We start from the raw sequence: 72089 nt of genomic DNA on the forward strand, positions 1-72089 counted from the left end.
TTTTCTATTGTTACACTGAATACAGAATCGAGCTCGTTGTGGTTTCCAATTCAGTTTTTCTCTGCAAGTTTCTGTTTATATCTTATGGGATCTTTATTCTGTTTTTGAGAGTAGCAAACACAGAATAAAGCCTGGCTTGTTCTCTTTTCTCAAAAGGAGGTATATTGGTGTTTTAGGGTCTGGTGTTATATTTATAGTGTTGCGTTTTCATAGGTAGGGTTGTAACTGTTTGCGTGCCGGAAGTTAGTGCTCTTTTGGTATGGAGATTTAATATATTGTAATTGTAATTCTGATTACCCATGGCTTTCTGAGCGCCAGGCCCAACATCCAACATGTCATACAATAGGCCTAGAATGTGCTCCACTACTTAGTTATTTAAGAAAAATATCCAATCTTTGTTGGAGATTTTTTGGCTCAATTCTGCCAGGTTCCAGGTCACATGATGTATCTCTGAAGGGGCGAGCTTTTGGGAGCTGTTGAAGCATGTGCTGTAGGAAAAGCACACAAGAAAGTTAGATACCCCATGGGCTTGCTCTGAAAAAATTCCCCGGGCTGATATTTTCCTGCAACCCGCCCCTGGGAGGGGGCATAGAGTGCAGCAGATCTCCCAAACACCAGGCCTAACTATGCACAGGGACTCCCCAAAGTCCTCTGTCAAGGGGTACCGGGGGTTTCCAAAAGTGAGGCTCAAACAGAGTAATAGTCAAAAATAGGTCAGATGAAAAGGCTGACCCACAAGAGGACAACTAAGGACAATGAATCTAATAATCCACTGAACTCTAACTAAAAATGCAACTCAGAATCCACACCTTAAAATGGTGGCAAAGGGGAGTCAAAACCCCAGCCTCATCTCACTAATCTCTCTGAACCTCCCCAGCATGTTAAGTACAGTCTTTATGGTCAGGAAACCAAAGGTTCCTCACGCTTCATTTCTTTTTATTTAAAATGAAAGAAAACAAAACAAAAAAATTAAAAAAACAAAAACATTGGAAGGAAAAACTAAAAAGCTTGGCACCCATCAGAGAAGAAAAAAAAACCTTCCAAGGCCCTCATCCTTCCTACCCTCAAACCCTCCTGCCATATATTTCTGTTTTTCTTCATGGGACAGGAGTGAGCCCAGAGTCTCCTTCCCACTCATGATGTGCTTACAAACGACACCAGCAGTCCAGGGCCAGCACCACCTTTCATTTTTTTCCTGTACAAAATGGCACCACCATGGGCCTGCGTCCGGCCAGTGCCATTTTGGATGGTGAACAAAAGAGCTGTGCAGGCAAAAAAAAAAAAAGTACCGTATATATAAAATTGGTTTGGTTTGTTCTCATTCCGGCCAGTTTTTAGGACTTGGGTTCTGAAAGTCCCATTCGTTTTTAGAAGTTGTGTGCATAAATGATGTTTTACTCACGTGAACGTTATGTACAGAAAAAAATTATGTAGGCAAACCTCTGAAACTAAATTAATAGAATGCACATCCCTAATTAACAATGGTGTCAGATGATAAACTAGAGCCATACCATGGCCCATATCCTAGCGGAGATAAGGGAGTAATAGAGGCCTGAAGCACATTATGGGCTAGATTTTAAAAGCCCTGCGCGCGTAAATCCAGGAGGATATACGCGCGCAGGGCACTCACGTGCCAGCGCGCCTATTTTGCATAGGCCGATGATGCGCGCAAAGCCCCGGGACACGCGTAAGTCCCGGGGCTTCGTAAAAGGGGCGGGAGGGGGCGTGTCCGGGGTCAGGGGGTGGTCCGGGGCGGGTCCGGGGGTGTGGCGACGGTTCGGGGGCAGGCCGGGAGGGCGGTCCCGAGTTCCCCGGCACTGTGGCCTGTGCCGGGGGATGCAGGGCGGCACGCGCAAGTTACGCCTGCTTCAAGCAGGCGTAACTTGCCCAACAAAGGTAGGGGGGATTTAGGTAGGGCCGGGGGGTGGGTTAGGTAGGGGAAGGGAGGGGAAGGTGGGGGGACGTGGAAGGAAAGTTCCCTCCGAGGCCGCCCCGATTTCGGAGCGGCCTCGGAGGGAACAGAGGCAGGCTGCGCAGCTCGGCGCGCGCAGGCTGCCAATTTTGCGCGGCCTTGCACGCGCTGACCCCAGATTTTATAAGATACGTGCGGCTACGCGTGTACCTTATAAAATCCAGCGTACTTTTGTTCGCGCTGGTTACGCGAACAAAAGTACACGCGCGCGTATTTTTTTAAAGATCTACCTCTATTTGTTTAGTTAGTTATTTAATTTGTATTCTGCCTTTCAGGAACTACAACACAGATTACATCCAGGTACTCTTAGGTATTTTCCCACTCCCAGAAGGCTTATAATCTAAGGTCCTGATTTACTGAGGCTTTTCTCCTATTCTGTGTCAAAAGGAAAAATGCTTAGTAAATGAGGTTTGTGCCTGAGGCAGTGGAGGGTGAAGTGACTTGCCCGAGGTCACAAGCAGGGCCGATGCTGGCATTTTTGCTGCACTATGCAAAAAATGGCTATGCTGCCCCCCCCCCTCCCCTCTGTTATTTTTTACAAAATTTTTGTTGTTTTCCCCAATAACCAATTCACAATGCATCTGACGAAGTGGACTCAGTCCTCAAAAGCTCAAGCTTTAGTAAATTGGTTAGCCTATAAGGTGCCACTCAACTCCTGTCATTTCAGCACACAATAGAAACTGTCAGTCTCACTCTCTGTCCCAATCCCCCCTTCTGCCACCAGAAAAAAGCTCTGCTCCCTCCGGCAATCGAAACTATGAACATTAACACACACCCCCAAACTGTTCAGCCAGGGCATAACATTGATTTCCAGCTGGGCCCTGTAGCCAGCACATGTTTGTTGTACAGAAAAACGTGCACTGCTGTGGTGCCAGAAAACCCTGCAAAAAAAAAAAAGACACTTGTTTCATAGGTGTGGGTTTGGCCCTTGGCAGCCAACAATGTACTAAAAATCTCATACCAAAATGGTACTAACTGCAAGCACTTAAACAGAAACAATTCTAGCTATGAAAAGTCAAATATTACACCAGGCTCTAAAACACCTCCTGTTAGGAAAGCAGAACTAACCAGTCTGCTTTAAATTCCTATATAGAAACTATACATGCTGGCAGAATACCTCACCTTGCTTACACATGCAGAACACAGACAGACCTTCACCAAATACAGAATAAGGAGACCATAAAATATAAATAGAAATGCGTAGACAGAAACTGAACTGGAAACTCCAACAAGCTAGACTCTATATATTTTGAAGCAATGGAAAAAAAGAAACATCACCAATCCTCATAAATAAAACAATAAAATCAAGAAATGTAAATCACTCATAATAAACCATACTAATAAAAATAATATTGCCAAAAAGAGAACAAATAGAAAAGCATCCAAAAAAGCAAACAGAATGTTGGGAATTATTAGAAAGGGAAAGGTGAATAAAACGGAAAATGTCATAATGCCTCTGTATTGCTCCATGGTGAGACCGCACCTTGAATACTGTGTACAATTCTGGTCACCGCATCTCAAAATAGATATAATTGCGATGGAGAAGGTACAGAGAAGGGCGACCAAAACGATAAGGGGAATGGAACAGCTCCCCTATGAGGAGAGGCTAAAGAGATTAGGACTTTTCAGCTTGGACAAGAGACGGCTGAGGGGGGATATGATAGAGGCGTTTAAAATCATGAGAGGTCTAGAACGGGTAAATGTGAATCAGTTATTTAGTCTTTCGGATAATAGAAGGACTAGGGGGCATTCCATGAAGTTAGCAAGTAGCACATTTAAAACTAATCGGAAAAAGTTCTTTTTCCCTCAACGCACAATTAAACTCTGGAATTTGTTGCCAGGGGATGTGGTTAGTGCAGTTAGTATAGCTGGGTTTAAAAAAGGATTGGATAAGTTTTTGGAGGAGAAGTCCATTACCTGCTATTAATTAAGTTGACTTAGAAAATAGCCGCTGCCATTAGTAATGGTAACATGGAATAGACTTAGTTTTTGGGTACTTGCCAGGTTCTTATGGCCTGGATTGTCCACTGTTGGAAACAGGATGCTGGGCTTGATGGACCCTTGGTCTGACCCAGTATGGCATGTTCTTATGTTCTTAATTAAGAACTCATATATAAAGTTTTAAAAATTTCCAAACCGAAATAAAATATTTCAAAATAGCAGACCATCAAACACCTAATAATTAAAACAAGAAGGGAAAAATTCCTCACTTCCCATAGCTGAAAACCTTTGATTTCTAGTCACCTTGAGTTTGTCATGGATTAGCGGGGGTGGTAAAAATGTTTCACTCCCCCCCCCCCCCATGGCAAGCTCCCATTCATATACAAACACACATCCCCCCAGGAAGAATTCACATCCACCCATCCCAGACAGGCTCCCATTCACACCCATCCACCCTCCCACCTCAGGCAGGCTCCCATTCACTCATCCATCCCAGGCTGGTTCCCATTGTCACACACACACACCTATCACCACCCCCCCCCCACCCCCCCAGGGCACGTTCCTCATCACACACACACATACCCGCCCCCTCCCAGGCAGGCTTTATTCACACACATACAACCCCTTCCCCCTTTTCAGGCTTCATTCACACTCATACACAAACATTTCCCCCAGGCAGGCTTCATTCACACGCATCTTCTGTGCAGGCAGAGTCCATGGATATCTCTTGCTGCTATTGCCACCCGTTGCCTCGTTCCTTGGGAGAGTGCAGGATTCATCGCAAAGCTGTAAACATACTTCCTATAGCTCCTCCCTTGCACTGCTAGCACTTCCTGTATGCTCATCTTGTGCATTGCACTGCCAGTATTGAGTACTGCAGGGCTGGCAAAACACAAGAAGAAATCACAGAACGAGCTCTCATTTCTTCTGCTGCTGTTGCTGACCACATGGGCCTCTGCATTTTTCCACCGTTCGTGGGATGTGATCCACCACCAGCAGGACAAACCTCTGCATTCTTCTGCCACTGGTGGGATAGGGTCCACAGCAGCTACATAGGCCTCTCGTTGAACCCTGTCCTGGGCCCCCTTCCCGATTCACAGCCTTCACCATCCCGGGTGTGCCTCCCCGTACAATTGCATGGTTTGCAAATCCGATAGCGCCCAGCCAGGTAACAAGAAGCAGCAATGGGATTTGAACCCTGGCTTTTCTTGTTCATAGCCTGCTGCTCTAACCTCCACGCTATGATAATGTCTGATATTATGGTTGTAGATGGTGACAGGAACATGATCTGAACAGTGAGCAATAGGGGATACCAGGGGATCAAATGCTTTGTACATATGCATCTGACAGGAAGAGACTCACTGGGGCTGCGCGTCAAGTAAGGGGGCAGCTTTGCCCTGGTGGAACTGATAGGTATAGGAAAAAATCAGAGCATTCCAACATAGCAGGAGGGACAGGCAGCAGATCCATGAGAAACAAGAAGCAGTCAGGGCACCAATCTACCAGCTTATTTAGTATGAAGGCATCAGGTGGAATTCCACATTTCTGATGATGGAGAGGTTAGTGGAACAACAAACACCTCTTCACAATATGTCTGTGGATACCAAGATCAGTGTGGATCACACCCCCCCCCCCCTCCGGGAGATCCACAGGAGATATAAGAAGATACACAGGAGATACAAGTTCTGAAGCACTTCAAGGATGCCTTGCGGGATCTGGGTTCAACAGCAGCCACCCTGAGTGAGATTATCTCTTTAATTAATATCCTGGAGGAGAAGTTACAGGATTTCTAGCAGGAACAGGGACTACCCCAGAGGTGTCAGTGCTTGTGAACTCCTTGAAGCTGCAACTGGAAAATCGGCTGAAACCTCTCACATCTGGATTCTTACATACTGGCCACTCTGTGTGACCCACAGGTTAAATATCACTCTGCAGTCCAATAATCTGGCTTACTAGAAGGAGAAACTGGTGACTAGGGTACAAGAATGGGATCACCAGAGGCAGAGAGGAAATGGGGATGCAGCAGAAGAAAACACAGTAGTCAGTATCAGCAGCATTCTGAAAGCTACACTTCCTCCTCTACCACATCAACCATGGCCATCACCCAAGAGGCTTTCCTGCCACAGGCCATAGCTTCAATGACTGGCATCAAAGACCAGTATTCCTAGATCATCATCATTGTTGGCATATTGAGCCAGACCCTGCCAAGGTCGCTCAGCATTTCCTTTCCTACCCTCCACCCAGCATGCCTAGTGAACAGGTATTCTCAATAGCAAGGGGCATTAGGAGTCCACGTTGTTCACAGCTGACACCAGAGTAGGTGTAAAAAGTTGGTCCTCCTTAAGATACAGTAATTAATAATACACAATCCCAATTGGATTCATGAATATTGCATTAATATAAACATTGGATTTTCACTACCAAAACCGAAAATCTAAAAAAGTGTGGTGAAGGGAAAAAACTCAGAACAACCAAATGAGTAGCAGTCAATCAGTTCAATATATCACAAAGCCCAGGCCGATGCTGCTTGAATGATGAAAAATTCTAGTTGAACAAAATCTACAGTGGCCACAAACGTGATGGCCCACAACATTTGAATTCTCAGAAGCAATAAAAGGAATGAAAGGATGTTTAGATGGTGCAATATTTCTGAGGTTCTGATTTCTCATAAATGAGAAATGATGTTGTATCATAACATTTATGCAGAGAAAACATAGACTGATATCTTTTACTAAGCCCCAATATGTTCATCGCTAAATTTCAGTATTGAAGGGCGCAAAGAGACTCTTCATAACTTATTGACATACAGCTCACATTGAATAACCCTGCTGAATAAATCGAGAAGAAAAATCTGGAAAATGTTTCTTAAACTTCTTTTTATTAAGAAACCGGCAGGGTACAACAAAACACAAACATTGTAAAACACTTAACTCTATCACAAACAGCGCACAGTTCCTTGAATTTTGTTACATTTATCCTTCCCTCCCAATTCTCCCCCCCCCCCCTTCCCCATCCCCTTTGTGCCTTCAATATCGGGGTATCTAGCATTCATCTCATTAACAGTGATATAAAACTGTTCATCTTGGCAGTCACATAATGGTGCATCCGCCTGCAACTTCAATTGGGCTTAGACCGTGTCCAGGGGGGCAAGATCCCTCAGACAGGCCGGAAGAGTTTTATAGTAATCGTACCACATGTCCTTGAATACTCTCTTCTTTTTCAGAGAGAACCATCTATATAGGGACCCATATTCCAGCTGGTACATTTCCATTAACATGGTGTTCCACAGCTCACGAGTCGGAGGTACGTGGTCAGTCCAGCGGGTCATTAAGCATTTTTTTGCTATTAAACAGGCTTTAGAAAAAAAACTCACGTTGTCATGGTTCAAACTAGTGTCTCCCACATCATTGTTCAATAGACAAAAGGAGGCTGACCAGCATAATTTTATACCAAACATATCTGACAACCGTATATGGATATCTTCCCAATAGCCCTGAATGATTGTACAATCCCAAAGGCAATGTATAAAAGTGGCCCCATCCTCGCCACATTTTGGACAAACATCTGTACTGACATTGTGCATTTGATGTGCTCCAGCTGGGGAGATGATAGTTCTGTGAAAAATGCGCTGTTGGAGTTCCCTATAGTTAACATTATTCATTATTTTTGGTATATCGATATAGCAGTTTCTAAGCATGCTACCAGTAATCTCTTCTTTGCAATCTCTAGACCATTTACTCTCTAAATTTGTGAATACAGAGTGTGGGATCACAGACATATAGAATTTATATAAAAATGATAAAGTGCCCAAACGCACCTCTAGGTTGATAAGCCTTGGCTAAAGGAATTATCAATCTCACTACTAGCTGTTTTGAGCAATCTATTACAGGTATCATGTAGGTAACCATATAAAAGAAATTGTGGAGGTTGAAACCCAAACTGGCCTGGCACTGTGAAAAGGTGTATATCTTTTTTGTTTCTGGGTCAATTATGTCTTTCAATTTCCAATTTTGAGAGACATTAAAACTATGGTGCTTAGGTAGTACCACTAAGGATTCCTTAGTTGCTCCTCTCAGTGGGAATTGCATCGACAGATTAGAAAATAGCCACTGCTATTACTAGCAACAGTAGCATGAGATAGACTTAGTTTTTGGGTACTTGTCAGGTTCTTATGGCCTGGATTAGTCACTGTTGAAAACAGGATGCTGACCTGACTTCCGCGATTTGCTCAGAAATTTGATGCAGACGCATATCTAAAGCACTGACAATGGCTTGAGAAATCTTCTCTTCCAGGGAGTCTTCCTGTGTTGGTGGCGTGGTGTAAGTGTAGTGGCCATTTTGGATTCAGCTCCCGTTGGCTTCTCCCTCTCGTTTTTCAGTCCCAGGGCACGGTAGCAGTGTTCGTTAACAAAGGGGTTCAGATTCTCAGCAAGAAAAAACTCTGGTGCGATTTTCAGAGGGTGTGCGAGGTGGAGGGGGAGCGGAGCTTGATCTACACGCAGCTTATCAAGCCCACCGCATCACATGATCCCCTTCTTAAACTTCTTTATATCTGAGCAAATTCTTCCTCATCTCAGAAATTGTAAAAAAGGAAGGTTATTTTTTAAAAGAGTGGGGGTAACAACTCAAATAACGTAAACCGGGATTTCAATCTGTAGATCTGCAAAATAAGATAGAAAAATCTTCTTCAATCACCAGAATCAAAATATCCAAAAATGAAATTTGAGTACCAAACTGCATCGTGAATTGTAAGTTATGATCACGAGCATTCAACCATTCAAAAAATAAAGTAAGAACACTCTGATCATCCTTCCATGAGATAAAAATATCATCCATATAATGCTTCCAAAAACAGTTTGTTGAACATAGTACTGGGCTTTCCTACATAAATGAGATAAGCAATATAACTACCTCATTAATATTCTAGCAAGTGTGTTGGACTGTGTGTGCTGTTTCATTGATTATTTGTGACACTTTTTCCTGAAGAGTTTTTTTGATTATATTTTTGAAGAATTTCAGATCACCTGAAGGGTTGTTTTGACAACGATAGAAACCAGCATCGGCTTGAGATATATTGAACTGATTGGCCATTAGCCAGTTGGGTTGTTCTGAGGTTTTTTCCCTTCACCACACTTTTTTGTAGATCCTTGTAAAGCCAGTGTTTGTTTTAAAAAGAAGTTGCATTAATGTGTTATTATCAGTGTGTTATTGATTTGATTTTCACTGAAAATGATTTACCTCCTTAAGATAAACCTCCCTCTGCTGGGTTTTCCTTGAATTTCCCTGCGAGTGGCAGGAGCACTGAGTGCACAGCTGCGCCAGACCAATGCTCCCACACAACTTTTGGATCTCAGTGCCTTGCTGTACTGTTGCCAGTTACCAGTCTTACTCCTGCTGACTGGCCTGCTCCTCATGTCCCGCCTCTTTCCTTGGTATATAGTATATACCATGATGTTTTACTCCACTCCCCCGTCCCCTCCCCCAGAAGAACATTAAAAAACACCCTTCTCCCTCCCCTGCCTTTTTCTGGCTGCTGCTCCTGCCTCGCTTCTGGTTTATTTATTTATTTTTATTTATTTATTTATTAACTTTTATTTACCGACATTCGTGCAGCACATCATGCCGGTTTACACAGAACTCAGGTGGGCGATACAATAAAACAATAAAACAATGTACAAAGTATAACATAAAAGTAAAACCATAACAATGTAACCTTAGAACCAAATACTATTTCTTACAAAAGGACACATTAACCGATCATGATCAAAAAGAGATAAACTAAGCAGTAGGGGGGGATATTGTTTCTTGTTGTTGCTGTGTTGCTGTGTTGTTGGGTGACTGTGGCTGCCCAGCCAGTAAACCCCTGTTCAGCGCCTTGTGGTGATGATGATGATGCTGCTCTTCTGGCTGCCTCATTCTGTGCTCTGTCCCTGGGGTTGCTTATGCCACTTCCCTTGAAGCCTTATCCCTCATGCAGTATCTTGGGGGTGTTTATGCCACTGGGCTTCCTGCCATAGCCCTCAGTTTATACCTTGGAATATTGCTGTCACTCTGCTTTTCTATCTTTACCCCTCACTCCGTGCCTTACTGTCTCCATGCCTCTGTTTGTACTGATTTGATCCCTCTTGGTGGCATGTTCAAGCCACTGTTGGTGCCGATTTCCCCAATTTTGATACCTGGGGGTGTTCATTTGCCGCTTTTGCTCCTTTGTTTACTGCTTCTATATTTCCAGTCCAATACCCTGCTCCTGTGAAGAGACAGAAACCACTGACTCTGTCTGTCTGTCTGTCTCTCTCTCTCTCTCTCTCTCTCTCACAGTGAGAGCACTGTGACTACAGTGAAGATAGGAAAAAGCCCTTTGCCAATTCCAATTCCACGATTCAATGGGGGTGGAGTCAGACGTACTATGGGAGGAGGAGTTAGAGTGGCCAAATTCGAGACTGAGAATGCATCCATTCTTGCGACTAGTCTCTCCAGTACTCCTGTGACCTGATTCAGCTCCCCCTGCTGCTGCTGGATGCGAGACGCTAACCCGGGAATGGCCTGTAGGGCTGTTAAATCCACAGGATCCATGGCCTCAGCTAACTGTTACGATTTAGTGAATCCTTGATGGATAACAGTCTTCCCTCGGCCAAGCAGAAGTCCAAGTCCGGTCCGGGTCGAGGCAGGCAGCTCCAATCTAACGCAATTCCTAAGAGACTTTCGCCTAATCTTCGATGAACTGGGCCGTTCTACGTCTGCTGCAGCAGAGTTACTTCAAATAAGACAAGGGTCCCGTTCAGTGGGAGAGTATGCGGTTCAGTTTCGTACCTAGCCGCGGAATTACGTTGGGGAGAGGACAGTCTCACGGCCATTTTTCGACAAGGACTTTCTGAAATTATTAAAGATCAACTGGCAGGACGTGAGATACCTGACAGTTTGGAGGAATTAATTCATCTGGCTATTTGTTTGGATCTTAGAGTTCAGGAACGCTCTCGAGAGAGAGGCATGCTGCAACGACCAGTACGCCTGGCGCCGACCTTTCAACAACCTATGACGAGTCCCCGGGTTGTTGAACATCCAGCAGCATCTGAAGAACTCATGCAAATTGACCGGTGTCATATAATTCCTCAGGAACGGCAACGACGGAGATTGAATAACCTATGTTTATACTGTGCAGCTCCAGGACACTTTGCTAACAAATGCCCGAATAAGTCGGGAAACTTTCGGGCCTAGGCTTGGTGGGAGAGGCCTCCCTAGGTCCTATTACCCCCTCTCCAGCGTGGCCGCTGTTACCCTGTTTCTAACCCGCTTTGTACCCACAATTTGGCCGCGTAAGTCTAACCCGCGATTCACTATCCGTTTTTTCCAATCCTTACCGCTTCTTTAAATCAACACGTATCCCTTTCCGCCCGTGGCATGTATATGATATGTAAATGATCGGATTAGCTATTCCCTCCCATACAGTAACGTGCGGCCCGATTATCGCCTTTTTAACCAACTGTTTTGCTGCGTCTTTAACCCGCTAATTTACTGCCTACCCTGACCCTGGCGTTAGAGGGATGTGACAGCAATAGACAGGCTCCGGTCAAATAAGTGGGTGGGTTGGAGCAAGCGAGTAACATGGTGTGGCCTGGTTCTCCTACGCTCGGGCCTGGTTCTCCTATGCTCGGGCATTGGGGATTGCCAGTCCTCTCTCCCCCCTCCTGAAGCAAGGCGCAGGGCGAAAATCGACTCGACATGTTATTAAAGGAAATAGAAATTGTAACAAAAGTAAACTTACCGCATGCTTCCAGCAGCCCCAGTCCTCTCTCCCCTCCTCCCAAGGCGCCCACTGCGGCTCCCCTGCCTCCTGGGGGCAGCCGGTGGTGAAAGCGGCTTCCAGCAGCCCCGCCGGCAAAGGTGCATGAACGCACGACCAATTTGGGCGCTCAAGCAGCGAAGGCGCATGAGCGCACGCCGTGACCTGAGCGCCCGGATGGACGTCCGAGGTCACGGCGTGCGCCCGCGGTGGGTGCCTCGGGAGGAGGGGAGAGAGGACTGGGGCTGTTGGAAGCATGCAGTAAGTTTACTTTTGTTACAATGTCTATTTGCTTTAATAACATGTTGAGTCGATTTTCGCCCTGCGCCTTGCTTCGGGGGGGGGGGGGGGGGGGTGGGAGAGGACTGGCAATCCCCGATGCCCGAGCGTAGGAGAACCATCCACTTCCTGGTACCTGTCATTTCAAATGACATTTGAAATGACAGGTACCAGAGCACCCAGGATACTGTATAGGCGCTGTATAGCGCTCTATACAGTAAAATGGATTGCACTTCATGGACGCTTCATGAACGCAGCTTGCATTTACGTCTAATTTAAATACAGTATCGAGCGGTATGTGATCCAAACTGTGCGTGCAGCAAACGAGGGTGCGCCCGGCACTGCCGCACTCTTTCTAACGTGTCCTTACTGTATCGGCCTGATCGTAAAGGAAATGGCAGATGAGAAAGAATAAGTTTGGCTTTAAAGAGGAGGATCTTGAGGATTTGCAGTGTATAATAGAGAAAGGACTCCAGCAGGCAAAGAGAAAAGGAAGAATATGGCATAGTTATCCCACCACGGAAGAAGAGGCTGCTGCAAAAGAGGAAATAAGGGAGCAAGGAGAAGCAATATCACAACAACAGCCAGTGGTTTTCGGAGTTATGTAATGCCAAGGGGACAGAGGCTGTAGAGACAGGTGTGGCCAGTTATGGCATGGTTTATGCAGAAAGATAGGTCCCTTGGAAAAGCTGGAGAGGAGCAGCCAGCGAACAAAGGGTGAAGGAACCGCCAAGCAGAGCCTGCCATGGAGATAGAACAGCTAGAAGAGCAAGGGTCTGTCAGGGAAAGATCCCGGCGAGTCTAGAGCTCCCCCTAGGTGTAGGCGTAGTCCTGCAAGAAGCCTGGGGAGTCTTTTGCTTGGGAGCTGGCTTACAGCTTAAGAGGAAAGGGAGTTTTTGGATTGCTTGCTGCGTGGGGGAGTTTATGCCAGCCTGCATATAAATGATTGCTGTTTATGTACGGAATGCCACAGTCTCAAGGAAGGAACTAGGTGGAGTAACAGAAGAATAAAAAGGTGCTGCTTCTGCCAGTCTGCTCGTCACGTGGTTGTTTTGAGCTCTCTGACTACGGTTCAGGACAGGGCACAAGGAAAAAAATGTTGGGTGTCCTCTAAGCACAGCAGTGCAAAGTGGCTGATACTCATGCTCTCTCAGGTTTATTGTAGTAGTCAAGCCCATCCCCCATCCCTCCCCAAAATCCTGCTTCACCCTGCAAGTCTGGGTGGAAATGTTCCTGTTATGAGAGAGGAGGAGATGCAGGTACACAAGCAGACTGCGTGTTATGAGTTGGCTCCGTGCACCGGTGGGTCTGGGCCTGTCTGTAAATGCGTATACTGCTAACTTTGTGCACAGGACGAAAAAAGTTCACTTGACTGCAGTGCACAATCACAAAACAGAGAAAATATGTTGCTTATATTTAGTATGGTATATAAAGCTTTATGAATTAGCAGTCTGAAAAGTTTTGTAGTTAATTACACACTCAAGAAACTTTGGGAACTCAAATGAAAATGTAATAATTCAAACAGGAAATGTTTTGTTAACGATACCACATTGTGAGGGTGTTCCTTCTATCACAGTGCTGAAAAACATAGTTCAAAAATAATATTCAAGATAACATCTCTGTGGCACAATTGTTTGATAGATTCCAGGTACCAGAATCTAAGGGCCTGTTTGCATGCATGCCAGCGTTTGAAAGCCGTTAAGAATGGGGTTTGATGAGAATAAGAATTCATTCTTGATCTCTGGCTCCAATGTATTGTAAAAACTAAATAGGGCAACGTCCCCAAGAGTGGGAGCGAAAGCAGTTTGGGATAATTCAAGCTGCAAGGAGTAAGCTTAAGTGGATGATGCGGCCCTCATCTGTCGAAGCTAAAACCTATCATTCACAGGGGAAGAGTGGGAGTGGGAGGGAGCCTTAAACGTTTGAAAATGGTTTTCAATGTTCCTGTAACTATTTGCTCTTTCAAGAAAAGTAAATTATTTGCAGGTTGCATTACCATGAAGCCTACAGTCTCCGTATGTCGTCATATGTTCCTTCATCAGAACATCATAATGGGCCAATGAAGTACTCAACCACCAGAAAAGAAGCCAGATTTCCTCCAGCACCAACGCAGTTACCAGAAGAACTCTGCACGTTGACAAAAGTCAGACCACAGGACCATCATTTTTCTTCATTCTTTTGATTTTCAAAGAAAATTTATAACTTTCTGGAAAAGTAAATTTGCAGCCCTGCTTCCACAACAATGTCATTGGATAGGATATCACCCGCCTGGGTTATTTTCTTAAGAGGTGTCATACACAAAAGACAAGTAATCAAATGCTCTGAGTAAATGATATCTCCTCTTACACCAGATCCCAGCACTTGCATGCCAGTATGTAAATCGGAAGCATGATTCGTGTGTCTGGTCACATCCACAAGCATTTTGCTTCAGTTCATTTGGTGCCAATGGAGCTGATCGCAGGGCTGCCTCAGCAACTGTTATGAGTCCCCAAGATGCCATACATTTCCAGAAATTCAGAAGAGCTGGTGCTGATCTTTTGGGATTATTGGCATTCCAATATATCTGCACACTTCTTCCCATATGTGTTTTAAAAAAAAACTTCCTTTAGGTCGCTTATGAAAGCTGCATTCAAGCTTTGAAAATTGTGGAGCAATTCTAGAATAGATTTCTAATGACGGAATAGTGAGAAAGTTCATTTACTTTTAGCTCATACAGGGCAAAGGGGATCCCTGGATCTGCTGGCAACATTTTGAATAGTGGTAGTAACTTAGTCTTAAATGTGCTACTTGCTAACTTCATGGAATGCCCCCTAGTCCTTCTATAATTCGAAAGTGCTTCTGCTGATAATCCTTGTCTGGATCCTGCTATTCATCCAGATGATGCTGATGCTGATAATTTTTGTCCAGATCATGCTGCTGGAGGTTCCTCTCATCTGGGTCCTGCTGCAGTGGTATTTCTCATCTGGATCCTACTGCTCATCTGGATCTTGCTCCTACTCCTGCTCTTCAGCAATTCGAATGCTTTTTTTATGTTGCACTGCTGTACTTGCTCTTTCATTTCATCTCTGCTGTCCCAACTTGGATTACAGTTACTTTTCCTTGCTGGGTTCATCTTCAAAGGAATACTGGGATTGGACTTTTTTCTCCAGAGAATTTTCCTTTGACAGTTTTTGTTTTCTTAGGTAGAGAAGTAGCTTTACATGCTCTTATGAAGGGGTACATTCTCTCCAGTAATTCCTCCTACGAGTGATGCTGATCACAGTGTATTGTAGTGACCTTAAATTCCAAGGACTGCTACTTGAATTTCAATTATCTGTTTCTTCCTGTGCACTTTGCACTTTTCAATGTTTTTCAGATTTTTAAATTATTGCTGAACATGCTTGTCATTATAACATTCATGTTCTTCTTAAAATGTAAAAAAAAAAAAAAATGCTTCAAGGTGTCTTTCATTTTCTTACTTTTTTTTTTTTTACCTTGGGTTGGGTCTACCTTCCCAGTCATTCATGGCCTAGAACTATTGTTTCTAGGGCTGCCAGAATGGGCATCAGTAGGGGATGGACTCAGGAGCTTAAACAAAGTTCAGCATGCTTATGATCTGTCTTAGGATCTATGTCAGCTTTGCACCAAGGTCCAAGATCATCCTTGAGCCAATCTGATAGAACTTGAACAGGTAAATGCATACTACGTACGCTTTTGGAAGTCCTAGTAGTATGGTGCATGGACAGAATACTTGTCTGCATCTTTGCGACGGAATTGGAGGTGCCTCAGACTGTCCCGTTTCCTGTTGCTCCAGTTCTCTGTCCTGACTCACATGTAATTCCAGCCACAAGACCTCAATAAAGGATTATAAAAATGGTCCATGTATTCTATTTTAAAAACCAAAGATTATCTCCAGCCATAAAAATCATGAAACGCAGTAGTGATATCACAGCAGGAAGAATGGCAGTGTCTCTTTGTGTCGGTCACAACAGCCTCAGTGTCTTACTTTACCTATGACCCCTAAGAGAGAAATTTAGTGCTGCTGTTTACTTCAACCTGTAACATGAAGTAAAAAATCAGTGGTGATATCATCTGCTGCACATTAAATCCAGTCTTCTAAACTACTTACTTCATTTCTCAGCTCCCAGGTAGCATTGTGGTTCTCCCGCATCTCCTGATACATTCGCTTCGTCTCTTCTTAGAAACCACCATCCCTGTCCCACTCCCTTCCTTGTCTATCTTGGTATAAGAGCACTAGGGACGTGTTGTAATCCATTGATTTCATGGAATAAAAATGTATAAATAAATACATTTTAAATACAGCACACTAGAACTGAAAATGGTCTTGCATGAAAATACCCAAACATATTCAAGTATTGTCATTTTGGTAACAAAAAACAAAACAAAACAATGGCTTCATTGAGGCCCTTAAACCCCTCTCAAACCCCACAAAAACAACCCCAGGAACTGGGCCTACCCAGCTGGGCTGAGGCGAGCCCAAATGAGACCTCTCCAGGCCCCTTCGATTCTGCCACCTGTAAAGACAAACAAGGGGCCGGAGTCTAACTGGCTGGACTGAACAGTGCCTAGCCAGGAAATCCCTGGACCCTTTACTTCTTCCCCATTAAACAATTCTGGGGCCGAGAAGCTCTCTGGCTCCTCACATATACCATCCACGGGGTCCGCAAGGTCTAAAGGGCAGAAGCAATGCCCTCTCACTCATGCCCTCATGCTCTGTGCTTTAAAAATGGTGCCAGCGGTCCTCAGGCCTCTGAGACGGCCTGCACCATTATGTTGCATGGCCATGCAGCTATGCCACCATCCAACAAAATGGTGTCAGCTCTCCCTGAACAATTGGGTATCACTCCTGCCTTGTGAACTTTGTGTACCCACATAGATGGGGTAAGTGGGGACTGGGGAGTTCCCCATTCCTAGCAATTTTTTATGGGGTGAGAGTAGGGATCAGAGAGTCCTGGGAGGCCCTAGCTAGGCCTTACTCAACTCAGCCAAGTAGACGTGGGCTGTATTTGTGGGGCAGGAGGCGGTTGGAGGGCCTCAAAGAGACCCATTTTGTTTTGTTTTGGAGGCTTTGGCTATTTAATGTTCTTTTTTAAGCTTGGGAAACAAACCAAATCAAGAAATGAACCAAAAAGAGAAATAAACAAACCTCAACAAAAATCTTTGACTTGCACATTGCTAAAAAGCACTTCATCAATTAGCTTTGACATCCGTGATGTCATGGGGGGCTCTGGGGTTGTGTTGGCAACATTGGCTTCTAGCTGCACGATAGTTGCCTCACTGACTGGAATGGGTAACTCTGAAAAGAGATCAGTTTCAGAAGCTTGTGACCATTCTGCGGGACCCAGTATTCATTCATTTATTCATTCATTCACAATTATGTATTTGATGCACACTCACAGCTCATGGCGACATACAATAAGAATAAACACAGTCACTTGTGGCAAAACTTACACATAAAAACAAACTGAATATATAAAATAATCAAGATACTCTTTTGTACATATCAACCAGCCTTCCCCTTCAGACCCAACCAGTTCTTAACATAACACAGTCATATTTTCTGTTTGCATAGTTACAGCATCACAATTAGCATTTTATTAAAACAATTGTGTGCAGCCGACATTTAATGACTTTCTAATCCCTGGCTTATTTTATATTTCAAAGCAGATTTAAAAAGACGAGTTTTATAAAAAAAATGTTAAATGCTGTTCCATCAACCATAGTGCTCAACGCTTCAGGCATGGTGTTCCATAGTATTGGGCCAGCCACCGATATTGCTCTATCTTTTATCAAAAAATCATCTTACAAGAGATGGAATCTGCTGGAGAAGAAGGTTTCCTTACTAAAAAAGAATCACAGTTTTTGAATCAAAAGGATCCAATTATTCCAGTTTTAAATACGTTACCTAAAACACATAAAAATTTGGAGAAGCCCCCAGGGAGACTGATTGTGACTGCTATCAGATCTATCTTAGAGCCTTTATCACAATTTGTTGATACCTTTTTAAAAAATGATGTATTGAAGTAGGGATGTGAATCGGGTGCCCAATCATTCCCGCTTTCGGGTTCGTCTGGCCGCGGGAAAATCTCGTTTTCCCGTGGATCCCCGTTTTTTTCATGAAAAATTAGTTTTTGGATTAGTGTGCACTAACTCATGTTAGCATGCACTAACAAAAAGTAACAAAAAACTAACAAAAATAAATGGTTTTTTGCTAGTGCGCACTAACCCGAAAAACGATTTTTATGAAAATTCGGGGCGGGGGGGGGGGGGAAGTGATTGTTTCTTTTTTTACCCACTATATAACGAATTTAGAAATATCATACGATATTTCAATTCGTTATAAAAACGATTCACATCCCTATATTGAAGTCCTGCTCTTTTGTAAAGGATATGAAACATATGCTGAACATCTTGGAGAATATTACTTTATCTTCCTCTGCGGTTTTGCTAGTAACTCTCGATATAAAGTCACTTTACACTAATATTCAACAATCAGTAGCTTTAAAAATCGTAGAGGATACAGTTGAGAGTAATTCACACCCACACCGCATACCATCAAGTTTCATCATCCATTTGGCAAAACAGGCATAATGTCAGAATTATTTTTCAGTTTCTAATGAATTTTTTTAACATTCTCATGGTACTTCAATAGGTTCTACCATGGCTCCTAGTATTGCCAATTTGTACATGGCACATTTTGAAGAGAATTTTTTATACCACTCTGAACATTTTGAGAAAGTCATCACAGCGCCATATTTGAATGGAGAGGACAGGAAGAATCACGATAAGCTGAATTGTAAGTTTTGTTGTGTAAGTTAAGATGAGTGAATTGATTAAAGAGAAGAGTTATTATATTTATGTTCTTTTGTAGTAGTGGTCAAGAACAGCCGATAGCCCCTGACGCAGGCGCGAGGAGCGCGCCGAAACATTGTCAATGTCGGGCGAGACATCTGGGCAAATCAGCCAAATATTCATGCGAAAAATGATCGCAGTTTAAGAGATAAGTACAATTTGAAATAAATATTAGAGAGGACATCACGTTTTAATGAGTTGAGATATGGTTGAAATGGGTAGTGTGAGGTGTGTGTTTTAAAAAAATACGGGTAATTTAAGGGAGGCTTTTTTTGCACGTAAAGAAAATAAAAAAAAAAAAAACTAACTAGACAAGCCATCAGAGAGTTGGTAAATGACGTGACTAAACAGTGTTCATACAAGAGAGGGGTTGTAGCCCTGTAAGGGCAAGAGCCCATGAGACTGGAAGCACTATACAATCTTCTGATACCACTCTCTGCTGGTTGTTGTCTTTTTGAACAATTCTTTGAATGGTTAGTGTTAAATATATAGTCTGCTTGTTTGCAGTTTTCCTCAAGTTGTTGTGAAAGTTTGTTTTGACAATATATTGATGACATATTTCTTTTATGGTCATCTACTGAAGCACATTTATTGGAATGTATATCCTGGTTGAATGCACAAGATAAGAATCTACAATTTTCATGCAAATACAATCAGCAGATGATATCCTTTCTAGACATATACATTTACAAAGATGGTCAAAAACTCAACACTACTCTATTTCGAAAACCATCTGAGAGAAACACGTTGCTACACTTTTCCGTTGCTACAATTGTTCCGTTGGACAATTTTTGTGTATCCGCTGAATATGCTCTACAAAAACGGATTTTGAAATTCAAGCACAAGATTTGAGCGCATGTTTGATCGCCCGTGGCTATCTGTTTTATATAATTAAGAAAGCCTATAAGAGAGCCTATTTTGCGGAAAGAACGTGGCTTCTTTATGAAAAACAAGTCGAAGATGAAACCCCTATAGAATGTGTGACACAGTATTCACATATTGTCTCTACGATAGCATCAAGTATCTTAAAACATTGGCACATACTGGAATTCCATAAAGTTTTTTAAAATTGACCTTTGATTGCCTATAAAAGGGGAAAGAACATAAGAGGCTTTGTAGTTCATTGAGTTGCATCTTCTCACTGCCACATCAACACTGCCATCCCACGGACACATGGTTTGTGGCCATTGCGCCTTCTGTGCCCAAAGCATCAAGGGCACATCCTGGCTCTGGGAAGATGAATGAATTATTAGGTTTTACCAATTGCTGTTCCAACTTCATTGTCTATTTTATACAGTGTCCCTGCCAAAACAAATTGGATGCATGAAACATTGTATAAAAACCAGGCTCACAGAACATAAAAGTAGTACCAATACAGGAAAAATACAAGCCCCTATCGTATCTCATTGTGCAGCGTACAGTCACTCGTTTACTGATCTCAGGTGGGGTATCATTGAATAAATTGACATTTTGTTGAGCGAGAAGAGCAGAGTACAGAAACTGAACAATTTTGGATCTTTTATTTAAACTCCATTGTTCCTCAAGGTCTCATTTTAGAAATTTAGTGGCACGCATTGATTTAAATCCATTGTTTATCCACTAAAAAAACTTGTTTGACACTACATTATAAATACAGTATTTTGTAAGCCTGGTGGTAGCTTCCGGTTCACATTTTCACACCAAAGGTTCAGCGTCTGTTGCGCTCGGGGGTGGATCCTTGTCCTGAGGCAGTGGAGAACTGCTCCCTGGTAGGGACCAGGAAGCACCTGCCCCCAGGGGGAGGAGCACTGGAGGAGACAGAGGCTAGGATGAGCTTCACCACTGGAAGCCCACAGACCCCCTGGGTGGAGCCCATAGAGACCCGGGCCGCTTGGACTTAAGGGGGCCTCACAGGATCTCCTGGAGAAGTTATAGACAGGCGTGCCCATGGACATCAAAGGAGCGTGGTCAAACTTGGAGCTGTGTTTCCGATGGAGCAAGGAGGACCAGAACAGCATAGATGATGACCAGGCGAGGGACAGAGCCAGAATCAGAGATGTGGTCAAGGACAGCCGAGGTCAGAATCCAAGGATCAGTCTGAGTAGTGGTCAACGAGGCAGGAGTCAGGTTCCGGAGGTCAGATGAAGTCACAAGGCAGGCAGAGGTCAGGATCCAGGCAGCAGGCAGAATGGTCGAGGAACAGGCTGAGGTCAGTACCAGAGAGACAATCCGAGGGTACTACCTGGGGAGTTGAGACAGACGGACACTGGAATGGAATAATGTTGGGACAAGGCTGGAACAGTAGGATGCTGGAACAAGGCTAGAACAAGACTGGAATGAGACTGGAACAAGGCTGGAACAAGACTGGAACAAGACTGTGAACGTGGAGGCAAACTATCACACTAGCAGTGTCGAACCAATTGCCAAGGCAAGGAAGTGCAGGCAGGAACTTCCTTATATCAGGCAATCAATCAGGACGTGCCGCAGAGCTAGGACCCTCCCCTGGCCCTACAAAAGACTGGGCGGAGTGCGCGCGCATGTAGGGGTGTGGCCAATGCCACTGAGGACACCGAACTCCAGCGTGAGGCCTGGCACACAGTGGAAGGCCCAGCGACTGCCGCCGCAGGACGCCGAGGCCTGGAGGAGCTCGCGGCTGCCACTGGGGAGGCCGACCTGTGACCTGCAGAGGAGTTAGTGAGGTGCGCAGGCCGGGCGCAGACCGAGCGCATAACAGCATCTTGGAGGTAACATCCATTGTTTGCTAAAAATGATTGAAGAAATAAAAATGGTTCCTCTGCCGTTTCCATGCTTATTTCATTATAATGTCTTAGAGGGCACTTTTATTGACAGTTTTGCTTGAATAACATAGTGATTATTTTAATTTTTTTACAGTAAAATATCTCCATATGAGAATGCCTATTGAGCATTGAAAACTTTCAATTACAAGATATTCCCCAATGCAGGCTTTGAAACACGGGTCCGTGTCGAGGAAGTGTTGTCAAGATAAGTACATTTTACCTGCAATATAAAAAAATATATAAAAAAATATATAAAATACACCTGTTTGGCCGATGTTTATTGAAAAGGCAATTGAAGATTTGACTATACCAGAAGTGCTTATTATGACTGGCCACTTTGATGGTTTCAATATTAATACAGGACTTTATTGTTGTTGATATTATTACTTTTGGATCATGAATTGCCTAACCCAGGTGTTGGCTTTCAGAAATGCTTCCTTAGTCCATTTTGTTTCTGAAACATCTCCAGTTTTGATGAACTGTAGAATTTTCCATTTTCTGCTGGAAGAAACTAGAGTGGTCCATGCGCACTTCATGGATGCCCCCTCCCAAGATTCATCAATAAACCCCGGCCCCAGCCCTGAAGTGCAAGAAATCTAGTACAAAACATAAGTGACATTGGTGAACCATAGACACGGATGCAATTATTAACAGCCAGAACCAAAGATGCTATTCCATTACCAGAATTTCCATAGAAACATAGAAATGATGGCAGAAGAAGACCAATATGCCCATCCAGTCAGCCCAGCAAGCTTTCACACTTATTTTCTCATACTTATCTGTTACTCCGACCGCTGAGTTCAGGGCCCTTATTGGTAACTTTTTTTATTCTAATTTCCTTCCACCCCCGCCATTGATGCAGAGAGTAGTGTTGGAGCTGCATCAAAGTGAAGTATAAGGCTTAATGTTTGAGGGTAGTGGGGGTGTGCATTCATTTTCGATGTATTGTGAATCCGCAACGTATATGCCATATTCGTTGTATTTGTGGGGGTTCCGAAACATATGGCGAACCCCCATGAATACAACGGATCACCAATGAATAGGCCCCTCCACCCTTCTGACCCCCCCCCCCAAGACTTGCCAAAAGTACATGGTGGTCCAGCGGGGTTCCTGGAGCGATCTCCTGCACTCGAGCTGTTGGCTGCCAGTATTCAAAATGGCACCGATAGCCCCTGTGACATAGTAAGGGCAAAGACTATCGGCGCCATTTTGAATACTGGCAGCCGACGACCCACGTGCAGGAGATCACTCCAGGACCCCCGCTGGACCACCAGAGACTTTTGGCAAGTCTTGGGGGGGTCAGGGTCTTGGGGGGGTCCTGACCCCCCCAAGACTTGCCAAAGGTCCCTGGTGGTCCAGCGGTGGTCCTGGAGTGATCTCCTGCACGTGGGTCATCGGCTGCCAGTATTCAAAATGGCAGGAGAGGGGGTTGTAGATAAATAACTTTAAAGGGTTGGGATGGGGTTTTTTGGGGGGGAACAAATGTACTTTTGACATATGAACGAATCGGGGGCCCCCGAGAATGGATGCAATGGAATTGGGCCCCTACGAATCCGAATCCCGAATGGGACAAATCCGTCCTTGCTGCACATCCCTAGAGGGTAGTAACCGTCATATCGAGCAAGTTACCCCGATGTTTGTATACTCATACTGCTCAGATCAATGCCTTGTTAGATGTTGTCTGGATGTAAATCCTGTTTCTTCATTCCCCCCTGCTGTTGAAGCAGTGATCTGCGCTGGATATGCTTTCAAAGTGCTATCAGGCTTAATTTGTTAGGGATAGTAACCACCACAATAACCAAGCTACTCCCACGCTTATTTGTTTACGCAAACTGTGCAATTCAGTCCTTGCTGGTTGTTGTCTGAATAAAAATCCTCTTTTCTTCATTCCCCCTTCCATTGAAGCAGTGAGCTGCGCTGGATATGCTTTCAAAGTGAAGTATCAGGCTTAATTTGTTAGGGATAGTAACCACCGCAACAAGCAAGCTACTCCCATGCTTATTTGTTTACCCAAACTGTGCAATACAGTCCTTGTTGTTTGTTGTCTGAATGTAAATCCTCTTATCTTCATTCCCTCCTGCTGTTGAAGCAGAGATCTATGCTGGATATGCATTGAAAGTGAAGTATCAGGCTTAATTGGTTTGGGGTAGTAACCGCCGCAACAAGCAAGCTACTCCCACGCTTATTTGTTTACCTAGACTGTGCTTCCTTGTTGGTTGTTGCCTGAATGCAAATCCTCTTTTCGACATTTCCTCTTGCCATTGAAGCATAAAGCAATGCTGGAGTCGTATTAACCATGTAAATGTTTATTGAATAAGTGTATTAATCACCAGGTAGTAGCCATCATTCCTGCAAGCCACCCCCATACTTCTTCCCTTCATTCCCATCCTCCAGGCTTTATGGATCCACAGTGTTTATCCCATGCCCCTTTGAAATCCTTCACAGTTTTGGTCTTCACCACTTCCTCCGGAAGGGCATTCCAGGCATCCACCACCCTCTCCTTGAAGAAATACTTCCTGACATTGGTTCTGAGTCTTCCTCCCTGGAGTTTTAAATAGCCACCCCTGGTTCTGCTGATTTTTTTCCAACGGAAAAGGCTTGTCGTTGACTTTGGATCATTAAAACCTTTCAAACATCTGAACATCTGTATCATATCACCCCTGCTCCTCCTTTCCTCCAGGGAATACATATTTAGATTCTTCAATCTCTCCTCATAAGTCATTCGATGAAGACCATCCACCTTTTTGGTTGCCCTTCTCTGGACGGCCTCCATCCTGTCTCTGTCCCTTTGGAGATACGGTCTCCAGACCTGAGCACAGTACTCCAGGTGAGGCCTCACCAAGAACCTGTACAAGGGGATAATTACTTCCCTTTTCTTACTCGATATTCCTCTTTCTATGCAGCTCAGCATTCTTCTGGCTTTAGCTATCGCCTTGTCACATTGTTTCACCGACTTCAGTTCGTTAGACACTATCACCCCAAGGTCTCTCTCCTGCTCCTGCACATCAGCCCTTCACCCCCCATCAAATACATTTCTTTTGGATTTCCACACCCCATATGCATGACTCTGCACTTCTTGGCATTGAATCTCAGCTGCCATAACTTTGTCCAGTCTTCCAGCTTCCTTAAATCCCATCTCATTCCCTCCACTCCTTCATGCATGTCCACTCTGTTATAGATCTTAGTATCATCTGCAAATAGACAAACCTTACCTTCTATCCCATCCACAATGTCGCTCACACAGATATTGAACAGGACCGGTCCCAACACCGACCCTTGCGGCACTCCGCTCATCACCGCTCTCTCTGTAGAGTAAGTTCCATTTACTATCACACATTGTCTTCTGTCCTTCAACCAGTTTGCTATCCAGGTCACCACCTTGGCACTCACACCCAAGCTTATCATTTTATTCACAAGCCTACTGTGCGGGACTGTATCAAAAGCTTTGCTAAAATCCAAGTAGATGTCATCGAGCGCTCTTCCTTGATCCAATTCCTTAGTCACCCAATCAAAAAAGTGAATCAGATTTGTCTGACAGGACCTTCCCTTGGTGAATCCATGCTGCCTCTGGTCCATCAATTCTGCTGCTTGTAGATAGTTCACTATTCTTTCTTTCAGCAGCGACTCCAATACTTTTCCCACCACTGAAGTGAGGCTAACCGGCCTGTAGTTTCCAGCCTCCTCTCTGTTCCCACTCTTGTGAAGCGGGACCACTGTCGCTCTTCTCCAGTCACTCAGCACCACTCCCATTTCCAGGGATCTATTGAACAGGTCACACAGCAGAGCCGCCAGCACATCTCTGAGATCCCTCAGTATCCTGGGATGAACCTCATCAGGCCCCATGGCTTTGTCCACCTTCAGTTTTCCTAGCTCTTCCCATACATTCTCTTCATCTGTTCCACTCCCCTCCAGTTTCTTGTTAACTAGCGACGGTCCTTCTCCGGGGTCTTCTTTAGTGAACACCAAACTGCTTAACTAGAGCCCTTTGCTTAGCTAGAACCCGAGTTCCAGGAATAAGAAACTGGGGCAGTGAGCCCCTCTGAAACCCTAATTCTCTTTCCTGTCATACTACCTTCCTTGACTTTCATGCATTTCCAATATTCTGATCTCATGCCACCCTGGTCAGTAAATCAGGTTGTGGGATGATTGTTTTCCTGGACATCAAAATTAGCAAATTGTCTATAAAGCTACATCTCTGAGATTAAAGTGAGAGAAACAAGTCATACTAAAATATGAAATACTGCTTTAAACACTGCATTTGATTTGTGTACATTATCTTTGAGTGATTGGTGATGACATGCAGGTGAGACTCTAGTAGCATATCTTGTTTAGCTTTGAATAACTGTCAAGTAAAATTAGTCCAAACTAAATGTGTGCACTCCCAGCGCTGCATTCAGAGCAACGCTGGACGCCGCCAGGAGAGGTATGAATGTGCGGCATGTCCGGTGTGGCCTTGGGGTTTTTGGGGAGGGGAGGGGTGCTCCGGATAGTGCAAGAGGCTGGGGTAAGCATTAAAGAAGGGGTGGGGAAGGTAGGGACCTGGAAGCTGCGTGGTATTTTCCATAGCAGGGTGAAGGGGGAGGGGGACTCGAACCATTATGGCCTGCAGGAAATGTAAATGCCCAGCTAAATTTAAATACCCTGGCCATTTCAATTTAACTGGACAAACCCCTTTAAATATGGACCTCTATGTTGCTATTTATTTATGGAAAGCAAGAACTTTGTTGAAATTATATATCATAATTTAAAAAATGTCATCAAAATTCAAACTTACTGCAAATTAAAATCTCTTTTTGTGTGATGCTGCTGGCATCATCACACACTATTGTTTAATAAATATACAGCATGATACACTAAAATGCAAATTTTAAAAGCATCACATGCACAAAAATGATCATATACTCATGTAAGCAGCCGCTGTACACATATTCTATAATTTAAAAAAGCCACAAGTATGCGCATATATTCAGTTTCATGTGCGAATATATATGTGTAAAAAAGGGGCGGGCTTATGGCATTTTTGGCTGGGGCCAAGCGTGCACACATAAGCTGTTATTTTAAAAGATGCTCATGCACATATCTTTTCCATCTTACTTAATCCAACACCCGATAATTACCTGGCGCAAATGATATTAAACTTGTTTAATGTGCAGTACTGACGGAGAGGGCAGGTCTGACTAAACTGGGGGGAGTTCAGGCTGAAGATATATATATATCAATATATATATTATATATATATATGATATATATGATATATATATATAATGATCTGGAAAGGAATATGACGAGTGAGGTTATCAAATTTGCGGATGATACAAAATTATTCAGAGTAGTTAAATCACAAGCAGATTGTGATACATTACAGAAGGACCTTGCGAGACTGGAAGATTGGGCATCCAAATGGCAGATGAAATTTAATGTGGACAAGTGCAAGGTGTTGCATATAGGGAAAAATAACCCTTGCTGTAGTTACACGATGTTAGGTTTCATAATAGGAGCTACCACCCAGGAAAAAGATCTAGGCAAGTAGGCATCATAGTGGATAATACTTTAAAATCGTCAGTTCAGTGTGCTGCAGCAGTCAAAAAAGCAAACAGAATGTTAGGAATTATTAGGAAGGGAATGGTTAATAAAACGGAAAATGTCACAATGCCTCTATATCGCTCTATGGTGAGACCACAACTTGAATTCTGTGTACAATTCTGGTCGCCGCATCTAAAAAAAAATGTAGTTGTGATGGAGAAGGTACAGAGAAGGGCAACCAAAATGATAAAAGGGATGGAACAGCTCCCCTATGAGGAAATGCTGAAGAGGTTAGGGCTGTTCAGCTTGGAGAAGAGATGGCTGAGAGGGGATATGATAAAGGTCTTTAAGATCATGAGAGGTCTTGAATGAGTAGATGTGAATAGGTTATTTACACTTTCAAATAATAGAAGGACTAGGGAGAATTCCATTAAGTTAGCAAGTAGCATATGTAAGACTAATTGGAGAAAACTTTTTTTTTCACTCAATGCACAATAAAGCTCTGGAATTTGTTGCAAGAGGTTGTGGTTAGTGCAGTTAGTGTAGCTGGGTTCAAAAAAGGTTTGGATAAGTTCTTGGAGGAGAAGTCCATTAACGGCTATTAATCAAGTTTACTTAGGGAACAGCCACTGCTATTAATTGCATCAGTAGCATGGGATCTTCTTAGTATTTGGGTAATTGCCAGGTTCTTGTGGCCTGGATTGGCCACTGTTGGAAACAGGATGCTGGGCTTGATGGACCCTTGGTCTGACCCAGCATGGCAATTTCTTATGTTCTTAAGAACCAGGAGGGTTTCAATGGCTTGGAGAAGGCCCGGGTGAACTGGTGGATTAATTGGTAAAATTGGTCATTTGCTCAACACACACATTTTATAAAATCGGCCGAGTTGTGCGTGCAAATTGGGACTTACATAAGTAAGTCCTCATTTACTTTCACGCGTAAAATATATGCACGTATATGTATAAAATAGGTGGGTAAAGTATGTGCGTTCAATGCATTGAAATGCGTGTTTTCAATGCATTGCACGGATTCGCGCGCAGGTCTACATGCATGCACAAGTTGTGTAGCGAACATTCACATATTTTATAATATGCATGTATGTGAAATGCACATGTGATAGAATACTATGGTAAAATTGCCCGTGCCCATGCGTACATGTGTATCTGGGCTCGCATGCATGTTACAAAGTTATCCTCCCTGGCTTTTCTCTTAATCTGTGTCTATGGGAATTAAAGCCTTAGAGGTAGGCCCATAAACCTTGTAATTTTCAAAGATAATGCTTATGTATTCTTCAATCTGAAGATACACCGAAACAAAAACTCATGGACACATGGCAACAGCCACAATAAGGGGTTGAATTAGCATAAGCCTGACGACGAAACTCAGCAATAAGAAACTGAATGGCTGTTGATGTTAGAGATGTGCTAAAAAGAAAAACAACCCCCTAATTCCATGTATACCTCTTTATTTTCCCTTTGTTTTTTAGATGCAGCAATGTGTTCAGGTAATTTATCCCAGGAAGATATCTCCTCCATAAGAACTCTGAAGATACATGCTTCTTAACTATTATCTGTAGATAACTTTTTATCCCTGCTTCTCACAAAATGCTGAAACACTGGGGAAAGACTATCTGACATGGCCTGTCAGGTTTAGCACCTTTGGTACTTTCCAATAAAGCAAATTATAACGTGTAATAGCGTCTCACTGTATGGAGAAACAGTGTTAGTGCAAGCCAGCCAACGCTTAAATATTGCAACTCCTAAATTTGGCTTGGCTGTGAAAATGCGTGATTTGAAATGCATTGCATGTAATCTACAGGACCGACATAGCTTAAAACAATTGGCACGCCGTACTGTATTGTCATTCATTATGCAAGGGCCTGCCTGTAGCAAATGTTATCACAGTAAACACTTCAGGCCCTGTCCATTCAGGGGGGGCTTTTCTATGTTGCTAATCATTTCAAATGGGATATTTTGAAATGTGATTATGCCTACAGTCCCTCCTTTTGAGATAATGTAAATATCTCTGAACATCTATCAAGAGAGCAGAGGGCAGCTATCAAGACAACTGCTGAGAGAGGTACAGAAGACAGACCAGTGAAATGATGAAAACAGCAATCTCACTGGGATTATAATGAAGCTCCTAGCTTCAACAGGATGCAAAATATGATCATCTCTCATACATTCAAGGTAATGAAAACAGCACCCAAAATGCATATGAATGCATATTATCAGTCAGTGCATATTATCAGTGAGTGTATATTATCAGTGAATGCATATTATCAGCTTCCACCCTCTAACAAGTATGGCTGGCACCATTTTATGCAGCGAGAGTTAACAATGGTGGCAGCGTTGTTCTGCTGGCGCCATTTCTAATGGTTGCAGTGGCTGGGCAGGAGCAATCAGGACATTTTCAACTAACAGTGTAAGAAGGTCTGGGAGTAGAGTGGAGGTTCAATGGTGGAATGGAAGGTTCGAGGAGTGTTTTTATTTTGGCTGTGGACTCTTTTTTTTTTTACATTTATTCTTTTTTTTTTTCATTAAAAAAAAAACGAAGCAAACAATGAACAAAAAAATAAAGAAGGCAAAATGAAAAACAAAATGAAATGAAATAAACTGTCCAGGCACGCCCTTATGAACCATTGCAGTGACAAGCCTCGGTTTTTGACCACAGATCTGCGACTTCCAACTCTGTCCTAGAGGCACACCTAGCCAGTCTGGTTTTCCAGTATATGCAAATCCATCTTGCGTGTCCTTACTGTGGCAATCCAGGAAGCCAGGCTGCTTGCTTAGTAGCGCCTCCAAAGGCTAGGCCAGGAAATACTGCCGTACACAACAACAACACCCTCTGAAACCTGATATGCATTTTTCCCCAGAGCCAGCCAGTAAGTCTTACGGTTAAGCAATAACTGGAACTCCCTCCCCGTAGGGGCTGCAGACACTGCTTCTGCAGCATTCCCCGTCCTGGATGACCTCAGGTGCCTGAGCCAAGCTCGGGGACTGAACCGGATCTCCCACATGTAAGCATGCAGCGCTTCCACTGAACAGTTTAAAATTCATTTTACCAAAAAAAAAAAAAAAAAAAGCAATAAAACTATGCATCCCCCTAAGGGGGAAAAGTCAGACATTTATTAATTAACTACTATACACATCAGGAAAAAGAGTCATCTCGTTTGTGAATTGTTTCCATAGGTATTACTAATGTCCTATTTTGTTTTAAAGGTTTAGTGAATGCTCATTCACTAAAAAGTATACTTCCATACTATTTTTTCTGTTATTGTAGATTACTTTTCCTTCTTAAAATCGCAGCCACAAAACCTTTGCGTCCTAAAAAAATATATATCTATATATATCTCTATATATACATACTGTTTCACACTGACTCTGCTGTTTGTGTTACAGTCTGAAAATAATATATAGATAAAGAAATGAGCAGTCACCTTTTACAACAATCCATGGAGAGGCGAATCAGCAACACTGCGCAATTAATAAACCTCTCTTCTCCTTTTTTTCAGAACAGCTATTGTCAACGTTCTACCAGCTTTAGCAAACCCTCTACCGGAGCTCTCAAGCTCATTAGATAGGATGGATGACCAAACGAGGCTGCTTTAAAAAAAAAAAAGAGCCCATGAGCTGATTCACTCGTGTGGAGGCATTAAAGTTTTTAGCACGCATGCTAAAATCACCACTAACATGCTATTTTCTGCTATAATGGTACCCAGGCCATGTGATCGGAGGGAAATGAGTTTTTAGCAAGATGTGAGAGGCAAAGTAACCCCAGTAAACCAAAGCAAACTCCAGAGTGGCACATATGAAAATAAATGCATACAGTCACGGGGGGGAGAGAGCACACCACCCATACCCTATAGGATCCTATGCATCAGAGGGACACGGATCAGAGGAGCCAGACGTAGGAGCAGAGTAGGAATGTTCATTTTTTTGTTTTGGTGACATTTTTTTTTCCATTTCTCGATTTGTTTAATGTTTTTTTCAGTTTGATTCATTTCCGGAACCAAAAAACCCCCCAAAACATTAAAAACAAACAAACAAAAAAAAAACCCCAACCCAAACAAAAAAAAAAAAAAAAAAGAAAGAAATTGGGCCCCTGAACGGCTCTTCAGTTCCTCTCCCACCACCCAAGAAAGTTTTGGAGCCCCTTCCTACCTAACTGGGCTAAACTAAGCCCAGCCAAAACCTTCCAAGACCCTACAACCTCCCTCCCACCCTGGAAAAATACTACCATGGCCTCCCCATGCCCATTCCATGGGAGTCTGTGAGGTGCAAAAGGCAGGAATGATGCCCGCTTGCTCCTGCCCTGAGCTTCGCTGTTTCAAAAAGGAGTCAGTCTGCAGCAAGGACCAGCAATTGAGAAGAAGTTGGGTATCATTGTTTCCAGCAGCAGGTTGACCTGGGACATGAACGCTGCCACCTTCTTCATCTCCTCCCCTCTCTCTCTCTTTCTCTCCCCCCCCCCCCTCACCTTCTCCTCCTCATCTTTCTCCCTCTCTCCTCCTCCTGTATCTCTCTTCTGACTTCTCTCTCTCTCCTGTTCCTCTTCTCCTCTTTCCCGTTCCCTTCTTTCTTGCCTGCTTTTCTCCTCTCTGCCTATCTCCTCGCTTTCTGCAGCAGCCAAAGTGCCTCTTTCCCCCCACAACCTTCCTCTGGCCAGCAGGTGGTTTTTTTTACAGTGAGGGCAATAGGGAAAACATGTGGCCCAGGCTGGGTGAGAAACCTTTAACAGCAGCATGAGGTTTAATTAACAGGGCGATACTTTGTAGAAGCTCATTAATATGCATTTATTTTCTTCTCATTGTACTCATTAGCATGCACCTAGATATCAGGGCAATTTTCAAACTGCCCACTTTGGGACAACATCTGTGGCTAATTTTAACCCACGGACATTCCACTAATTTTCAAAACAAAAGTACCTCATACTTTCGATTTGTAATTCGCCACGAGTGCAAAGTACCTGCAAACAATTTCACCTCCTCGTTTGTGCATGTAAATTTGAAAATGCCATCTGCATGCATTATTTTCCTCTCCCAAACGAACCACCCCCCTAAATGTGGCTAAAAGTATGTGCATTGCAAAACAACAAGGAGCAAAGCACCTTGTGGGGCAATTCTTATTCTTTTAAGTGGATCAAGGGAAGGTAAGTGCCAGTCAGATCAATGTCTGCATGCAAATCGCTATTTACTGGCATAAATGGCTTTGAAAATTTGCTTTGAAAATTGCACTTCCCATTGCACCTTAGCATGGGTACTGAGGCTTTGGCAGATAGCAGCACGTCTTTCCTCATGCACGCTAAACTGCTTTAGTGAATTGGACTGCATGTTTGCTGTGGCGTGTGCTGATATGTTTTGTTATGGGAGGGAGGGGAGCAAAGTCGCGGTTTTCTAACTGGACTCATTTTTCAGTACTGGAAAACTGAGTTGTACTATACTTGATTGACCCGTTGTCCTTTCTCATAAACAGACCTTCCTGAGCACATTTATCTTTCTCTGTCCTAGATTCAGTGACTCACGTACACATTCCAGCTTACTCTAGGTCAGGAAATACAATGATCTCAATTTTATTCTAAGCTGCCTGCTGCCTGATGCTGCGAAGCACTCGGATTTGGTCTGCGCACCGTTGAGCGGACCAGATAGCTTGCTTTTTTCTACCCTCTCTGAACTGTGGTACAAAATGTTTAAGATTAGCAAACTTTATCCTATGGCAAGGCATTAACAAAATTAAGGATGTGTTGCCCTACAGTCCTCCATTCATGAAATATTGGAATTGTTTACACGATAGTTTTATTCTTTGACCTCATAAATTCCCTCCTGCTTGGAATTGGATGGAATTAATTTTGAAGATTACATTTACATAATTTTTTGCACAAACAGACCAATGAAAACAGTGTTTTCTATATACGACGGTTGTCTAGGACAGGGTTTCTCAAATCAGTCCTACACACTCCCCCCTCCCCCCAGCCAGTCAGGTTTTCGGGATATCCCTAATGAATATGCATGCAAAATATTTGCATACACAGGAGGTAGCGCATGCAAATAAATCTCATGCATATTCTTTAGGGATATCCTGAAAATTCGACTGCCTGGGTGGCGGGGGCATAGGAGCAGTTTGAGCACCCATGGTCTAGGAAGACTTTATTTAGTGCACAGCTTTACTAACCATTTGACTTGATCAGAGAGATGCAAGCAATTAAAATCGGAGCTGAAACCATGTGGATTTCAGCTTGGTTTGGGATCATCATAATTTTCTAATATGTTTCCCCAGATCAACTGTGAAAATGTGTCATATTGTTAGCAGATTGAAGAAACCTCCAAAAGATGTTCAATGCTGATTCCCTAAATTTACTTGTGATTCATCAAAAAAAATAAAAAAAAAATCCAAAGTGAACGCACAATCCAACAGAAATCCACTTCCAATTCTTCCAAAAATCCAAAAAGGGTTTTTTCAAATCCACTTCTGATTTCTTCAAAAAGGACTGATGCACTCGTTTAGCAAAACTAACATTTTTCCTGATCCATCAGACTGTTCGTCGAACCATTTTTTTTTTTAATGTAGTTTGCACATCTCTGTCCGGATAAGTGCACTGGATATGTAAGATCAATATCAGTAGCAATGCAGCCAGAGTAAACTTTCACCGCGTCTCATCTAAAAACAAATATATCTTCTTCGGTGCTATGAAGGGAGCCAGCTGCCTGCTAGTGTGTATTTTATCGTCACTGTGTAAACCTCGCGCCATCCCCTCGCCCATATAACGAGCACAGTTAACAGAAAGAGAAAGAACCTTTCTGCGACTCTCCTGCAGGTTCGATTCGCCCAGCTTCACTGTCAATTTCCGAACGGCTGTGCAAAGACTCGGTACCTGCAGACACGGAAAATACACTTCCAGTGTTGTTATGGAAGAGAGAAATTAAAAGCCATTTTACAAATCAATACAACGAATGGGAAAGCTTTCTGTGTTTAAAAATTCAAAATTGCATTAGACAGACCTCCTTCCCTCTAGGGCTACTCCTGGGAGGCTAGGAGTGAGAGAGTTATACCAGAGTACTTGAGTTTAAAAGCTTTTTTTTGTTTCGCAGTGTGGATTAGAGAACCCGGATACAAACATTAACTATTAGAAGAAGTTAGATAATTCAGACTCTTACAGTAGGGGTGTATTATATTTCATTATATGACATTTAAGATTTTAATTTATCTCACTACTTTGCAGCTGCTCCAGAACATTTTCTCAAAGGCCCTGCTTATTTACCATTACAGTTAAATATGTATGATGTTTTTACCTAGTACAAATGATAGCCGTAGCTCTGGATATGAATGGTCATTATGCACAAAGGCAATTATAGTTCATTTGCAATGGCATTTATAGAGATTTTGTGAGATATTCACTTGTGCTATTTGACGCATCAACCAGTGCCAATTCTGCATTAGAATAACCTGAAATATGCCAATTACTTTTTCACTAAAAGTTATATTACCATGTGTGGGTGGGAGCAGATTGAACAGATCAGTGACTTGATTTGGGATAGAGTGGGGATTGGTTTTAAGCCAACTTGAGGTTGGTTTAGACAGAAAGAAGGCTACCATTTGATTGACGTGGGGTGACCTGTGGCGTGGTGGCATGAGCCATTGTTCTCACTCCAGTTCCTGTCCAGTGCTAAATAAAACTGTCTCCCCAAAAATCCTGAAATCATTCTCTCAGAAATATTAATCATGTTTCTTTTTTGTTCCTTTTCTGCTAATTTTTTTTTAAGTGTTTTTGCAAACCAATAGAGGACTCAGCAGTAAGCAAACTTCACAAGCTCACCTCAGTTTTGTTGGGATACTGCATGTGATAGGGAACATTTTGACACTTACATCTGATTTTAATCCATGTGCATAAATCTATTAGCAACAAGTAAGCTCATTAAAAAAAAATGAGCAAAACAGGCACATGGTTAAGAATAGGAAGTGTGATCTATCAAGGTGTTTTAGCTAGAGCAGACAGTATGGCATTTGTATTACCAAAGCATGCTAAGGGGATGGTCAATTAAAGGGCAAATTCCAAAGGGGTTTCTGCAGGCACAAAGCGTTGTACCTGCGGCTATCGACCGTCTAAAAAAGGCCCTCCCTATACGCAAGTAAAATTTTCAAAGTAAAAGCACGTGTGTAGTTTTCCTTTGAAACTTGCTGTAAAAACTGGTACAGATAAAAAGTGCTGGTGGATTTTACAACAATGAGGGCACTTTGTAAATTGCCTCCCCTGCCCCCTCCCCCACAAGTGGAGGATACTATGGGGCAGATTTTTAAAAAGTACACACGCGCGTACTTTTGTTCGTGCAACCGGTGCAAACAAAAGTACGCCGGATTTGAAAAGATACGCGCGTAGCCGCGCGTATCTTTTAAAATCTGGGGTTGGCGCACGCAAGGCTGCGCAAAATCAGCAGCCTGCGCGTGCTGAGCCACGCATCCTGCCTCCGTTCCCTCCAAGGCCACTCCGATCAAAAGGGAACTTTTTTTGTCCCCCCCCCCACCTTTCCCTCCCTTCCCCTATCTAACCCACCCCCCAGCCCTAACTAAATCCCTCTCCCCTACCTTATTTCGTTGAGTTACGCCTGCCTCTGTTCAGGTGTAACTTGCGCGCGTCGCCGGCTCCCTGCTCCAGCACAGGCCGCTGTGCCGGAGCACTCAGCCCCGCCCACGGACTGCCCCATGCCCCCGGACACGCCCCCGAACGCCACGCTGCCCCCGACATGCCCCCCCCCCCAAGCAAAGCCCTAGGACTTACGCACGTCCCGGGGCTTTGCGCGCGCCGGCGGCTTATGCAAAATAGGCGCGCCGGCACGCAAGTGCCCTGCACGCGTAAATCCGGCAGGATTTACGCGCGCAGGGCTTTTAAAATCTACCCCTATGAAGGTAGTAAGTAGCACATTTCAAACAAATCAGAGACCATTCTTTTTCACAAAACACAGTTAAGTTCTAGAATTAATTGCTGGAGGATGTAGTAAAGGCAGCTAACATAGATGGGCTTAAAAAAGATTAGGACAAGTTCTTAGAGGAAAAGGCCATAAACTATTATTAACCTGATACACTTGGGAAAAGCCACTACTTACCCCTGGGCATTAGCAGCATGGGATCTATCTACTGTTTGGGATGCTGCCAAGTAATTGTGACCTGCATTGGCCACTGTTGGAAACAGGATACTGGGCTTGATGACCCAGTATGGCAAATTCTTATGTTTATTGTTTATTAGTATCTTGCATGCAATGAGAAGAGGATAAAAAGAAGTTGTGAATTAAGAGGCCAGACATAGGAAAAAGGAAATTTCAACAGGATGCTCACGAGCACATCTGCGCATAGCATGCAAACAATAAATATGAATTCAGCATTTATGGAAATGGATGCAACCAAAGATGCACAAATGTGAATGCCCATTTGATGTGCGTGTATCCTTCGGGAACCGTCTTGTGCACTGTGTTCCTTATTGCTTGAGCTACAGTTTGAACGGCATGGGCTGCTCTCTTTCTAAGTTCTCCCCTCAGCACTGGCAGTTTGTGTGTGGGTTGTGTGTGTGGGTAGCGAAAGTTACAGACTGGGAAAGGCTCGGAAAATCGAAGGCAGAGAAGATGTTGGCAGCAAAAAAAAAAAAAAAGAAAGAAAAGTTGTATGAGGCAACAAGAAATCTTGAACACCATAGTAAACTGAAATAAAAAAAATCCTGCTTTTTTTAAAATTTCAAAATGCATTTTTTAGTGCTGTTGAATTTAAGTAAATCGATTGGACTTCTTTCTTTCTGGCTTTAATTATAAATAAGCCCTCATCATGTTGTTACTCAATGTCCCCCAGTGTTAGGTGTATGGTACACAGTTTGCACAATTTAATCCTGCTAATAACAACATCTAATTACCAGATCTGTAAAACTCCAATGTTAAATTAAGGAAGATATTCCAACACAACTATATTAGATTTTCACAGCTGAATTTATATTGCAATGTTTAGCAGCTTTCCAAGTTATCATTATTAAAGTATAATTACCTAATTTAAAGTCAAACTTTGTGACCCTCGATGAGAATCAGATGTTCTTTTCAAACTGGAGCGCTTCTGAGCTTTCCTGCTGCTTTTCCCGAAATAGCAAGATTTACTGCCGGCAGTGGCATCTCAGGCAGACGTGATGCTTGTGGTACAAGAAATCTATTCTTGATCCCAATTTAATGTATGGGACGGGGAGGGGGTTGAGTTTCTTTTTTTTTTTTTTTTTAATGCCTGCCACATAGTATTAGGTTGAGGGCAGAAAGGTCTGGATGGTAAGATGAGAAGCTCATTGTGCAAAGTGGCAGACAATAGTAGTTTTTATTTATTTCAGAGTGTGCTCTGTGTACAAGATAGTCCCTTTTTTTTTTTTTTTTACAAGTTTAGAGGAAAGCCGTGAAATGTTGTTGAACCAGATGTCCAGGAAAAAAAAAAACCAACAAAAAACCCTAGGGATAAAGTATTGTTGGAAACAAACAGGAAATGTCAACAAAATTTCCTGTTTCATTTCCTTTCATTTCGAAAATAAAATGAAAGAATCACAAACTCGGTTCTGTTTGTTTTCTTTTCTTTTGAGAGACAAAGAAATCCTGGGCTCCTCTCCTGGGTATCTTACTCCATCCGTCGGCACCAAATAGGGCAGGACTGATCCCCGGTCACCGCTGGCCCACCGCTGCGATTCTTCACAATGGCATTAGCCGCCTGAGGCAGATACCTTTTTACTGTAAGAGCAACAGAGTGAGATGCAGTGATGCTCCATTTGGAGCTAAGGAATGGGAGCCAGAGGTAGTCACAGGAGTGAAGTAAAGGTGGAGAGGAGCACGGGATTTATATATATAAATATATATTTTTATTGGCTGAGGAAGGCAGCAGAACCCCAGACCTGATTGCATTTTTATTTGGGGGTTTTTTTCTTTTATATTAAACTAAATTAAAGAAAGAAAATCAAAAGGAAAAAATGGAAAAAAGGAAAAGAAAAAGCCAAAATCAAATGAAAATATTTGGCGTGCAACCCCCCAAAAACAAACTTTTAACAGATGCCCCTTATTATCCTGTGTCTTCTGAGTTCACATTACATTTTGCTTTTGTAAACTAAAAGGAAACAAATATTAAAACAGCCTGCACTATCCCAAAGTTTAATGCTGGGATAGGGCAGCCTACTGATGTGAACACAGAGTAGTGAAGCAGGAAACTAATAATGCCCTATATTTGAAATCTCTTTCTTATTCTTGCCAAATGGCCTTCAGCAAGTTGCCTCCTTTCATTGTTCTTCACTTTCAGGTTGTATCTTCCTTTGACAGAGTGGCCATTTAACCTTTTTTCTTTCCCTGTGATTGTGCTGTGTGTACTGGTTCTGGGATTAATAGCTTTTGCTGTAGAGAATAGTATGATTTTTGGACATGGACGTTGATCATTAGGAGGGAGAGAGAGAGAGAGAGAACCTAGCTATAAGGCCCTTATAGTTCTTAGGTATTTATACCTCTATATGAGGCCCACCTAGTAACTCGAGATGAGGTTTAAGTAGTAGTGCAGGGGTTAGGGGCCTCTTTGATATTCAGAGTGAGACGTACGAACAGAACAGTGCACTCTTGTGAAGATTTGATGACCTTCGGAGTGAGGAAACTCACCCAAAGATGTGATTTGTACAGTGTTCTATCAACCTCGCTTCATGGGCTCTCTACCTGGGAAAGATCAAACTATGTGAAAACACCATAAAGCAATTTGATAAATGACCCCCCCATGGATTGAAATAGAAGATAATGAATTGCTGTCTCTTTTGATATTACAGGGTAATTTCATTACAAGCAAGTTGACAGAAATTTGGTAATTTTTTTTGGATAAGAAGTTGAACTTTTAGCGTACAATATACTGGAATATGGTAATGCAAATGTTAATATGATAATTTGTATGAAAGATAAAGTTGAAATGCCATGGTTACAATCTAATAAAGCATTTGATAATAATATCTATACTAGCATCATTGCCAATGTATTGTCCAATACGCAATAACCGTCCAACTCATTGCTAACAATCTGGTTGCTGGTTAATCCTTCAGCTAAGAACATATTTTCAATTCATTTGCCAGTGAACTGACTATGAAGTACAATGAAGCTTTAATTATGAAATAGTAACAATCTAATAAGTTATTCAGGACAGTATTTCATAATATTCCACATCCAATTGGAGGACTATTGTCAACTCATTGTATACTCATATGGGTTACAGCAGACATTAAGAATATATTATATATATGCAAGCTAAAAACATTTTCAGTTTTCACTAATTAAAAGAAACAATTTAATATAACATACTGATTATATAATATGATTTTCACACTGTCCGCATCAAGGCAAAGTCTGTGGGTACTTTTCCACCTGTAGATCTTGCCTGAATGCTCAAAACGAACGTATGCATGCTTATTTTTGCTTTGAACCTTGTCATGGGGTGCAAAGTACCACTGACTTTTGCACTTCCTTTCTTGTGCAACTTCCGCATTTCGCTTTCCTCTTCCAACATAAATGCACACTCTTGAGTGTGCATTTATATTGAGTGTGCATTTAACTGCACTCTTGAGTGCAGATAAAAATAAAGGGTGCTGGCATCATTGCCAATGTATTGTCCAATATGCATGAAGCTGTATGGAGGGAGGGTAATTTTTTTTTTTTAAGTATTTTTATTGGCATATTCAAAGCAAAATACAACAAACCACAATTTGAAAGCACAGCTAAAACCCTCTTTACCCCCACTCCACCCCCACCCCCCCTATTTTCATTCCCCAAGTTATATAAAAGTTATACAAAAGTTGTACTACACCCTACACAGCATGTGTAGAAGAGAAAGAATGAAAGGCACCTTCCCTACAGAACAGCAACAAATAATACAAATAATAATAATAATAATAATAATAAGATTAAGATAATGCAGAAAATACGAAAAATACGGAGTACTTTGGAGACGTGAGGGGTCAAGTCTTTCCCCCTCTAATAGAGAGATTGCTGTACCTTCTCAGGGATTACCTTAAAAAAAGGCTGCCAAATCACATGAAAAACTTCCTTACTTTTGATGATAAGGGATTAATAGATTTATATTCTAATAGCAGCAATTCTACCATATTCACTCTCCACATACTTTCAGAGGGGCCAACCACATCTAGCCATCTTGCGGTAATATGCTTTTTCATATCTAAACAGGATTTAGCTAAGAAGGACTTTTGAGCCCGGTTTACCAAACTTTCATCATCTTTCACACACAGCAGACAGAAGGCCATGGACCAGGAAAAATGCACTCCAAGAAGAGAACACGGGGAGTTCAGAATAGCTTGCCAAAATTCCTGATTGTGTGTGTGTGACCACAAACAGCGCAGTAAAGTGGCACCAGCCAGAGGGCACTTCAAACATTTATCAGATGGAGCGATATGCGCTCAGTATGCCCTTAAAGGCGAGAAGAAGAACTTATGGATGATTTTAAACTGCATTTCCCTTAAAGACATACTCTCTGTGGCCTTGTTAGCCATAATCAGTCCCGCCAAAATATCATCGTCTTGAATAACCACAGACTTTCACCCAAATATCTGCTAATGACTGTAGTGAACTATAGGTGGTAACCGAACGGATATATTTATATGCCTTAGACATCGAGAATTTCCCCACATTCATTAAATACCATGAGCCGCTGAAAGGCACCAGAAGAACACTTAGACCAGTCCTTTCCCAAAGTGCCCGTAAAATAGCTCTGTAGCTGAAAATACACCAGATAGTGTTGCGACCGTCGGTCTAAAACGGCTTCGCCCCGCCTACCTTACTCTTCTTGCGGCTCCTCCCGCTCACCTCGGACTACTGGCTGCTGCAGCGTCTGTCTGCTGACCTCTCCGGCGTCCCCAGACCGGCTTTGGTGCTGCTTCCCGCCATGCTCCTCCAAGGTACCATAGGGCGCGCACGCACACGCCGCCCTCATCTTTATTTCCTCTTTGGCGCAAATCTCAGGGACGTCCCCCTGAAATAACGTCACTCTGCCCGGATATTTAAGCCTTCCTCTTTTGCTAGCTAATCGAGTTAGCAACGATTCGGACTCCTTACTAGAACGTTTACGGATGGGATTCGCTCTCTGTACCGTAGCTACCCTGCCACTCCAGCGATATCTGGACCTCTTACTGCTGACGGGGTACCCGCTTCTCGGGGGCCTCTTCTGCTTCTTTCAGGTGCTATCAGGAAACCGGTACTCGCTCCGCGAGAGCCCATGTTCCCTGAGACGCTGCCTGCATCTACAATCCTTTCTACTTGGAAAACTTCACTAACAGTATCCATCTGTGAGTACAACTACCATCTATTCCACAATACTGCTTCCCTGGAACCAGGTACTCGCTCCTCGAGGGCCTGCCCTCTGTTCCAGTGCCAGACCTCTCGTCTAGTGGAATTGCTGTGTGAGTACAATACCACTGAGTCTCCCTGCTCTAAGGGATCAGGTACTTGCTCCTTGAGGGCCTACTCTCCCTGTCTCGGAGCTTCTCCTATTCTACCTGAGATTCTGTATGTTTCTCACTGTGTACTCATAGCTCTCAGTCTCTTTCCACTACAGCACAGCCAAGCAGAGGATCCGCTGTTCCAGCGTCCTGTGGGATACTTGGCCAGCCGGGCTCAACATCTACTCACTACTGCCACCTCCGGTGGTTTCCAAAACTGTTTAAATAATGATTCAATCTTTGTGTGTCCAGAGTCTAGCCTGACACCGCGGTTCCTCACTGGACTGCCCCTCGTGGGCATGGTCAGCTGCCACAGTGTCCAAAGATCCACCTAAACATCAATAACCATAACAGATAGTCATTTTTACTCATACTTAAGCGCTCAATGCAGTAGCCCAAAGAGTGTATTTTATTTTCCCGTATTGAAGTCCAAAAAAGACTGCATCAAATCCATCCCCATACCATCCAAGCACTTAAACACAGCTCATGAATCTCCTGGGAAGAACTGTGGATTACCAGTCAGAGGCAAACATGGAGAAATTTCCCAGGAAAGATGCAGTAAATTCCTAATAAATTGCCAAACCCTTCTAGCAGTTTGAAACAACAACGATTATGATATCAAGGGAGGGAGTTTATACCTGGGGGCATGCAAAATGTATTTTAAATTAAAAGGTGAGGCAAAATGTCTCTCCAACTCCATATTATAATATTTTACGTGGGAAAACCCCACTCTCCCGTCCACTTTAGGATAACTTAGCTTGGCCACTGGAAATCTCACCTTCTTGATTTCCATAAATCTGGAACAGAGAGATTTTATATCTTTGGCATCTTTCTTCATGAGAAAAATAGGGATCATTTGCAAGAGATATAATAACTTCAGAATTAAAATCAATTTCAATAAAGCTACTCTCCCCAAAACTGATATTGGATACTCCATTCAAGTTTGGGTTCTTGATGGATTATGACCCCTAAGTATTTAATCTTTTCCCCTGCCCACCGTAATTGAAAAGAAGTCCATCTATCTTGAAGTGAACCTTGGGAAGTGATTGCTGAGCCCTTGATAGTGTCATCAGAATATCATCTGCAAACAGCATTATTTTAGTGTCCAGATGCCCTTTCCGAATCCCCTGAACAACACTTTCCTGTTTTGATCCTTCTTATAAGGGGCTCCAGGGTCAAAATGAATAATAAAGGTGATAGAGGCATGAGGCAAGGATGCCCGCTATGTAACGAGAAAGCCTCTGGTAGTGTGCCATTAACCTGGATATAGGCCAGTGGGTTAGTGTAACAGTCTTGTATTGCATCCAGGACACTAAGTTCCAGCAAACCCATTCCCCTGCAGAACATACTTAAGAAAGGACCAAGAAACCCTATCGAAGTCTTCCTCCGCAACACTCATGACAGTTTTTGCAGTCTCCCGATAGAGAATAGGCATAGAGCAATGTTGCTGATTATTCTCAGCAAACTCCTGCCATTTGCCCTCTAAATATGACTTGAAGTCAGTATCTTAAGTTAACTATGCAGGCAGTCATCAAAACAAGGATCATGTAGCAGGGTTGGCTCATATTTAGGAATAAACATCCGGACAGTGCTTGGAGATCACTAGAGGACCAATAGTCGCAGACTCTATATTTGGAAACAACCCCCTCAGACAGCAGTATAAAATCAGTTCAAGATTTAGTCGACTGAGCTCTTGTGTAATGCGTATAATCTCTTTCTCATGAGTGAAGGATCCACCAAATATCTAATAAATGTAATGCTGAACAAAAAAATGTACCCCCTTGTTCTCATTGATAGGGCGTACTCTCTAACTAGGCCACCTATCCAATACATTGTCTGCAATATAATAAAAGTCCCATCTCAAGATAACAGGAGCTGTACCCAAGTCCTGGAAATTAGTGATAAGACGAACGAAAAAAATCTATGGTTATAGCTATTAGGAGCCTACATGGGTGCCATAATGACATTTTTCACATTGAGCGTGTCCCCCCCCCCCCCCCAATATAAAATGTCCCTCAGGATCAACCTTTACTTGCTCCATTTGGAACGATAAATTGTTATGTATTAAAATTGCAACCCTTAGTGGAATCTTGCGCTGAGAATACCTGGGATACCCACTGCCTCCTTAACTTTAAATGTTCCTTTTCCATCATATGTGTCTCTTGAAGAAAAAAGATACTCCCTTTCAGCCTTTTCAATGGTGATAGAATTTTTTCCTGCTTTATCGGAGCACCTAGACCTGCTACATTCCAAGATGTCATCTCAGCCGGGGTCCCCATCCCATGCCTCCTTTGCCCATCTTAATGCTGAATCCTGGAAATTACCAGGGAGAGCACAGTCTCCCTGAAGAACCCAAAGAATATATCCATGTGCACAGAAAAGCTTTCCCCCATCACACTATGCTGTGCAGCGATCTGCAGAATGTTTAGTATTCCTCAAATAATATATTTGTAAAACATTCCAATAATGTTTCCCCCCTCCCCTTCCCTAACAACCCCCCCCCCCCAACCAACCCTCTGCATTATATTTCCCCAAAAAAGAAAAAATAAATGGAAGACCAAGATCACCCTGATGGATTCTATGTACAAGATTGTACATAGAAATAGCAACAGACCCATACCAATAAACTGGTACCCTTCTTTTGGTAAATTAGAGGCATCTAACAGCATATTACAACCTCGTCAGCAACAGGCAGACCAGGAAACTAGGTCTGTGGAGCCCAACCACAAATAAGACAAACTGGCTGAAAGCACTAACTGAAAACAGACATTTCTATATCAGGAGTCCATGCAGACTGAAGTCACAGGTCGCATAGACCTACGCTGACCACCCACTTCATATGTAGAGCCAGCTGACACTACAGCACCAGTTACCCCTGCAGCTCATACTCCAATGTCTGGTAGACCATCCAAAAATATTTGTGCTTCTCCCACGGTCTCAAACAGATGTGCAGAATTTTTGTGCCAGACTCGTAGACATGCTGGATAAAGGAACGCAAAGCGAATCTGCCTGTTCACCAAAGCTGAACACACGGGAGCAAATTCCTTCCTGTGTAATGAGACAAGGGGTGAGAAATCTTGAAACAATAGTAAGCGCTGGCCAAACATCCGAAGATCTTTAGCTTTACCATACGTCTGCGTAATTTCCACTTTTTGTGCATAGTTCAGGAGCTTAAAGATCACCACTCTAGGACTGGTTCTTCCTGCAGCGATTCCTACTAAGCGGTGCACCCGTTCAATAACTATGGGCCTACTCTCCGCCGGAATACCCAGTGCTTTCTCCAGCTCTCTATCCTCGATTGATTCCTGTATACCTACTGCTCACAGGTTGTTGTGCCTGGAACGGTTTTCCAAGTCTTCAAGTTTGTTGGGTTGGTGAGCCAGGGGTTTCCCCAGCTGTTGAGTTTTTGCCGCAGCTGCCACAGAGTCGTCCTGCACTATGCTGACTCACCCCTCCACCATATCCAGACACGTCCCATAGTCCGCTATGGAAGTTTGAATGTCCGCGATTTGTGCTGAGATCACATCAAATTTACTGCTCAGAGCAGCCACAACTGCTTCAGTTAGAGCAGCCACATTTGCGTCTTTCACCATGAGCGGCGAAGTGTTCTCTTTCATGGTGACCATTTTGCAGTCAGACAAACGGGCTTCTCCTTTTCCCTGGAGAATCTAGTGGACATTGCTTTCGTCAAACAAGTAATAAATCTGACGGAATCATCCACTTACAGGTAAGCAAGTGATATATGTTGGCTAACTGCGAAGGCACTCGATATTTAGGGGAAGACACCCAGAGCCCAGATTCACATGACCATCCGGGCCCACTGCATCACATGATCTCCCGGGAGGGTAATTTTCCGACAGCCAGTGTTTGGTAAAATGTAATTTCGCTGAGCTTATTCAGAAGTGAGGCATGATGCATGTCATCAATGATATCATTGTTATACAAAATGGCTCTTTGCATGTTCACTTGCATCATACATCGAAGTGTTGCATTAAAAAAAAAACAACCCATGGACAGAGTAATTTCACTCTAAATTGTTTGCATAGTTATATTGCTATTGCCTTCCGTAACACAACTAGATTGAAACCAATTCTCCTTTTTCAAGGAACATCATTGTTGTAAGTGAAAAATAGCTAGTGGTATACTGCAGCAATTCTGAGTCCAATTAACATAGCAAAGTTTAAATTGCTTAAAGCATGTCACTAATATCAACACATTGAGAAAGAAATATAAAACTCTATAAAGAGTATTTTACTGTCTCTGACTTACTGTATCAGATCAGAGAAGTGACCCAGAATAATGTGTTAAACATGAGTCAGGAGTAGACAGTGAGATTTTTTTCTGGTTCCACACTCCTAATTTCTAATAATAATTTATCTCTTTGTCAACAGGAAGAGTTGCCCTTAGTGGAAGCCTCTGGAAAAGGTATGTATCCTGCCCATGATAATGAAAAGGATACGTAACGAATGTGTAAACAGTACACTGGCTTGCACAATTCCGTCTTGGCAGGGTCACAGAGGCCTGGTCAGGCCCCAGCCAAGATACAAAGCAGGAAAAGAACCAAGCACTGGCCATGCCATAGTAAACATTTTAACAATCCTGGAAAAAAAAACAAAAAACCCCAGCAGCATTGCATGTAGTATTTCAGCATGCATATTCTACAGATTTCACAGATAATTAAATGCTACAGCCAAGAGAAGGAATTTTGCAAAGCCGTTATGTAAAACGTAGAATTTCAGCAGCAGCAACAAGCCAGGAGTATGAGCAGTAAAAAGGGAAGGTTGGCCGTGGTTAAGGTCTATTATTCTGTGGCCAGCAGACCTTCACTGATTCCATCGTTTGTGGCTGCTCTTAAAGGAGACTCTAACAGAGATCTGGCTAAAGCCTATGCATTGTGGTTTTGTGGTCAGGTGGGCCAGCTGAAACTCACATTAGTTCTGTTAGAGCTTTCCCTAGGGTTTCTTGGAAAAACATTGAGACTGGTTTTTCTTTTTAAATCAACGGAATTACATTAGTAAATAAGTCAAAATCCATAATCTACTGGCTTATATTTGCCGTACCTGCTGCTCTGCCTTGCTGATCTGTCTAGGATGCATAAAATCTTTTATCACCTCACAATTTCTGAGCCGATGACCTTTTTACCGCACGAACCGCCCTCCCAAGAAAGGAAGAGACAAACTCAGCACTACAACCCTCGGTAATATCTATCCTGAGAAACAGTGGAGCCAGAGGGTTCACCCCCACCTTCCTTTATTGATGTTTTCTTTAGCTACTGACCTTTAAAGATTACAGAAATTTTGGGATTTGCCACCTTAACACACCCCCCCCCCCCCCCATGCACATACTCTATTTAAGAGTCCACCAACCCCCTAGGAGCTTTCTCATCTCCACCATTATCTTTCCATGGTGATAGCCAAAGTCTATCCAAATCCTCCCCTGTTATGACTCGGGCAGGGTCTCTCTTTAGCCGGCTGGCTGTGCCTTCCCCCTCTCCTCTCCCCCCCCCCTTCTCGTGCCATTGCAAGTCCAGGCCCTTCTTCCGGCGCCAGAGCGGGCAATTTTCAAAGCCTTTTTTTCTTTATGGGTTAAACAGTGATTTGCCCTCAGGAACAAGCTGTATGGCCAGGAAAAGTAATCGCACGGCACCAGTACACTTGGGGGAGACATTCCTGGGGGGGTGGGGGTTGGGGGTGAGGGCTTGAAACGGCGCTCGCGTCTTTGAATTTTCAAAAATGCGTGCCTCATTTCACAAGGAGAAATGTGTCTGCTCAGAAAGGAGGTGCAACCTTGAGTGGCTACTTTTTCTAGGAGAATCAGTGCGAGGTCCATGGGCCGTTTGAAAATTGCCCTCCCTGGGGAGTGATTTTTCTACGCGCTTTTACGCGCGTGTGCATCTGCCCGCGCCCACGCCATTCCCAGTTTCAGCAGTTCGTCCACCAGTTCGCCCAGTTTACTGCTGGGTCCTCCAACACCCCCCCCCCCCTCCAGTTTGATATCCCACACTCCCTCCAATTACCCCAGAAATGACTCCATCCTTTTATTTTATAACCTGCACGTCATCCAGAGCAGAAGTAAGGTTACACGGCAGGGGACTTCAGTGCGTGTAAGCATTTTCCTGCAACTCTTGACCAGACCCTGAAATGCCCACGCTTTGCCTGCACCACGCCCACACCCCCGCCCCTTTCTGGAAATCTTTGAGATGTGCGCGCCCGCGGCATTTATGCGCGCGTATGAGCACTTTTTAAAATATAGTCGGCGCACGTGAGCCCGACGTTTTGGCATATCCTCTAATTTCAGCGCGCGCCAGGCTTTTACTGTTCACCTTACAGAACCTCGTTTTATGTGCGAATGCCTCGCTTTGGAAAATCAAGCAGCACACTCTGTGTCTGACACCCGATTTCATGCATGCTTTAACCCTTGGTAGGAAGCGGCCTTCCGGAGGTGGAGCTGTGGCAGGGAAAGAATACACGGGGGGGAGCAAACGAACCCTGTGCGCGCAGATTTTCAAGGCGGACTTCTTGCTCCTAGGTCTGATTTGAAAATTCAGGCTATAGTCTGCTGGTGGGAATTATCCGCAGACCTTAACGCTACGTGAGCTGTTTCACTGAGTCTAGGATGTGCTCCAGCAGAGAGCACTTTCCAGCTAATTTTCAGCACAACTCACTAACTTGAGCTTTTATATTGCCCTACTATTTGTCAGGAGGGAATGGTTAATAAACGGAAAATGTCATAATGCCTCTGTATCGCTCCATGGTGAGACCGCACCTTGAATACTGTGTACAATTCTGGTCGCCGCATCTCAAAAAAGATATAATTGTGATGGAGAAGGTACAGAGAAGGGCTACCAAAATGATAAGGGGAATGGAACAGCTCCCCTATGAGGAAAGACTAAAGAGGTTAGGACTTTTCAGCTTGGAGAAGAGACGACTGAGGGGGGATATGATAGAGGTGTTTAAAATCATGAGAGGTCTAGAACGGGTAGATGTGAATCGGTTATTTACACTTTCGGATAATAGGAGGACTAGGGGACACTCCATGAAGTTAGCATGTGGCACATTTAAAACTAATCGGAGAAAGTTCTTTTTTACTCAACGCACAATTAAACTCTGGAATTTGTTGCCAGAGGATGTGGTCAGTGCAGTTAGTATAGCTGTGTTTAAAAAAGGATTGGATAAGTTCTTGGAGAAGTCCATTACCTGCTATTAAGTTCACTTAGAGAATAGCCACTGCCATTAGCAATGGTTACATGGAATAGACTTAGTTTTTGGGTACTTGCCAGGTTCTTGTGGCCTGGATTGGCCTCTGTTGGAAGCAGGATGCTGGGCTTGATGGACCCTTGGTCTGACCCAGTATGGCAATGTCTTATGTTCTTATGACTGTGGCCCCTCAGTGAGCACATTTTTGAACCACAGGGGAATAAGCAGAAAATAATTGGTGGAGTCCAAGCAACTCAAATTTGGGGTGGAAGGAACTGGATTCTGTCTCTTTTTGCCTGGGGGCCTACTGGGGAAAGTGTAGAATTACTTGCCAGAGCCTCTTTTGGGAATGTTCAGGGATTTGCTCTTTGCTTTTTCAAATTCCCTTTGCTGCCTTCTGGAATTAATAGAGTGGCAGGACGATAAGTTCCAGCCCAGAACAAGATCAGCAACTCCCTAGTAAATGTAACCTGGGTAGTATTGCCCACCCTTGGCGGGAGGATGGGGAGGGGGAAGGGCAGCGCTCACGCCTGGCCGGCACCAAAACCAACCCATCCAATACTCAAGCCTTAACACGTAGTCGTGGAAGAAAGATAGTCGCAGTGAAACTATAGAATAAAGCTGCCTAGTGCCCGCGAGCTGTAACAAAGGGAAACCTGAATGTTAAGGGGAACAGAAGAAATGTAAATAAAAAAACAAAAAAAGGTAAAGTAAACCAGAGCACAATCTATTCACTCTGCTGGTCCTGCACGAAACGTGTATCCATTATATTAAAATAAGATCAACCTTGCTGTCCCTGTAAATTGTCTTTAAATCTGGGTTCGGTGTTATGGATATTCACAGAAACCTCGGGACCTTCAAGAGTCAAAACTGATCATTGATTTCAGCGCCAAAATTTGTGACTGACGGCAAATGTCTCTAGGTTGCCACAGGTTCCCCAGTGAGGGGGTGAAGGGCCTGGCATGCGCAGGCAGCCTGCTCCCCAGTGGCTGGATGTAAGCTCCCACTGATTATTACGGGAGCAATTTTGAAGCGCCCGCAGTGTTGCGAGGTAGGTGTTGGCTGTAGAGCTTGAGTAGCTAGTAGCTCATATTCCAAAAGGAAACCACAGAGGGGCAGTTTTCCCTTTAAATACTTCCCACAGGGTGTAAAGCGGGCAAAGCACCCGCCAGCATTTGCAGCTGCCATTTCTGCTGGCAGTTCCCTTGAGAGCAAAGCGGAAGAGCGCACATGTTTCGAAATACAAACCAACATGGTACTTTTTCCTCTCTCTGTCAACCCCAATGCATGCATGGGAATCAGGCCTGGATACACTAGGCCCGTACCTAGGGCGGCAAGTATCTGGTGGCAGCAGATTGACTGAATATTTTGCTGTCTTCCAGCTGTGCTGAATCTCACTCAGCAGAAAACAGCCCTTTGCTTCCTGATCCAACCCCTTCCGTGCCAGGTAGCGTGGCTTGGAGCAGTCGGAGCAAAGAGGCAAGCCCGTGTATAAGAGGAGAATGGGAACAGAGGGAGATTTTTTATGTGCGAGAGAGAAGGGGTTGGCGCAGGGTAGGTGAGTGTGATTGTTGTGTCCATCGGTCTCAGACGGCTTCGCCCGACATGCCTCACCTCTATTTCAGCCTTCTCCACCAGCCTCGGGAGAATGGCGACCGTAGCGTCTCCTTGCCGCACCCTCCGGCGTCCCCGGAGCGGCTTTGGCGCGGTGTACCGCCATGTTGACCTGAGGCCTCCTAGGGCACGCATGCACACTTCACAACTTGTAGCAGTGTTGGCGCGAACCTCGGGGGCATCCCCCTCGAGTGATGTCACTGCTTCCGACTACAAAAGGTTGCCCATTTGCTGACTCTCACCGAGTTAGCAACGGATTGGATTTGTTCCGATCTGAAGCTGCTCTGCTGCTTCTGTTGCTGCTGGAAGCTGCCTTCACCCTCTGGGGTTCTACTAACTTGGGTACCCGCTCCTCGGGGGCCCTTTGCATATTTCCAGGTGCCTATCTTGAATCCAGGTACTCGCTCCTCGAGGGCCTGTGTGTCTATCCTGGTGCCTGCTACCAATTCTTCTACCTGCTGGAACACTACCTATCAGCTACAGTAAGAGAGTGAGTACTACTTCTCCCAGTCTGTCCATCTACAGCTCCTCGTTGTCTATCTAAATCGGGCCCTACACCACCATTGTGGAACGGGACTCCTCTGCCGAGGATCACAGACTGTTGCTACCTATCCTCTCTCTACTGCTTATTGGGAACTCTATCTACTCAGCTACCAGGGAGTGTGTAATAACATCTGCCAGTCTGTCTCTCCTACAGTGCCTCACTGGATATCTGCATCGGGGCCTTATACCACCATTGTGGGACGGGTCTCCTCCGCCGAGGATCACAGACTGTTGCTATCTAATCCACTCTCTACTGCCACCTCTGATGAACCATACAAGCTGCATAATAAAGATATATTCTCTGTGGTGTGCATCTGAGTCTAGCCTGGTGCTACAGTTCCCTACGGGGCTCCTTCCCATGGGAGTCACTATCACTGTTGCCCCTAAGAACCCACCAAACACCTCGATATCATAACAGTGATTATGTCTATGCCAGATTGGATATGAGTTTACAGAAGGGATGCAAGGGCCAACAGGACCAGAGCATGCTAGGGATGCCTGCCTCCTCATTTCCCCACCCCTCACCGCAAGTCTCAGCTCTTCATTGTGGATTCTGTCCCCCAGCTCCAGGACCCTATGATCCTTCCTACCTCTCTCTTCTCCCCAGATCTTGGAATCAAGCCCCGACCCCTCCTGCGCCCTTCTGCCCGTCCTCCATCCCAGGGAAACCCTCCCTCTTCCTCCTCTTCTCCTATCCCAGGTTCCTGATTTTTCCGTACCCCCCCCCCCAACCATGATCGTTTCCCATCTCCAGTCCTCTGCCCTTCCCCTCTCCCCATTCCTAGTCCTCCTCCTCCCTTCTTCTCCCCACCGCTGGTCCTCTGCCTCGCAGGGCCTTATAATGTAATGTAAAAGCCAGAAATGTTTGCCAGCGCTCTTCAGAACTGTAACATTTGTCACAGAATCTACCCCTGAGCTGCTACAGGAAACTCTGGAGCTGGCCTTACACCTACTCCCTGTTGTCCCCGCCCCCCCCCTTACTGGAGGGGGGTGGGGAGAGGAGCAGCAGCAGCATCAGTGCTAGCTGCGGGAAAATCCTAAATCTGTCACTGATGGGAATGCCTCTTATTAATCCCGCTCTTGCCCTTAGCTGCTGTGAGAGGGAAGACTCTCAGCCAAGGCTACCTACCTGCTAAATTCTTCTTTACCCCATGAACGTCTTTGAAAATTGTCCTCACTGAGTGATGGCAGATGGCATCTCTGAAATATACAGGCACAAATCCACTTGTTCCTCTTCATTTTAAATGTGTCTGTGCCTTGAGTTAGGCCGGGTCTTGTGGCACGACGACATAAGAGGGGCATTAGCGGCGCAGGTCAGGTTCAAAAACTTGAAAGGAACATATTTACTAGCCCATTGAAAAGATTTCCTGTGGAAAGCTAAAGAAGCAATCGCTCTGTCAATGAATCAAGAATCTCAGACTGCCAAACACGGACGGATATGAACGCGTTTATACACACCCCCAGGCACATACACGTTTGACTTAAATAAAGTGGTTTAGCTCAACACTATCTCTTGGATTTGGAGTTATGATTTACTGCACTCAAACAGACCAGCCGGCTTGAAAGGTTGCACTCAGACTTTAAGCGAGACTGTCATTTTCCCTGTTGAAAGCAATCCGTTTTCGGTGTCCAAACTTGCTATATTCCATGCTATCGAGAAATTCTGGAAAGACTCTTGTTAGATTTGACACCTCTCCTCATGCTAGAAAAAGAGGGCGGTGATGCCGGTCCTCCATTGGCACTTAACAGGTTTAGTTTTCAGGATATTCACCACCAACCCACGCAACATAACATTTGCATACAAAGGAGACAGTCCATACAAAAGATCTCATGCACGTTCATGGTGGATAATCCTGAAAACAAGACCGGTTTGCAGAACATCCTGGTACTGGATGTTTTATTATAGAGGGAAGTCTAAAATTTGAGTGCCTTATATTCGGTTGCTCTTCTGACAGAAGAATTGTTCTTTACATTTTATTTGACCCTAATGAAATTTCATATTTTTTTTTCCCTTACAGTGGGAACGAGAGAACTCGTTTTGAAAGATGCAGGCCTAGGTTTCAGACTAGATGTAGACACCGGAGCCTTCACTTAGCTTTCCCTCAGTAGAGTCTGAAATGCCTTCCAATGATCTGCAGAGACAGGCCCTGTGCCGGACTTGTTCCCATTAGCCATTGTTTAATTCATTAATCTCTTGTGCTGAGAGATGCATGAAGGCGCCTGGATGCAGAATCAGTTTTGGTAGGTCTGCCGTAAGAAAGCAAAGCGAGCGTGAGCATCGAAACAGTAATGCTGGAAAATCTCCTGTCAAGTCCATTGGCCATTGAGATGGATTCAACACAATCCTATGTGACAGAACAGTTAAAAGTAACCAAGCCTTGGCAGAAATAACAGAACATTACAGTTGAATTGATTGTGAATTGTTGTTAAAGCTCTGGGAAGTAATGCTGTGCGTCTCCATATCAACTATATTCAAGACTGTATTCAAGACATCTTAATAAAAATCAAATTAAAAAAAAAACAAAACAGATTACCAAGACTTGCTTTACTTTTGCCCTACTTGACCAAGAAGTATATGACCTGTTCCCTGCAATATTTTTTCTTTAAAGAGGCTCTTCAGTTTTCAGAGTTTATCTTATTTTGCAAACATTAAGGATGGCTTCCAAACTGGATTATTCAATCAGCTCTGAGGTCCCCCTAAATTAAAAAAAAAAAAAATTTTAACTGATCACTTCAATTAAAAAGTCTTATGATCTCAGTACACTTTCAGGGGGCTGAAGCAATAAAGTGCGCTCGGCCTAGCGCACAGGTTAACCCACGGTTGGATGCACACTTTAGGTGTGCTAGACAAGAGTAATAACCGATGCAATAAGGGGATTAGCACGTCCAGAACCCGCATCCAAACAAACACATAATTATTAGCGCTCGTCACATGCAAATGCCATGTAGATGAAGCCATTAGCTATTACTCCCGATGCAAAAAAATCGCCGGTCGACCAACGTGCACTGTTTAACGTGGCAAATTTAATGCCAGCCCTGGAGCTGACTTTAAGTCATACAGTGAGTCAAGAGCACATGCTGCAGGCATGGGTGTATATTGTGCATATGAGTTTTGTGCAGCAGGATAAAATGGACACTCGTAGTGAGCGCCTGTTTTCCTGCCCTGCGCACAGCCACAGCTCCCAGGCGCCCGATGCTTTTGCACGCCAGGGATGCACAATGTTAGCCGAGTGCATCCTTTTTATCCCGCAGCTCATTAAAATATAGCACCGTGCACCCAGGAGAGGTGGATGTGTGCGCTTTGAAAAAAAACGGGTGCCCGGTTTGGACACGCGTTTTTTTCGCGTGCGATATTGCATCGGCCTGTCAACGGGGACTTTGGAATTGCCATACCTGGGAACTCTCCAGATTTGACCCGTGGAGACTCTGAAATTCTGATGGAATCGCCGGGTCTCCGGGCCAACGGCTGTAATCTCCGGGGGCCCTGCTGCTGCAGATTGTCTAATTTTGGGACTCATAGCTTAGGGCACAAGAACACTGCAATTCAGCAAGAGGTTTTAAAATTTAGTTTATTTTGGCTTTTTTCAAAGACATGCAAAGACAAGTGTTCTTGTGAGATGCAATCTGCCCTCTATCTGTAATAAGTAGCATCTCAATGAATTTCTGCCCTGCTCTGACTTATATAATTAAAATCCAACATTCTCGAAGCTTCCAGAAAAGTGTAACCGCCCACAAACACATGATACTGTTTGTCATGACATTCTATCCTGTATAGGAAATGCTTGTGAGGACCTCCCTCAACTAAGAATTCTTCTAACCCTGTTCCTCCTCCCAATGTAAACAAGTTCCTGTATCATACTGGCTTTGATGCAAGTATTCTCTTCTTGTCTTCTGTTGTTCTTCTTTGTTTATTGTAAACACCTCCCAGTCTGGGTCTTGAATAGAGCTTGGCACCAGGATTCATTCAAATTGGTTTCAGGTCATTGAAACCAATATCTGCAAGATAAAGGCTTGCATCCTGTTTTCCTGCAGAACGAGTATCCCTGCATTGTGAAGTAAATGTGGCCATTAAAATAGGCCTCTCTCCTTTTGTTGCCAGCAAATCTGTCTCAGAGATTCTCTGCAAGTCATTGATGCCTTCCTGGCCTGTAATTATAAGCTTTGCAGGATTTACCAGTTTCCCAACTCTTCTGCATCCTTTGAATCTGTGATAGTCAGAAAGTCTCTCAAAGTTCATTCACCTCTGACAGGCTAGTACAGCAGAGGAGTCTGGGTATTCTTGGTTATCTTACTCAGACATATTCTTCATTTCCCTCTATGGGACACCTTAAAATGGATAGGTGTCACATCAATCAGTCTTCGATGAAAAGCCATGACAGAGGAACTTAAAAATGTAGCCTAACCACTAACCTTGGTATTTATCAGGTGTAGTGCATAGGTGTGTGTCCCTCTAGATTCTTAATTAATATGAAGGATGCTCCCACAAGCATTCACTAGTTAATCAAAAAATAACATCAAAACTAATTTTCACTAGGTAACTATTAGCTCTATAATGGAGCTATACAGATACCTGCATTATAAAAAGGACCTACTTCATAATAACATGATCACATATGTTATCTTTCAGAATCAAGTAAGTACATAATAGTGGTATAACATGTAAAAATAAGTACACAGAGAGACCAGTATGAAAATACTGTGTTTTTCATATAATACTAGGTATTCTGGGCAAATCTTTTCAATGAATACTGTTGTTATGAACAACTACCCAGGATAATATTCATTAAAATGGCAACTAGGGATATAATCAATGCACCTTACCAGAAAAGTAAAGAAACCAATAACATAGAAGAAAACCAAGAATCTATAGAAAAACTCATACTGTGTTGTGCATACATGATGTAAAAGTGTTGCAAAGCATAAGACATATTCTAGTCATATGCTGTAGTGATGGAAGATCAAATACAAAAGCATATGCATGATAGGCAAAGGCATAGCAAAAGTCTGAAACATCATACTAATTCTGTAGGGTATGTATAGTACTATCCAGTATTATGACAATAAACTGTAGCAGTGAAAGCACTCACTGTATGGACTGTCCTAATTCACTTGTAGCAGTCATATATCCAAGAGATAATACAGCTGTGTAGGGCAAGTATTAATTATTAAGGTAGATGATGGCTAGTAATACTGCTTCGTCTTCAGATACTTCTAGGGGAAATGGGGCTAATACCCTTCTCAAATGATGGTAAGTCTAAATATATTGGGGATAATCATAACAATAGATGAAAGCTAACTCTGTGAGAAAGTCTTTAACATATTATGTAAACCACTTTACAGAATTGATAAACCATCAGTGTAAGATTTTACACAGGGAAGGAAGGAATGTCATATAAATAAAAGACAGAAATAAGGAAAATTATATCTTCCCCTTTGGAATCCTAAATAGAAACCCACTAGCTTATAAGTCACAGATAGAGTTTATAATGAAAGGACCAAGATAAGAAGAAAAGAACAATGAGCAATTAATAAACCCAAAAATATAGTAATAGAATATTACAAATCCCTATAACAGAGCTCCTCATGTGTAAGGTATGTATTTGTTTCAAGGAGAAAAGAAATCTTTGTGAAAGAGAGTAAAACAGTCATTAGGTAAAATCTAGTAAATATTGTCATAGGAAACGATATTCAAAGAAGGGTTCAGCAAAGACATTAGAATAAGAGATAGAATATTGAGATATTAAAGATCAGCAAAGTGATTATCCTAAGTGCAAGCTGCAAAACCAAAGAATAGGAATAGCTTATAACTTAGGCTGGTGTGGAAGAGAAATATAAAGAGATCTCCCTCTTGAACCCTGAATTATCCTATTTGAATCACAATGAAACACATCACCCTCTATGTGATCAAAGCAGCTTCCATAGATAAAGATAGGAAAACCTAGTACATATGCATTTAACTGAGTCTGCATATAAGTATTATAAAGTCTAAGACTGGAAATTATTACTTAACTTGGAACATACAAACTAATAAAAACAGCATCACTTCAAATAATATTATTAACTTAAACACCTAAGTGCTGACAGAGAATGAAAAAACCTAAACTCTGCATAAAGTCATTCCCACAAAACATAGAAAAAAGCAAATATCAGGTATAAATTGTAAGCCTTGCAGTCCATATAATAGTCTGTGACCATAATTTCTGCATTCAGGGCGTATATAGTTCTTTTAGTAGGATTCAGTGATGATGTCAAGGCAGAATCTCTTAGCTCCTTAGATTAGATGCATGTGTATGAATTCAAACCTAAATAAAAGTGCAACAAATCCGATTAAGTAGTAAGAAAATACTTTTATGTCACGTACTCCCTATATTTAATTCGCCAAATAATCCCCACATTATTTCAAAACATCATGCAATGGTCCAAACATAAATACTCAGACTATACATTAAAACATATATGTCACAGCACTGACCACATAATACATTCATTCATTCATTCCTCCTTGTACACATGTAACATAGAACAGACAACATGTCAAACGTTTGAGCTCAAAAAAGAAAAACGTATTTTAAAAATATAAAAGAATTGGATCGATCCACAAAAGAAAACAAAAACTCAGAATGAAAATTAAAATAGATCTATTCAAAAATTGAAAAGGAATCAAACTGGAAAAAACTGATCTTCATCTCCCATAGCATAGAGACAGATGCGCTTTGTGCTTTGGTACCCTGGAAAGAAATCTAATATATGACAGTTAATATAATGTTTAAAATGAAAATTAAAAATGACATTACAGGTTCTTTAAAAGTCAAACTACTGTTATACCTTAATTCAGCAAAAAACAGTCATAAAGCTACTTTCCTTTCTCTGATGGTCCACCCCTAGGAGGCGCTGTCCCCTGTGATAAGAGCTACTTCCTTTTACAAATCTAAAATCTCTTTTTGTTTTCCTATGCTTGTAAACTCCTAACTCGCCTAAAGAAAAACTTAAAACAAACAACTTTACACTTAATTAGAAGTCATTCTATTTCCATCCAATATACATATGTTCCACAAAGTTCTTACTACCAAATCCTGCAAATACCCTAAATAGAAATACGAATCATTTCCAAAAGCACAGACATATCAGCTAGGAGTCCAGAAGTCTGCAAAATAAAAGGATGGCACAGACTAATATGCATTAACCAAAAGTTTTTCTTACTGGCACATAACTGAATAATAGACATTGCTGCTTATTTCTCTGCTGTTCACCGTCTCACAATCTTTCTCCTTTACATATCATCTAACCAGTCCACAATACAAACATGTAATACCTGAACTCCCATCAAAATAAACCACCTAATTCATTCCCTTACGTCTAAAAGTTAGCAGCTAGTGAGATATAATCAAAACTAAGAACTAACGTACTTAACACATATTGCCGCAGAAAGGTCATGCATATTAGTGCCGTCCGTTTATTTCTGACCTGTGTTTAATTTAAATTAAATCATACCTTCACACAATTTTAATGCAACCTACTTATATCTTTTCTCTGCTTTTACCCAAAACAGTCTAAATTTCTCAGCATACAGCCTTCTGCATATTCCTTAATCTCTTCCCTCTTTAACATTACGTCATCTCTCATCCCTAATATTCACTTTCCCCATACTTTCAACACAAATTTCTGTTTTCACATTAAACAGATCAATTCATTAGTCCCTCTTCTATCACCTGTGCACTCTGTCCTATAACATACTTAAACCTCAAACCTCTCAGCAGAACTGTAAAATCCATTTTAAAAGTGACTCACTCCCAGGTGTTTTTTTTTTCCTTTCTTCTCAACCACATTCCTAAGGGGGGGGGTTCACCTCCTTTCCCGCCAAACAACTGTTACCCTCAATGCATAGGTTTGTTAAGTGATAAAACCCTTAAACAAATCATTTCATTAAAATAAAGTTGCTCTCTTATAGTATATCTATAGATTGTTTTCCTTTCTATCTCTCTGCCTATACCCCTGACCAAAGAAAAAACCATACATCCCTCTCCAATGATAAATCAAATCTAATTATAAATGGCTTTAAATAAACACAAGTTCATGCTTTCGTTCTTACCAAATGAAATGAAACACAATGCACAATAAACTCTCGGTAATCACACAATTCTAAAAACTTAGATGCAAATATGAGCATCTCTGCATTAATGGTAGGAAATAAAACCAAAAACTAAAAAGCTTACTGAGCTGGTTATTCTTTTTCTACGTTTACAGTGAACATAAGAGTCCTTGTGGCCAGCCATGGCTACATCAGTCAGCTCTGTACCTTGAGGGGGAGGGGGGAGAAGCAAAACACCAAAAAACTGAAAAACTTCATTTCTCTGGTTAATGATACCCTAACAGCAATCACGCATTAACTCCAAAGCAAACTTAAATATGAACTGATAACAATAAATCTCATAGACTAAAATAAACTGGAGACATTTATGTACCTCTAATCACAGACAGCTATAAACTATAATATCCAGCCATGCAGTTTCTAGTTTTAAAAGCACCGCATTTGTTTTTGTTTAACAACTAAACTTTGGTAAAAATCCACTAAACGAAAAACACCTTATCATACTAATTATAAAACTTTCAACTTACCAATTGTATCTTATTCCCTCTTTCTCCTTCTGAATCTACACACTTACAACAGCCGCTCCCCCGATGTAAAGTAAAAGTGAAAGTGAAACTGCTTGAGCGCAAGCCATGCGGTCTAAGAACAAAGACCCCAGACTGACTAGTGCTGGCTACCCCTCTGTTTTTCAACTGTTCAATCTGAAAATACCAGAACTTAAGTTAGATTTTAATCAAATCATCAACTCATGTCCTGTCTCCCTAACATATATTAAAGAACATTGTGCAAAAAGTATTCTAAACCTGATATAACACACAAGCTATATACACTGTACAACAAATAAAATAAAAACATTGCTACTTACAGATTTTTCCTTTTTTTTTTTTTTTTCTTGTTACATACTCACAAAATAGATCCAACTTCATTCCACATCTGCTCTGAACTCATAATTCTCCGGGATAAACCTCCAGTCCACCTGGGTAACGCAATCTTTGAACGGCAAGCCATATTTTACCCTTCAAGAACCTAGTATTACCTTCGTCCGCCAAAAGCAATACTACAGCTTATTAATAATTAATAATTAATAATAACAACAGTTATTAGAGTCCCATCTGGGGTGCCAAAATGTCTAATTTTGGGACTCATAGCTTAGGGCACAAGAACACTGCAATTCAGCAAGAGGTTTTAAAATTTAGTTTATTTTGGCTTTTTTCAAAAGACATGCAAAGACAAGTGTTCTTGTGAGATGCAATCTGCCCTCTATCTGTAATAAGTAGCATCTCAATGAATTTCTGCCCTGCTCTGACTTATATAATTAAAATCCAACATTCTCGAAGCTTCCAGAAAAGTGTAACCGCCCACAAACACATGATACTGTTTGTCATGACATTCTATCCTGTATAGGAAATGCTTGTGAGGACCTCCCTCAACTAAGAATTCTTCTAACCCTGTTCCTCCTCCCAATGTAAACAAGTTCCTGTATCATACTGGCTTTGATGCAAGTATTCTCTTCTTGTCTTCTGTTGTTCTTCTTTGTTTATTGTAAACACCTCCCAGTCTGGGTCTTGAATAGAGCTTGGCACCAGGATTCATTCAAATTGGTTTCAGGTCATTGAAACCAATATCTGCAAGATAAAGGCTTGCATCCTGTTTTCCTGCAGAACGAGTATCCCTGCATTGTGAAGTAAATGTGGCCATTAAAATAGGCCTCTCTCCTTTTGTTGCCAGCAAATCTGTCTCAGAGATTCTCTGCAAGTCATTGATGCCTTCCTGGCCTGTAATTATAAGCTTTGCAGGATTTACCAGTTTCCCAACTCTTCTGCATCCTTTGAATCTGTGATAGTCAGAAAGTCTCTCAAAGTTCATTCACCTCTGACAGGCTAGTACAGCAGAGGAGTCTGGGTATTCTTGGTTATCTTACTCAGACATATTCTTCAAGATACCGCTAAACTTTCAGGCTGTAGCTGAAATTGAGGGGGGGGGGGGGGGGGCGGTGGGAAGAGATCAGCTTTTTCTAAATTAAAAAATCCTGCATTCGCTTTATTCTTCCCCTCGCTGACGGCCAGCACCCCTCTGTCCTGCTGCTACAGTTTTCGGCTGCACCTCTAATCCCCTGGGAAGGAAGGGTTTCACATGTTAGGGCTCTTCAGCTCGGAGAAGGGCTTCTGATAGAGGTTCAGAGGATCGTGAGTGGGGTAGAAGGAGTGTAATCTTTTTCTTCTCTGGCGATATAAGGCAGGGACCTCCAGGGTTCCTGTCCAAGGGGAGCAGATCCTGCTGGTGGGGAACAAAGCAACAGTACACTCCACCTCTGCAAGAAGCAGAGCACACAGGGCATTTAAAGATGACACTTTATCTTCAAAATCTTAAAACTGAGGATCACAAGCTTCAGACACTTTCTCTCATCCCTTACTTCAATAGTTAAGTGATGGCTAGACAATTAACCAAAATGATAAAGGGGATGGAACAGCTCCCCTATGAGGAAAGGCTGAAGAGGTTAGGGCTGTTCAGCTTGGAGAAGAGACGGCTGAAGGGGGATATGATAGAGGTCTTTAAGATCATGAGAGGTCTTGAACGAGTAGATGTGACTCGGTTATTTACACTTTCGAATAATAGAAGGACTAGGGGGTATTCCATGAAGTTAGCATGTAGCACATTTAAGACTAATCGGAGAAATTCTTTTTCACTCAACGCACAATAAAGCTCTGGAATTTGTTGCCAGAGGATGTGGTTAGTGCAGTTAGTGTAGCTGGGTTCAAAAAAGGTTTGGATAAGTTCTAAGAGGAGAACTCCATTAATGGCTATTAATCAAGTTTACTTAGGGAATAGCCACTGCTATTAATTGCATCAGTAGCATGGGATCTTCTTAGTGTTTGGTGTAATTGCCAGGTTCTTGTGGCCTGGTTTTGGCCTCTGTTGGAAACAGGATGCTGGGCTTGATGGACCCTTGGTCTGACCCAGCATGGCAAGTTCTTATGTTCTTATGTTCCTCTCTTGTCTGCCTTTCTCTACTTTATGCATCTGTACAGTGCTGTATGAGTCTAGCAGTGCCTTTCTCTACTTTATGCATCTGTACAGTGCTGTATGAGTCTAGCAGTGCCATAAAAACGTTAGGCAGTTGCAGAAAGAGTGATACTCCATTCAAACAACAGACGGAAACCTTCGCCACAAGTCACTTCTTAAGATGGGTGAGAGTAAACGTATTCAAAGCGGTTCCCAGGCTTTGCCCTGGAGAGTGGCAAGGACTTAAAAAATAAAATGCGGAAAGGTCTTCCACTGCCACCGGGCAGCTTTCACCTCTCTGCAATGCAAGATTATCCCCCGCAGCTATTACCCTGCCTGCCTGCCCTGCCCATTGCCGTTCCAGGCCCAGGCCTCACCGGGGGCTCCGCCCCTTTCGGAGCTTTAAACAGAGGCGCGGTGCTGGGAGTGGGACACGGCCTCAGAGATAACCCGGGGGGGGGGGGGGGGGGAGCAGGAATTGTTACTCGGGGTGTGATAGGGGGTGCATCCTCTGCTTCTGGAGTGAGGGGATTAGCTTTGTTGGGATTTTACCAGTTTAGTATATTGTACTTTGGTATTTAGATTGGCAAATGTGTGATGATGCTTTGTGGATTTACTTTTGTGTTACAAGGCTAGCCTATCCTCCACCGACCGAGGGGCATGGGACAATGCTAAATATTAGGGATTATTTTTGCATTGATTATTGTAGTTTTATTCCATTTTTATCTGTGATAGAAACCACTTCGTATAAACCTGTAAAATGTAATGTCAAATCAATAAGCTGCTCACCTGGATATCCATGCAACCCTGGTGGGTCATTTCCTTGATCCCAAATAAACACAACTGCCTGATCATTAGGATTTCTGGAGCTATGAGGGAAACACATCCCCAAAATCCCGTAGGTAGGAATCTGCGTCCAGTAACTGGACTCAGCCTGCAGACCGGCAGGTGAAATACAACAGTTATCGGAACTGAAGCTGGAGAGAGCTGATCTGAGTTACCAATTTCTCCACCAGGACAAGCTTCTGCAGCAAATCACTATCCAAGTTGCTTCCAAAGAACCTCCTAGACATACTCCTTCCTCCTGTCCAAAGTTAAGACAAACTCCTGCAGGGAGAGCCTTTCTCTTCCCAGCACTGGAGGTGAACTCTATCCCTCTGGCAGGCATAAAGCGTGAGTGCACCCGTCAACTGAGATGCATGCAACGAAAGGAATATCATCCCAGATTCAGAGCACAGATCTAGGGCTGCCAACTGGCAGCTCCAGATTTGGAGGACAGTATGATCCAGTCCTAGTTTTACCCCATTGCATGCTGGGACTTATTCTGATTTCCCTATTGCATTCCCTATGAAAAGCAAGACTGTAAGTACCTGCATGCAGGAGATTAAAACCAGGAATGGATTAACCTGTCCTCCAAATCTGAAGCTAGTTGGGAACCCTACACAGATCTCCGTATGGGGGTTTTTATTTTTTTTAATAGAAAACCATAATGGCCTTACACAAGTTTTAATAGGGAATCTTTATTTACCTTTTGGGTCAATTTTCAAACATTCTGTGCTGTTTCTCTTTGAAAATACGTTACAAGTGCTAAATGTGTCTGCCTGCTTTGCACCTCCTATCTGTTGAGGTGGCTGAGCGGGGAGAAAACAGCAAGCGTCAGTTGAAAACCAAATGCATGCATGCTGGGTTCCCGATCTGACCTAAGCACATCCACGGGAATGCCTCTTTTCAATGCAGATAAACGTACACGCACTATGGAAGCTGTGCAAAACGTTTGGTGACATTTGAAGGCCATTTTATCCAAGCATGAATCACTATTTACCCCATAAATGCTTTGAACCTTTTCCATCCCCAACAGCACTAGAGGTGGCTCCATGAAACAAACTGGTACAGATAGCAGATGTAAAACAAATTTGTTTTTCTTTTTTTTTTTTTTGTCAATGCACAATTTAAGGTATGGAATTTGTTGCCGGAGGATGTAGTCAAGGCTGATAGTATAACTGGGTTTAAAAAAGGCCTCAGACAACATTTCTTAGAACTTTATTCTTACTTTGGATGCCATGAGCAATATGTGGTTTTTGACGCTTTTATTTCGCGCCCTGTACCTACCTGTATGTTTTTTGTCTTGGGTACCTTTACAATAAAAAAAAAGAGTAACAAAGAAAAAAGAAGTTTCCAGAGGACTCATCCATTAACAATTACTGGCCAGGTAGAAATGGAGATTGCCACTCTTATGTAATGAGTGGCATGGGAGTGAGCCCTTTATATTATGGCGTAGTTGATGCAGCTTTATAGGCGATGCTACAAGACCTTTGCCACTAGCTAGCAAATACGCCCTGTAGTGGGACGGACTGGAGCTTCACCTATATCTGCTGCCACCCCCACAGGTTGAGCCCTTGGGTTCTGGCAGCCGACAGGATTTAGGCAGGTCCCCAGGGAGGCAGGGAGAGCACGAGTCCAAGGACACCTCAGGGACAGGACTGGCAGCAAACTGGAGGCACCGGGATAGGCCAAAGGTCGGGGCAGGCAGGAAGCTAACGAGGCCAGGCCCAAGCAAGAGGTCAGGTCCAGGCGGCAGGCACATGTGATCAGGTCCATGCGGCGGATGCTCGTGATCAGGTCCTGGGCAAGAGGTCAGAATCCAGAAGTCAGGCCAAGGATAACGAAGGCAAACTGGAGAAGCTGGACGGGATGGACAGGGTAGGACAAGGCTGGACGAGGCAGGCTGGGCAAGGCAAAAGCAAAAGAGGAACGCAGGACAATCAGGAACCCAGGAGCAACACGCAGTGCTTCTAAGCAGGAGACGAGTTGCTCAGGCAAGGCTTTGGTGCGTGGCTGGGCGTTAAATACCCAGCCGCATGATGTCATCAGGGTGCGCCGGCAGCTTGGGTTCCTGCCGTGGGCTCTTCAAAGGAGGGTGCGGTGTGCAGACGTGCATAAGGGCCGCCCACAGGGAAGAAGAACTAGTGTCCTGCTGGTGTCATCTTGTGGTGTCAGAGGTGCATGCCGCCTTGCGGGTTGTGTTATGAGCCAGGAGCTCATGGGGATGAGTGATGTCCTGTTGCGAAAGCTGTCCACAATTGGCATTGGCAAACGTAACATCTTACTTCTGGGAGTCATCAACAGGGAATTAATCTTCCCATAAGGATTTGCTGGGTACTTCCATGCAATCCAAATTGGCCACATTCGGAAAGAGGATGTTGCACTCAATAGACCATTGGTCCGATGAAACGTGATACTTCTTATGTTTTAAGTAATACTTAAGCCTATGAGCATGACCCTTAATGATTCTCTTCCATCAAATGCAGCAAGACTGAGCATCTTCTATTAAACTGAACCATACACTACCAACCAATCACTACAACGTTTTACTTCTTGTTAATCTTTTATCTTTCCTCTTACTCTACTCCCAGTTAGAATAACCCCTGTTTTATTGTAACTTATTCTTCTATGCACTTGTTATATTTTGTAATGTATACTCTTATGTTTTAGTTATGCACGTTATTAATGTATTGCTCACCCCTTGTTTTATGTAAACCGACATGATACGAACTTCCGTGAATGCCGGTATAGAAAAACACAAATAAATAAAATAAATAAATGATATTCAGAAAAGGCTGAGCACCTCAAATTAGGTCCCTACGTTTGTTTCGTAAATTATGCACCTATTTTCAGCAGATCAAAGGTGCCTTAATTGTGCATTGTATATAGGTGCCTAACTTAGGCCTGGATTTTCTAAGGTCACAGACCTTAGAAAATCCGGTGGTAACAGGGGGCCGGGGGGGGGGCGAAGCGGGAGGCGGCCTGCAAAAGCCGGCCGGCTTTCGTACCGAATAACTGCACCATAAAAGGTGTAGTTATTTGGCACGAAACTGGCGGCGATAAGGGTCCTTACCTTTCGCCGCCAGCTATGTCTCCGCAGAGTCGGCCCCGGTGCCGCCCCCGACTCCTCCTCTTCCGGGGCAGACTCCGCCCCCATTTAGTGATCGCACGTGAAAAGAGACTTTTCACGTGTAAAAGGTCCCTTTTCGCGTGTAAAAGGTCCCTTTTCGCGTGTGATCGCTTTTGAAAATGACCCCCTAAGGTGCCTTAACTGAAAATCAGTACTGAGTGACTAGTATTTCCCCCAACCTGGCCTCACGTTGCCCACCCACTTTGACAATGGCTAAATTTAGGAGCCATGTGAACTTAGGTACCTAAATGTAGATGCTGAGATAGGCCAAACATTCAGTTTTCCAGATCTAGGCACCTGGGCCCCTACATCTTTTGAATATCGGGTTCTTTGTCTTTGCCTTTTTGAATTCCAGAGCCAATTTATCTCCACCACCTCCACTGGGAAGTTATTCATGTTTTCTACCACCCTTTCCATGAAAAATATTTTCTGACTTTGGACGTGATTCTACCCCCTTTGAGCTTCATGTTCTGCTTCCTAGTTCCAGAACTTACTTTCCATGGAAAATGTTTTGCGCCTTGTGCAATGCTAACACTTTTCAGGTTCTTAAGCATCTGTATCATATCCCCCGTCTCTCCTTTCCTCCAGAGGATATATTTTTTTAGATCCCCAAGTCTCATCTCATATGGGTTCTAATGCTGACCCCACACCATTTTCGTTGCCTTTCTCTGGACTGCCTCCTGCCTCTTTCTCTCTATTCTTTTTGAGATGTGGTCCCCAGAACTAAAAACAGTATTCCAGCAGCGTGATCACTTCTTTTTTTTTTTTTGTTTCTGCTGGGCCTCTTTCTATGTATCCCAGCATTTATCTGGCTCTAACCACTGCCTTGTCACACTGTTTCATCAGCTGCTATCACCCCTAGGCCTCTCTTCCAGCCGGTGCACAAGACATCAGCTACTCACTCACCTTCTCACATAACCGTAGCCACTTTGGATTTCTATACCCCAAATGCATGACTTTGTACTTTTTTGCATTGAATCTCAACTGCCAAGACCACTCCTCAAGCTTTCACTTCTCATTTTTACTATTCCCTCAGCAGTGTCCACTTTGTTGCAGATTGTTATCTTCCACAAAAAGATAGACTTTTCCTTCTAACCCTTCCACGGTATTGTAATAGCAACTTTAAAATACTAATTTGTGTCTCCAAAGTTGTGTTTCACTTGTGTCTGCAAAGTATTGCTCTGGAGACCCGCTTTTCATTTTACCAAAAAGAAGCATCATTTTTTTATCATGTTCATCCTCCTAAAACTTCCCTTAATTGCCTCTATCTCAATGGAACATATGATTGCTCTTATTTTCAACTCTCAAAGAAGAAGATTTGAATAAACCTTAGCCCATGTACACTGCACTCGGAGTTCAAAAGGAAATTGCGTGCATACTTCCCTGTTGAAATTTAACAACCGCATGGTACAGGTGTTGCTCTGGAAGTGGACCCTTGGCCTGGTGCAGGATTGGTACGGCCTCTGGTCGGACCCAGAGAGCGCCTGCCACCAGGAGATGGAGCACAGGAGGAGACAGAGGCTAGCTGGAGATTAGCCAATAGCAATCCGGGGTTTCCGCAGGTTGAGCCCTTGGGTACCCGGACTGCCTGGTCTTAGGTGGGCCTCAGAGGGTCTCCCGGAGAGGTAGCGGAGAGGTGTGCCCACCACTAGCAAAAGTGCGCAGCTGATGAGGAATGGACGTACTAGACCTGGATCTAGATCACTGGAGACCTCTGGAAGAAGACGGGAGATGAAGATCTTCCAGGCGAGATAGGCAGCGCCTATGGGTCTAGTTGGAGGTAGGCCATTGGTAGCGTCCGAGCAGGCTGGTTTGGTTGTCACAGGAGCAAATAGAATATCCGAGTGTAGCCAGGGTATCAGTCCGAGAATGGTCAGCTAAAGCAAAGGTCAGTTCCTAGATCAATCCATACATGGTCAGTAGGCAGGCAACGGTCGGTTCGAGGCAGCGGTCAACATAGTCAGGCAGGCAGAGGCCAGTACCGTGAATGAGTCCGAGGAGGTACGACCAGAGGAGGACACGGGAACACTGGAACACTGGAACGAGATTGGATCAGGCAGAGGAACAAGGAACAGCAAACTAGCTACACCGAAGTATCGACCCGATTGCCAAGGTGAGGTTCTGGGGACAGGGCCTCGCCTTTTATACTGGAACTATGTGATGTCATCACCAGGCGCTGCAGACCGGGTTCCCACACTGGGCCCTTTAAAAGGGAGCGAGGGCCTAGGGGCGGGGCCGACGCTGTGGAGGACGCAGAACCCCTGTGTGAGGAGCGCTGAGAGTCGGAAGGCCCCGATGGGCCTGGGGACGCCTGGGAGCGCCGCGGACGGTGGGAGCTGGCCGTGGCAGCCAGAGACGTGGAGCCAGAGCTGGTGGAAGGGAGTGCAAGGTGAGCAGGCCCAGTCGTGGCACCAACGCGGCCGGTACGCGCAACAACAGGAGCCAAAAGTACCCGCATGCTTTGCACCTGCTGTTTGTGCAGGTAGCTAAGAGAGAGTAAAATAACGTCTGTACTTTAAAAAATATATATGCATGCGCTGTATTGTTCCCCCCTGGCTAAAAGTGCACAAGTTGTGAATGTTCATGCGGGTTTTTACCGGGGCAGAAGAGGGCGATTTTCAATCAGGCTGTTTTACCCAGCAAAATGATTTTGTAAATGGTCCTTAACAACACCCCCCCCCCCCCCCCCCCCGTTGACTCTCCCAAATAGAAATTCAGGAGCAGTGCCTTTCGTCAGCATATCACAAAATACGTTTTTGTGATATGGACGTGCCACCTCGTGTTTACCACCGAGAAGACACGGGGATGATGGGTGCGACTGATGCCCATCACACCCTTTCCGAAGGATAGCTAGGATTTGGACCTTGGGAAAGGAAACGTGAGCACCAGCTCTAGTGTCCTTTAGTCACAGATGTCTAGATAAATTGTAAGCAGCCGAGGTTCAGGCTTCTGCAAAGGAAGACAGAAATGTTGGTGCATCCCCAAATTGTAAGGAAATCAATGCCTTACTCAGTTGTCTGCAAGACTTTCTCTTATTCTCAATAATGTGTGTGGCACGGTCAACAACCAAAAATAAAGAAGACAGGGAATCCTGAATGTTTAGGAGATTATTTATGAAACATAGATTGGCCTTCAGACGGGAATAGGGTTGGGCAAAATGTTCAGGGTTCTTTGTTCTTGCAGCTGGCTTGTCGAATTACACCAAGCCAGCCCAGTAAATAATCCTACAATTGTCTGCCTGTGTCGGAGACAGACAGAAGGTGCATTTGGATTGAGTCCAAACACCACAAGGGCCACTCATAGTCCCAGTGTCCAATTACTGCTTGCTTGACTCTAAAAACACTGATTTTTTATTTGGTTGAGCTAATTTAAGAATGTGTAAGGGACAGTTGCTTTTCAATGAGATATAAAGCTCCATGTACTATGTGCAGCTACAGGATATATGCACGGGCAGACAGCACTTCATGGACGCATTTAAGAAAAGGTGCTATTATTAACAACGGTAACAAGGGGAAAATAAGTTGAGTTTTGAGAGGGAGAGAAAAAGTTGCTTAGATTAGGTTCGGTTTCTATGGCAGTCTCGCAGCATCCTTTCCTGAAAATGTTTCATATGCAGTATGTATGGATTGCCTTTAAAGCAGTCTGAACACCCCCTACACTTCCAGGCTACCAGAGCGCACCTTGTTCCACAGCCCAGCTTCCTCAAAGCAAGCACTAGTGAATGTGTGTGTGTGTGGGGGGGAGTGGATTGTTTTAAAATTATGAAATGTTAACGCTGTACAACACCTGCTAGGGGCCAGGCACGCCAGGCAGATTGACATTGTGCAAACTTCTCTGTGGCTCTCTCTGTAACAATTTGTGCCGTACAACTTCCATTTGCATGTTAGTTTTGACTTGTACGTTTCCCACTGATTTAGTGCTGAGCATTCTACGGATGGCTGGGCATGCCTGACCTGGCTAACACGTTGATAAACATCCATTATGACTAGGTTGACATGGCAAAATTTACTTTGCCAGATGGGTGAGAAATGCATTCACGTATTTACAGTGCCACCTACTAAGCTGACTTGCTATTGAGAATACAAACCACATATGCCACGAATGCAAACGAAAGAGTGAAGCCCTTTTATTACTTAACCTAAATAAACTATTGTGTTTTTGTTACTCCACCTAAAATGGTTCCTCTCTCTTCTTCGAAAAAATAAAAGTCCATAGTGAAGACATTTTCTCTCCCTCTCCTGACTTTAAAGGAACAGGGGAAAATTAAGTTCTTCCCAACAGATTCCTTCAGAGTCCGTGGTTTACAATCAATTATTGTCTCAGCCTGCAGGCGCAGAGCAAATGGACAGGAAAGACATTTCTTGATGGATATCCAACTCTTGACCTCTCGAGGGCCGCGAACAAGCCTGGTTTTTCCAGAACAGCCAAAATATGCAAATTAATTGCATTCTTATTTAAATTAGAACATTCATATGCCAATGGAATTCATTCAGACTCATCCCATAAAAACCAGGCCTGTTGGCAGCGGGCGGGGATGGAGTTGTTGATCCATATAGTCAGCGTTTCCTGGTCCTGGGTGCGTACACTGCCCTGTGCTCCATATACCCCCCTGTCAGACTCAGGAACATTTTTAGGCAGTCAGTCCCACTGAATAGGGCTCTGAGGACCCTTCTACTGTATGGCAGAGATTTTGGAAAATGCTTTTCTACCCCTAACCCCATTTGCTACATAGTTCTGCGACGTTTAACCTGGTTCAGGTTCAACGAAATCCACTGATTTTCCCTGTGATCTGCAGAGAAATAAATGCAACCAGTATCCAAACACTGTTCTTTTTTTCTTTGAAAAGGGTTAAAATAAATTATATTTTATTATTGATTTGGCTTCCAGAAACGCAAGAGCACTTCCAAATTTGCACGCCTGGAATGGCTTTTGACGTCAGTAAATCAAAATTGAACTAAAGTCTTTTTTCATGTATGGGAGCATCTGAAAAGACAATTCCTTTAATACTGCCAAGATTATAAAACAGGTTACCATGAGATTACCTTCCAAATATACCAGACTTGGAATCATTCTTTATGAAATAACTCTACAAACAATAAAGAGATTCACATTTTTAAAACGTAATATAAATAGTAGTTTCAGCGAACGGCATATAGCTTATAGGCTTTACCTAGTAAAAGGCAGCAAATCCTCTGATATATACTGCAAGAAACACTTGTGGGTAAATTATCTGCAGTCATGTAATGCAAATAAGCGTATTTTCAAAGAGCTACCATGAGAGCTGCTTAGTTTTGAAAATCCATCTATGTCTGTTAAAAAAACATACGCATAACATACATTTTGTGAGCGCCGACTTTGAGCGCTTTGATTACCTCTGACAGTAGGTTATAGCATCATCTAGTTCCCAGCTCCTACGCACTGACTGCACCTTAGTAAAATGGCTGGCAGAAGAAGGAAGCCAAATTCCTGCAGAGAAGCTCTGCAGCTGTCATTGGAGCAGATCGCGCACCAGAGGAAGGAGGAGCTGCTCTTTCACCCTCTCCACCCCCCCCCCCCTTCCATCACTGGACCGGGCAATACAGTTCTCCTCCTGGAGTGCCCTTCTGGACCTGCATAGAGAAATCTATCAAACAAGACCTAAAGAGGTATCTTCCAAAGGCCTGGCGAACACATCGACTGGAGGATGCACGCACAAGTCGGGCTTGCGCGCACAAACCGAATTTTAAAAGCCACCCAGATGCCTGCGTATCTCCCGCTGCCCGCACATCTCACTCCATTTCAAAAAGGGGCCTGGTGTGGGCGGGGCCTGGGCATTTCTGGGCGTGGTTATGCGCCCCGGTGCATAACCAGGTCCAGTGCTGTACAACTTTACTTCTGCTATGGAGGAGGTGTAACTAAAAAATACCCAGCCATTTCGGAGGTGTTTAAAGGGTCTGGGGTAACTGGGAGGCGTGCAGACTATTAAACCGGGGGGGGGGGGGGGGGGGGTTGTAGGATCTAGCTCAACCCTGGCCAAACTGGTGGACGCACTTGAAACCGGGCATGGATGTGCACAGGTTCTAAAATACCCTGACTTTTGCAGAAGAAACCCACGCT

Source organism: Rhinatrema bivittatum, chromosome 4, assembly GCF_901001135.1.
Source record: "Rhinatrema bivittatum chromosome 4, aRhiBiv1.1, whole genome shotgun sequence".
Taxonomy (NCBI): Eukaryota; Metazoa; Chordata; class Amphibia; order Gymnophiona; family Rhinatrematidae; genus Rhinatrema; species Rhinatrema bivittatum.